Source organism: Salvia splendens, chromosome 16 (assembly GCF_004379255.2).
Source record: "Salvia splendens isolate huo1 chromosome 16, SspV2, whole genome shotgun sequence".
NCBI lineage: Eukaryota > Viridiplantae > Streptophyta > Magnoliopsida > Lamiales > Lamiaceae > Salvia > Salvia splendens.
Genome location: NC_056047.1, coordinates 14,875,914 through 14,948,002, shown reverse-complemented (window position 1 = coordinate 14,948,002; position 72,089 = coordinate 14,875,914). Strand labels below are relative to the sequence as shown.

Genomic DNA, 72,089 nt, shown 5'->3' with positions numbered 1-72,089 from the left:
CTTCATCACTCCTCGTTTAGCCAGTTCTCTGATGCCTTTCTCACCCACATGTCCAAGCCTAGCATGCCATAGATATAGGTCTTCTGTCTGAGCCACATTCACAGCATCAACCATAGTTTCACTCAGCAAATAATACAGGCTATTCTTTCTTTGAGCCTCCAATACAATTCTGGAGCCCTTTGTTACTTTGAGGATCCCATTACCAGAATCAAACCTGTATCCCTTTGATTCCAACATTTCAAGAGAGATGAGATTTCTCTTGATTTGAGGTATGAACCTGACCTCTGTGAGAGTCTTCACACTCCCATCCCTCACCCTCAATCTGATATTCCCAATTCCCTTGACATTACATATTTGGTCATTACCTAGCATCACTGAACCTTCCCAAGCCGATAATTCTTGAAACCAAGACTTGTGGGAACAAATGTGGAAGGAGCAGCCAGAGTCCATGATCCAGCATTCCTCAATCTTGGCTCCCGAGTGTATATTCAAAGCCTCATTATCTTCCACTTCTTGAGCCAAATCAGCAGTCTCTGCATTCCCAGCCTTTTCTTGTTCTTGTTTTTTCTTCCAAGCAAAACAATGCTTCTTCAAATGGCCCGGTTTCTTGCAGTAGTGACAGCTTCTTTTCTCCTTCCATCCCCCACTTTCTTCCTTTTTCTGGAACTTCTTTTTGTAGCCCTTCTTGATCTGATTATTCTTCAAGTACAGGCTCTTAGCCACTGGGTCAGATCGCTTAATGTCAGCCCTCTGCGATTCTTTCAGCTTTAATGCAGAGTGTATTTCCTCATAGGTAACTTTCGCCTCCCTCCCAAGAAGCACTGCATCCTTGAAGTGCTCATAACTCTTGGGCAGGGAATTGAGCAACATTAAGGCCTTGTCTTCATCCTTAATCACCTCATCAATGTTTTCGAGATTATCTATGCATTTCTCAAACTCCTCAAGCTGTTCAGTAATGCTCTTTCCATCTGAAAACTTGAAGGCAAGAAGTTTCTGCTTCAAATGCAGCCGATTCGCTAGAGACTTAGTCATATACAATGACTCAAGTTTTGTCCAAACCCCTGCAGCCGTCTCTTCTTTGGATACTTCCCTCAGCACCCTGTCTGTTAGATTTAAGATCAGGGTGCTATAGACTTTGTATTGCATGTCTTGAAGTCTCCCCTTCTCCTTTTCATCGGCCTCAGGTTTCTCTTTGGCATCATTGCCATCTTTCAAGACATCCCAAAGACCTTGCTGCATCAAGATAGCCTTCATCTTCAACCTCCATAGCCCAAAGTCGTTTCTGCCGGTGAACTTCTCCACCTCGAACTTTGCCGTGGACATTTCTCGAACAAATGGTGGGCAATCGCCAAGATCGGCTCAAATAACAAATCTCCCGGACTTCTACTCGCCCAGAAAACCAACCAAGAAAATGTCTTCAACGTTTCCCACAGACGGCGCCACTTGTTGGGTCGTGATCCTCCGATCTCACACTCACTCAATACGAGAAAAATAAAGCACGCAACGATGTAACGTGGTTCGGTGATAAACCACCTACGTCCACGGAGAAGATGACCGGAATCTTATTGATGAACAACTCTCAATTACAATGAATTCACACTCACAATTCAATCGCTCCAAACTAATCGCAAGTTAGAGCAATAATCTCCTAATTGTGCATGTGTATTGTATTCTCCTTCTTTTTTTTTCTTCTTTTACAACTGGAAACTATCGAGATATATATGTGAAGAATAAGAAAACTAATCAACTGATTTCACATTCCCAAATCAGTTATAACCGCCGATTCCTAACGGCTATTTTCAGCTCACCAAACCGAGCTCCTTTCTTGATCTCCTCCTTGTGCTCCAACGGCTCTATTACTTGATCAAATCAGTAGCTTGTTATGAAGACTGAGTCCCTCAAGAATGATAGTCTGATTCTGCAAGAATGATAATCCGCTGAAGTAAGAATGATAGTCCGCTGAAGCAAGAATGATATTCTGCAGAAGCAAGAATGATATTTCTGCAGAAGCAAGAATGTTATTCTGCAGAAGCAAGAATGATACTTTGCTTATGCAAGAATGATACTTTGCATGATTTGCATGGACACACATCCACAGTGGTAGTATGTAATTTGCATGTGTAATATATAAATATTCAAATCATTTTGCGATATATTGAATAAAATTAAGGTTCGACCTATATAAAAGAAAAAAGATGCACAAATATGTAAAAAGCTATTGTGTGTGTGTGGGGGGGGGGTGCTATTATCAATTAATTCCATCGATCTAATCATACTATTAATATGCATAGATAAATAAACATATATGAATTGAAAATAAAGGAAAAAATTAGATAAATTATTGTGGCCAATTATATTGTCAAATCTCAAGTGATTGAGAAAATTGATGGTCTCTGAATCACGAAATCAAAATTTATTTATACGGTCCAAAAATAGTGTTAGTGGGTACATACATGAACAATTATGCGTGGTAGCGAATAAATACATAAAGGCAAAATGTTTTTCTTCTTTATATAGTTTTATGATTCCTTATTTGCTAAGGCAAGGACAGGGGTGAGCAAAAAAACCGAAAACCGAATATCCGAACCGAACCAAACCGAAATTTTGAAATTCGGTTCGGTTTTTTCAGTTTTTCGGTTCAGTTCGGTTTTAAAAATTCAAAAATTTTGGTTTTTCGGTTCGGTTCGGGAGAAAAAAAACCGAAAAAACCGAAAAACTAAATTATATTTCAAATATAATATTATATATTTATTCAATTAATTTAATATATTATATCATATATATAATATACATTCTTTTAATATATAGTATTATATAATATGCATTATATATATTCTATTAATTTTATATTATATATATTATATTCTAGTAGTATATATAAAATAAAATATTATATATTAATGTATATTCCATATTTTTTTCTGTTTTTCGGTTTATTTTGAAAATTTTGGGTTTTTCGGTTTTGTTCGGTTTTCGGTTTTTCGGTTTTTGGTTTTTCGGTAAATCACCAATGCGAAATCATGCTATCTCCTCGTTTTTCTTTTCCTGATCTTAGCCAACGCCGAATGTCCATTCAATTGTCAATCATCTCACTATAGCTAGTGATACGCGCATATCTTCGGGAATATCTTCATATCTTATTATTCATTTAGCATTGATTTATCTTATCTTTTCCATAGTTATTGATTCTCCATATCTTTTTGCTTAGGATATTATTATATTTGATTTACTAGGTTTTGGTAGGATATTATTGTATCCCCACATATTATATTTATGTGTGGAGACCTTCGTATTATGCAATCAAGAAATAAAATATCTTTTTTACGTTGCTTTCTTCTTCTTCAACAACCAAACCCTAATTCTTGTCGTGTGCGATCGAAGGGCAAGCGCTCCCGTGACCTCACGGAGGAATCTAATCGAGGTTAAGGAGTAAATCCTTAACCAGTGGTGCTTTCATTGTCGAACTCCATTACTCATGGCGAATCGCGCGGGGAACCGCACGGAGCCGATCGAAGTGAATTCCGCCAGCGTCATCGTCGGGTTGGGGTCGCAACCATCGTCTACTGTGGCATTGGATACACCAGCGCTGGCTTTCGAGCATGTACTAGCGTTGTTGGCACACCTAGAGGCGAGACTTGACGCGTCGGAACGGCGTGCAGCCACCGCACATCCACCGCCGAGGCCTGACCCTGATCCACCATATTTGGATTGGCAGCGTGGGAGAGAAGAAACGGTGCGGCAGAGAGCCTGACCCTGATCCATCAGTATGTAGTCAACATGCGTGACTTTACTTGCTCTTGCAGATTATGGCAGCTGACTGGGATCCCATGCACTCACGCCATCGCAACAATCAACAAGAATGGGAAGGATGTAGAAGACTATGTATCCCCCTACTATTTACGGTCCACTATGACGCTTCTGTACGAGAATGTCCTCTACCCAATCAATGGGATGGGTAATTGGCCGAAGTCTTCAGATGTTGGATTTGAACTGGCACCCCCGAGGACAAAGCGACAACGTGGACGGCCAAAGAAACTGAGGCGTGAAGAACCCCAGGTTCGTCAACATGCGAATGGATCAGAGTCTCTGAGACAAATCTATGTAGTCAAGTGTCATCGGTGCGGACAAAATGTGTAACACCCCTTACCCGGTTAGTTTTAACCAAATAAGTGATGTTACTTTTTGGTACAATCGATAAACAAAACCTGCCTATTATTTTTTTTTCATTCTGCAAACACTCAACATACAACACTATCATAAAAGAAACTAAACCTGATAACACAACTATTTACTACTATACATAACAAAATAACATTAACCTATTTCGATAGTTATATATACAACCCCATTAGCAAAGAAGGTTACAACCTTACATTTATAAGTTAACTATTTACAAACAAAAGATAACTTAAGCATGCCACGTGTAAGCTCCGACTGTACCAGCAAAAAAGGGAGGTGGTGACTTGACACGTGCTGCTGCCAACTAGCGAGTTCACTCGCTTCTATACTCTGCAAGAGGGAGAAGAAAGGGGGGGTGAGCTTCGAAAAGCTCGTAGTGTAATCGCATTCCAGAATAAAACCTCTAAAACTTCAATCTATATCACTACCACAAGTAAACACTTTATTACCTGGAATGTCGTACAACACATATTCAATTTACATCGGCATCAATATACAAATTTAAAACAATGTCACCCAGTACAAGCATTAATCATGCAATACTTTCAATAATAACCATCTATCACGTATCAATCAGAACTATATAACATCATACAACATAACTTTACCTGAGGAAAACATAACTGTTTAAATAATTCAAAGCACAACCATATTATTTCAAAAAAATAGAAAATCACATTCTGCCCCCAAGTTATGCTTAGTGATGGACACGGGTACACGGACACTATCTGTAGCCCTATGAGGGCGTCTATCATGTAAGTCCGTATCGGACACTGTAATCTTCCATATGGCCTATGCAATGCAACTGTCATGTATTACCCATATAGGGTACATTTCAACAATCGATATATCATATAGACCATCGCTTCGGTTATCCAGAAGGCGAATGATCAACATGTGTGCAGTACTGCTGTCCTATGGCATGCCAACTATACCCTGTGGTTCACTCAAGCAATGGGGCACAACGCAACTATTTCATATCAACTTTCACATTATTCAACACATAACTATTTAAATCACTTTGCATAAGAAATACCACCATTTATGTCACTTCACCTTGAAAGTACACAAAATCCACACAATCATTCTTAAGTTCTATGGCATAAGCATACGAATCACACAAACAAGTAGTAATATTTATCGAAGTTAAAGGAATTAAATTCTAGAACACGCGTACACTACCTGTACACGTCAAAAAAACACCCGCTATTACTTGCTTAGTCAACCCTGGAGGTGCCCTTTTCCCTTATCGCTTGTGCTTGCACTCGGTTCACCTCCCAATGGACCTATTTTGGATATTGGTTTGATGTGGGTTTGACTTTGAATTTCTGATATAGAGATAAACTAATGGGAATTGGGACTTGGGTAAGCTATGTGCGCTTTCGGCCTCCCGACGACTTCGCCGGCGATTTCGGGGCTGAGATGTGCAGCTGAACGGAGGGAGAGAGCAGGCTGTTGGAAATTTACACAGAGAGGGAGGAACTTAGCGTGGAGAGGGAGAGGAAAAAGAGAAAAGAGGTGAGGAGAGAGAGAAGGCTTAATTTCTATCCTAATTCCATTTTCACACACACCTTACACGTATCACTCCCACTTCCACCTCACTTACTATTATTTTTTTTCTTTTTCTTTATTCTAATTTCTAATTCATTCTAAAGTTGGGATATTACAAAATGGGCATAACCGAAGAACATGCACTAATGATCCCCGCGTAGATGCCCGAACCGAGGTTGGCCAGAGTTCACAGCCCAGTGAGACCAATACGCCAACCATGACGGACGGCGGTGACAGGCCTGCGGCGTCCAACCTGGAGGTATTTGTCAAGATCTCTTTTCATTTCATAAACATTGCAAGTAGTATTCAAGAGCAACCTTACACTTTTAGAACCCTAAAATCAAGACAATTTGAACTATTTGTTGTTTGTTGTAGACCAATACGACTGTTCCAAGGCCTAGCACACGCCGGACCAGGACACAACCGCAGCGCTGTGGCCGTCGAGGGGATCGGGATTGAATACACGATCTTGTCTAGTTTGGGAACCTTAAAATGGGAGAATATGGTGTTGGTTTTTGTCGGTGTCTTGTAAACAATGATATCTGGTATCTTGTATTTGCTACGCATGTGGTATCTTCAAGGCTTTTTTGTCAAACATTACTCAGCTTTCACCTACGGTGGTTGTTATAGATCATCGTGATAATGCACTTGTATTTGCTATGCATGTTATGGATCCAACATTATGACCGATTTTTTTGGGGATATGCTAAAGGAGAAGGCCCTTGTACTGCATATGGCAACTATGTACGTATGGTGGTATTTCGGAGAAAGTTTTCAACGTCTGGTGTTATTTCAACTAAAGTGTTGTACGCATTGTGGTATTTCATCATAAGATGCGTACTTCATTGGTGATTAACTAAAACTATAACTAAAACTTGAAATGTTTAGCTACAAAATTCAAATGTTTAGTACCTACCTAGGCGGGAACCCCATTCGACTGTGTGAAACTTATTGTTGGGATATACTTACATTAGAAATTCAAATGTTTAGAAAAATTCCCATAATATTGGAAGAAAAAAGTGTTGCCATCACATTAGAAAAATAATTACAAAGCATAAAAACAATATTACAATTTTCAGCATTCGGGACGTTTTTTTTGTTCTAAAAATTTCTAAATGAAGACCTGCACACTCCTCGGTCTTCAACCTCAATTTTCCCTTCAGATCTTCACATTCGTCACTTTTGAACCGGAGTTTGTCTTCAAGCTCACCATGAGCAACATTCTTGCATCGGAGCTGTTCTTCAAACATGTCTCGTTCGAGCTTGATTCGTTAAAAGTAAGAGTCTTGGCTTGGCGATAGACCCGCATCAAACCAACGGAAGAAACGACAATCATCGTCCTTCCAGAATGGACACCGATAGTAACGGCGGCCAGGATTGGCCGTCGTCCTTGACGTCACAAGTTCAGCCGCGACATCGTGACTACAGAGAACAACAGGTGGACGAGGCCATTCCCAATTCCAACTTGAGCCGAACGACTGCGAACTTGAAGACGACATTCAATAGCCACCTGAATTGGAAATTTAAACCCAACCAAAATGTCATTATTTATGAAATTACTTTCCACAAAAAATTGCACCCCAGAGCCGAACACACATAACCCTTAAATTGAAAAATGAACTGACATAAGCGGAACACGAATCAGACGAAATAAAATGAAGTGAATATCGACCTAATGTGAGAGAATGAAATCAAGTGAGAGAAATAAAGTGGGAGAAGTGAACAAGATAAATTCATTCAAATTCATTCAAACTATAATGAACACCGCAGTATGTGGCACATCACATTTGAGTTGTCACTTTTGCAGCCTATTGTCTGCAAAATTGACCATGATTGGTAGAGTAGGCCTGCAAATTGACTGAAATTGACTGAAATGCCCTTCAAGGCATAAGGGCCTTTTAGTCCAAAAAATGGCTACAAATACCTCATTTGTGATTATGGTTTAGGTCAGAGGCATGTGACGATATTTTTTTTAGTCAGAGGTCTGGAGTGAAACTTTTGAAAAGGTCAGGGTTATTTTATGCAGTTCACTCTTGATTCAATATAGGTGACAAAGATTGTTAGTCATCCTCCTCGCCTAACTAAAGGTGGTTTGCCCTAAAGAAAAGCTAAATAGACAGGGATATTCATCAACCAAATTATTGGATACATCCATTTGAACAATTAATTAATGTGACATGTAGCAGCTTTATAAAGGTTAATAATCGCAAGAAAGATTATGGCTATTATTTTAAATATTTTCTATGATGTTAATTAAATTAATGAGTGGTAATGACAACGTGAAAATACTTATAAAAATGAGTTAGTGAAAAGAATAAAAAAAATAGTAGTAGTAGTAGTTTAAAAACAGAGAGTCGAGCAATGTTTAGAAAAGGAAAGGCACCTGAGGAACAATTTTTGCTTTTGGGATGCATAAGTTTGTGCTTTGTAAGAAAACTTAGCGCTACTTTCTTTGTTCTTTTTAGTAGTGGGGTTGAATGACACTGACATTCTTGTATTTGTTTTATTGCTACTCTCTTGTCACTTTCTGCTCAACTACTAGATAGTTTCATCCAATTTGACACATGGTGTGTTTTCTACAATAACAATTTTTATTGTTTTATCTTCCAAATTGTTGATTAGTAATCATTCACTCCAGAAACTTTCCCGTTTAGGAGATGAGATGTTAGAGTAATTGTTTGAAACAATATTACATCCGCTATAAAAAATAGTTTTGATAGTTCATCATACGAGTTTTAATATAAAATTAGTAAAATAAGAAAAAGATAGAGTGAAATAGTGATTGAAATATTGTTAATTAAAAATGAAAGTAAAATTTTACTATAAATAGATAGATACAATTCTGATTAACCGTTCAAAATAAATTAAAAAAACAAAAAAAAATGAAACGAGACTTATTTTTTTTATGGTAGTATGTTTTTGTAGTGGTATTTGTATATATATTTTCTTGAGACTTCGGGCCCATTCTAATCCTCAGTCATTGCCCAGAATCAACAATGAGTCTTAAATAAGAGTGAGAGAGCTGGGCCCTTAATTTGATTTTTAAATGGGCTCTTATTTCGTTAAAAAGTATTTGGGCTAAAAGAATTAAGTACTTTTGTTGGGGTTAATGAATTAAATCATTTTTGTTCAGTTCAATTAATTTGATTTAAAGGATTATATAGCATAGTAATTGTGCCAAGTATGATATGTATGCATAAAGGTTGTAATGTGATTATTTGGGTACGAAAATATAATAATTAATCCAGTTTTTTTTGAGTAATTGGCAATTAATTAGATCTGCATAATTATTGTTATTTTAAGCATATAGTAGTATTAATTACAAATCTACCTGATTAATTAATCCAGGTTCGTTATCGCTGTCACAAGACTCACAACCATTATTCGCATACATCATATTTTACCACCTTTCAATTACGGCATATTTAATTAATCACATAAAAAAAGATAGAATTGAGTAGGAATTAGAGAATTCATCATGTTCCATATGGAAATAGACTCATCCAAAAATCAAACTGTATTTTATTTTTTTAAAAATTCGTGACTTACTATTAGTTGACTATCTTGACGAGCTATTTCATACTCCATCGCCTAATAAGTTACTCACATTTGACCTATAAAAGTAATTGTATTAGAGCATCCACAATGGCGGCGAGCCCACCGGCTAGCCGATCCCTGGTGCTCGCCGGTATGCTCGCCGAACCATTGCAGCCGGCGAGCGCCATGTCGGCGAGAAAAACGGCGAGCGCACGCTGATTCCCGAGCGCTGGCCGATGCGCTCGCAGATCGGCTGGCCGCCATTGCAGGCTCCCGATCGGCGAGCGATCGGCAAGCGGAATTTTTTTTAATTTAATTTTCGAAACACTATATATACGCGACTTGCACGTCATTTTCATTTGCACCACTTGTTTTAACGAGTATTCTCTCTATCTTAATTTCTATACAAGAGCAACAACGCGAAATGGAGCACAACAACGAGCCTACCCCAGGGACGAGCGGGTCTCAAACCCCCACGGTACCCGTAGGAGGTTGATGGGGTCCGATGGCTGGGTACTACAACATGTACCCTTGGCAGCAGACAGTGGCGGACGCAGGATTTTAACGATGGGGGTCCAAAAATAATTTATATTAAAATTAGAAAAATATAAAATTAATTATTAATGTTTAAATATTAAAGGAAAAAACAAACATATCATAACATTTCTCTTCTATTCTTGATCATCTGGAATCGCTGCATAATAGTTTCATTAGTAACATTAACAAAGACATCATTTTCAATGTAAGGAACTAAGCAATCTTGTAACAGTTGGTCTCCCATACTATTACGTAGAGAACTCTTGATGAATTTCATTGCTGAAAATGCTCTTTCCACTGAGGCAGTAGCAACCGGCAAGATCAATGACAACTTGACTAACAAATAAACCAATGGGAAGATTTCATGCTTTCTTGTAGAAACCATCTTCTGAGCAAGACCACCGATTCCAGATACCTGTGAAAAATTTTCATCTATCCGCATATCAAAAATAAAGCTTTGAAGTTGATTTTCAAGCTCATCCAAAGCAACTCCAGAAAATTCTGATGGATAATAACTAGCAAGGCGAAGCAGCTTCTCCAAATCAAAACGATGATTTAACTCTTGAGCTTGCATGTCAATCACAGAACAAAATATCTCAACTCGATAATAGTGGAGATTCTTCATTTTTTGAGTTCTACGTACTCTTCCTCGAGGTACAAACTCATTATCCATGTCAAGCACAATTATCTCATATTTGTCACAAAACTTAGAAACATCAGTAAGCAAAACTTCCCAACCTTCTTCCCTCATTATTTGCAAACGTGCTTTTGCTACTTTGACAAGATTGATTGCGTTAACAATGTCTTGATCCTTTTTTTGTAGCACTTGAGAGAGCTCATGTGTGATTCCCAAGATTTGCTTCATAAGATGTAACACAAAAATAAACTCAAAACGATTAATAATTTCTGACACATCATCCGCTTCAGCCCTATACGAATCATCACCATTCTCCCCCACATATTCAAGAACATCAGCAATAGAAGAAAACAAATGAATCAAGTTGATAAGAGTACCATCATGTGAACTCCAACGAGTATCTCCAGGCCGCTTTAATGACATCTCTTGATTCAATCATGTCCCGGTGGTAATTTCATCACTTGCAATCTTTTCTAGAATATTCTCTCTCTGTTTTTCTCTAAGTATATCTCTGCGCTTACAAGAACCTCCAACAACATTACACAAACGGTTGATAACATTATAAAAATATCCGATACTTGTATGTTTTTTGGCAACAACGACAATTGTGAGTTGAAGCTGGTGAGCAAAACAATGTACATAATAGACACGGGGATTTCTCCTGAGTATCAAACTTTTCAATCCATTGAATTCACCTCTCATGTTGCTTGCACCATCATATCCTTGTCCTCTCAAACTAGATACACTTAAATCATACATAGATAACAAAGAATCAAGTGCCTTCTCAAGTGAGGTTGCAACCGTGTCTCTGACATGCACTACACCGAGAAAGCGTTCCATAACACATCCATTCTTGTCCACATATCGCACCACAACACCCATTTTCTCTTTGACTGATATATCTCGACAATCATCGATTAATATGGAGAAAAAATCATTTCCCATATCTTGTACAATAAGTTTTGTTGTCTCAACACCAAATGCATTTATGATGTCCTTCTGAATTCTCGGTGATGTTAGTTTGAGATTGTCAGGAGCATTTTTTAGTACAACACTAGATATCTCATCGCTGCAAGAGGCAATAACTTTCAAAAGCTCAAGAAAATTACCTCGATTTAAGGATTCTTCGGACTCATCATGTCCGCGAGAAGGCATTCCTTGCATGATAAGATAACGAAGTGAAACAATCGTTGCATTCAATCTGCAACGATAATTAAGCTTCGATTGTGTTGACTGCTTTAGTAGAGAGACTTCAATGTGCTGGGGTTGGTTCATCAAATCCTGACATGCTAATCTACACCTATTATGCTCACTTGTATGATTTCCAACATGATCTCTTAATCTTTCTTTCTTGCCCCAAGCAGTAAATCCCTTAGATACAAAGGCATCTTGTCCATTTCCATGGAGTCTTGAGAAAAGATAGCAATATAAGCAATAAGCAGCTTCCTTGGTAACACTATACTCCAGCCAGCTCTTAAATTCATCAAACCAAAGTGAGACAAAATTACGTTTTCGATTTCCATTGCTTGTAGAAAGGAAATTATGCTTGCGTGGTTGACATGGACCTCTTAGTAAATAAGCTCTACGAATGTCTTCTATTGAGTTTGGTGGATAACTCATTATGTCAGGTCGTTCCCCGGGATCACTTGGAAGCTTCTCTAAATCGACTTTATCTTTGTCTTCACTCGGTAACTCTTGAGGTTGGAGAAGTGCAGATCCATCCTCTAGATCAACTTTATTTCTGTCTTCATTAGGTAACTCTTGTGGTTGGAGAAGTGGAGGTTCATTCTCTGACGGAGATAAAACCGCGGTAACAGGAGAAACTTTCTTGAAAAAATGATGCATCACCCTACATATAATAAAATGCACAACTAATAAATGCATATTGTAAAAAAAATCACATAACCAAATGAAAGGCTACCATTTACAAATCAAAACAAAAATAAGGAAAGGCATTATATTACAAACTTTCTCGAACAGAATTATACATAGGGGAACTCCAATATTAAAATATAAGCATAACATACCTCGTTTGTTAAATGAAAATATACCACAAAATTAAATGGGGGACCACTACATCACTACTAACTCAATGAAAATGAAACAGTACATAATTAAATAAAAAGCTCAATATGACAATCACAAACAAACAAAATTAAATGTTATTCTATATCTAGAACTAGAAGATATATAAATTATAAAGCTCAAAGCCACAAACACCCAATTTTAAGAATGCAAAACAATTTTTCTCTCACTTGTTTTCTGAACTGCCAAACCAACAGCAACTCAGCTATTCAACAAGACAACAATGGAAACTTGAAGTGAACATCAGAATACGGAATTGCCGTAGACCGTAGTGCCATTAATTCTAGAGATGGAGAAAATTTATGTATTGGTTATTGGAAAAAGATGGAAGATTGGTAGCGGCGGGAGTGAATATTGGCCGAGAAGGTTAATTATCTAGGTTTAACTATAATTTAATATAAAATAATATTTAATTTAATTTAAATGTGAAATTATTAAAATACCCTTGGAATTTTTAAAAAATATTGGGGGTTCCATGGGCCCCCCCCATGGCTCTTCTTATGTCCGCCTCTGGCAGCAGATGATGCTCGGGGGTGGTATGCCGAGATGGCAGGGGATGCCAAGAGGCCGGCGATGTCGGGCGGACAGGCGGTACCGGGGATGCAGATGATGTCGGAGTGGGCACCTGGGGATGCAGGGGACGCAAGGGGCGCCGGGGGGGGGACAACGTCTATCGTCCCAGTCTTGATTTTGTTACTGCTTCTTCGCACACATCGACCCCAGCGGAGACACAGTTCACTGGGTTTGGGACTAGCTCTCGGGGATGCGGACACTCCCGTTCAAACGGGGGGAGTAGAGCGGGGTCGGGGAGCGCCCAAGAAGAAGAAGGGGAAGAGGGTGGTCGGCGAGTCGTCGCAGCCGGCTGGTGACGACAGACCGACACGGAGGAAGTGGACGCCGAGAACGTCGCGCTGTCCAAGGCGTGGGTGAGTGTTTGCGATGATCCCCTCGCCTCAAACAACCAGAGGATCGTCAACTTGTGGGCTAAAATAGTAGCAGCCTACAAGGCATTTTGCCCGGAGGGGCGGCCACGCAGCGGGGAGGAGTGCCGGAAGGGGTGGGACCGAATCAGGGCTGGGGTCTCCCGATTTTCGGGCTTGTACACCAACGCCCTCCGCATGCAGTCCAGTGGCCAAACTGAATAGGACTGCAGGAGGATGGTGGAGAAAGAGTTCCTTGTGCCCGGGCTTTACAAGGAGTTCACCTACTGGAACTGCTATGAGGTACTGATGGACTCCGAGAAGTTTCGGGCAGGTGTCGACGCTGACTGGCCGAAGAAGCAGCGCCTGAACTATACCGGTGATTACAGCGGCGACAGCAGCGGCGGTTCCCACGACCTCCCGAGGATGCACAGGAGTTCCCGTCCCCTCCCTCGTTTGCTAGCCGCACTCGCCCGATTGGTCAAAGGCGGGCGCAACGGGCTCGCCAGGCCTCCCAGGAGGTCCAGTCGGCATCCCCCCTATTGGCGGGTCGACAGCCGACCTCGCCTTCTTCGCGCGTCAATAAACACGCTCTCAGATGTGGAAGGTCTTAGCTGAATGAAGGGCGGCAACCGACCCCGAGGAGAAGAGTTTTCTCCACGCGATGCTATTGAGTATGCGGGCCGATTTAACCTCCGCCGCGGCACAGGTGGGGGGCTCAGATGCCGCAGATTTGGGGGTCCCGGATAGCGGCGGCGACGGCGACGACGGCGAGGAGTGAGGCGCAGGGCTCGTGTGTGGAGGAGGAGTTTTTTTTTAGATTTATGTATTTTTTTTAATTAATGTATTTTTTTAATTAATGTACTTTTTTAAATTTTAATATTATTATTGAGTATTCCCGTATCTGTGTCAAAATTTTAATTCCGTATTTTGTGTGATTGTTAATTATTTGTTTTTAATAATTTTGTTTATTGTGGCAAGGATATGGCTGGGCTATTGCTTGTCCATTTGCTTGTCCTGATGATGTGACATGAGGTGTTTTTAGTGCTGCTGATGTGGCAGGAGGAGTTTGTGGCTAGGCTATGGCTGGGCTATTTCTATTGTGGATGCTCTAACCTGCAGAAGTGAACATTGACACGTGTTTTAGATTCCTAATTAATCCAAAATTAAATGCAATGTTAGTCTCTTCATATCCACAGTCCACTTGTCCAAACTTTTGCTCTCACCATCTTTCTATCTCTCTCTCACAAAGATGCAATTGACAAAGCCTAGTTCGTTTTATCATCAGCTTTATTGGTTCGTGCTTCGTATCCTTATTTATTTATTTTTCGTTTTTAATTTTTAATTGCATATTCAAGTTGATTCAAAACGAAACATTGTTTATGCAAATGACACAAATAATGTTAAAGAAACTAGAAATCACATAGTTTGTACAAAAATAAAGATCGAAATGTAGTAAAAATATATACTGGAGTATAGATTTTTTTTGCCACTTTTAATATGTTTAAGAGTTAGATATGGAGTAGGCTATCTCTCATCATTTACACTAAACTCAAACCCATTTTTGAGTATATGTTACACAAAAAAAGTAGTTTTACTCCAACCATTTACACCAAATTCATAATTTACATCATTTTTTGAGTTTTTGTTTAACATAACTTTTGTAATAACACCAAATATGGTGTTGTTTCACAAAAAATATGAAAATTGGGTTTGAGTTTGATGTATGATTGGAGAAGATTTCTACACCGCATTCAGAAAATTGAGATTAAAATTATTTCTCGGAATAGGATATTTTATTTTACAAATTCAATACTTGTAGTATATGATAATTGGTTGCTCGTTTAATTTATATGTCTATCTTTGAGATATTTAAGTAGCCTATATAAACACATGTTTACACAACATTTCTGCACCCCATTCTTTCTTTCATACAATTCTTTTTGAATGTTAATAATTATGTTTTGATTCTTAAAATTTCTATGTTGTTTATTTTTTCTCAGGCAACATAGTCTCGTTTGGGCTGTTTCTGTCTGCAGTGTAAGTATGTTACGGGGCAACCATCAGCCCGCCTTAAGGAGACAAGAGACGTACGCGTAACGGAGGAGATTGACGTGGATACGAGAGTTCGAGAAGTCAGAGAACCTGATCGGAGCATCGCCAAGGATCGCGCAAGGCGTCAACGACGCCAGCCGGATCGCATGGCTGATTATGCGAAGACTTGACTGAAGACCGAGACAATTAGTATTTGTTTTATTTAGTCTTTGTTTTATTTCCTTTTTTATTATTTGACTTTAGTCTTTTTCGGATAATTATGTTTTTTAATTATTTTGCGTCGAGCGTAATTATAAGCTCATTTCCGGGTTTTCTTCGTTGATTCTTTCCCGGATCGTAGGTCGAATCAACCCTAGGGTCCTAGTATAAATAGGCGTGTATTTTATTTCACTCTTTACGAAATAAGATATTTTTACGCTACTTTTCTGTCTTCTTCATCAAGAAACCCTAATTCTTATCGTGTGCGATCGTCGGGCAAACGTTCCCGCGGCCTCACGGAGGAGTCAATCAACCGATTGGGAGATTATCCCTAACAAAGTATGTAAGTCTCTTTAATTTCTTGAAAAAAATATAATTAATAGAGAAGTGTGGTGATGTGGAATATGAAATTTGCAGGACAACAATATGGAGCATCCACAAAAACAAAAAGCATAATGGATTTCCATCCTTATCCATTCCTTTCTGCTTTCATAAATTGCATTCTATGGATATTCTACGGTTTCGTTCATCCCCGATAGCACTCTCGTGATCACTATAAAGAGCGTTGGTCTTGCGATGGAGATTATATACCTAATTGTTTTCATGATCTATGCCGATAAGAAGTATAGGGTAAGAATAGTACTCGTATTCACATTTATTACGATTTTCAAACCCTAACCCTAACTCGACTTTGTTGTTTTTCTCAGAAAATAATACCTCTCTTCATTCTTTGCGAGCTGGTGCTCTTTGCCATCATCGTCGCAGTCTCTCTCCTCGCCTTTCACACCACTACCGATAGGTCCATGTTGGTCGGCATCATCTGCGATGTCGCTGGCATTATCATGTATATCTCCCCTCTCAGTACCCTGGTAAACCCTAACCCTAATTCCACTTTTCTTTTTCATGATGATACTCAAATTATTTTTAATCTGAATTTGGTTTTTATTTTACATGTTATTGAGATTAAGAATGCTGAGTCCATGCAATTTTGGCTTTGCCTATCCGGCCCCGGCTTCCTTAATGGTTGCATTTGGTTCTGCTATGCTTTCTTGAAGAAGCACCATATGATATGTTTCTGTAAAATAAAAATCAGATTAAAAATAATTTGAGTATCATCATGAAAAAGAAAAGTGGAATTAGGGTTAGGGTTTACCAGGGTACTGAGAGGGGAGATATACATGATAATGCCGTCAACATCGCATATGATGCCGACCAGCATGGACCTATCGGTAGTGGTGTGAAAGACGAGGAGGGAGACTGCGACGATGATAGTAAAGAGCACGAGCTCACCAAGAATGAAGAGATGTGGCGCCCCACTTTTCGAACCCTAATTTTCGAACGCTAAGACGATTGCATTTATTTTCTTTTATTGTCACGAATTAAATGACGACTTGTTATGTTTGGTGACCTAATTTTGATTTGACCGAGTCAATTTCGTTGATTTTATGACGTGGCTTTAATTAATTGATGTGGAATGAAAAATATATTGCGATAAATTACATTTCAAGGGGAGTGAGATTTAATTAGGATCATAAATTTTTACCTTGCCCTTTTATGGAGAAAATTTCGACCACTATTAATTATCGGAGAGGAATTCTATTTTCTTGGATTTAATTATTTGTTTTGGGATAATTATCCAATTAAATCCAAAGCCTAATTATCTTATTTCTTCATGATAAAAATCGACCCTTATTATTTTTCTAAGGGAGATTTCGAAATCTCCCAATTTTTGGGAGGAGCGAATTGTTCATTATTTATTTTGATCCCTTAGTTATTTCTTTCCATGATTTAATTGGAATATCCTAGCAAATCTTACCTTACCTTAATTCATTAAAGATTTGGAAATTATTCCTTGTGGGAGAAATAAACCACACGCCTACTACCATTTAATTTGGGAGGATTTTTATTAATTTTCCTGCTCCGTATTATTTTATTCTGCTCCGTGAAATATAAATTTAATAATAGGCTAATTAAATAGCCCATGATTTTCGAAAATCCTCCTTAATTCTCCCTCAATTTCACGCCAATCACCTCCTTCAAATCTCCCAAATCCTCATCAAATTTAATCTCCCCAAATCTTCAAATTAATTGTGAGATATATTATTTCCTAACTCTATAAATAGAGACTAACCTAAAACCTAACCCTAGCCACCCAATTCCACACGCCTACTCCTCCCTCTCCCTCACGCCATTCTCTCTTCTCCACTCCTCCCACACTTGTTCTTCTACTATACTCAAGATCCTTTCATTTGGCCAAGAGTTTGTTGAAGAATCAAGAGTTATATTCCGCTTCTGAAACCACACTTGTTATTGACTACTTGTTTGGGGGGATTGATCTGTCTTTGACTATCACTCGTGTTGAATTTGAAAAACTTAACATGGATTTATTCATAAAGTGTATGAAGCAGGTTGAGAAATGCTTGGGGGATGCAAAAATGGATAAGAGCGACGTGGATGAGGTGTTGCTGGTGGGAGGATCAACGAGAATTCCTAAGGTGCAGCAGGTGCTGAAGGAGTTGTTCAATGGGAAGGAGGTGTGCAAGGCCATAAACCCAGACGAAGCTGTGGCCTACTGTGCTGCAGTGCTAGCTGCCAAGCTGAGTGGTGAGGGCAATGAGCAAGTGGAGAGTGTGGTTCTGATGGATGTTACTCCTTTCTCTCTCGGAATTCGTGGTGTTACAGGCCAGATTGAGGTTTTCATTCCGAAGAATACGCCCATCAATGAGTGAGGTGATGATGTTCACCACGTGCGAGGACAATCAGACCATTGTGGAGATCATGGTGCACGTTACTGATGCATCCCGACTTTTGTATCTTGCAGGATATTCGGACGAGGAGGATACTTGGGCGTGGCACTGAGAGCCAAAGAATCTACTACGTGGATGAGATAGCTCAACAAGGAAGTGCGATGCTGGCTCACGGGTCCACGAAAAGGGAGGTTTGGCTTTGGCACCAATGACTGGGACACCCCACTCCTGGTTATTTTAGTTTACTTTTTCCTAAGCTTTCAATTCCAAAAGATTTTAGTTGTGAGACTTGTGTTTTGGCCAAGAGCCACAGACAATCGTTTAAACCTACAAACACTCGTATGAATTCCATTTTATCTCTTGTGCATGCTGATGTTTGGGGTCCTGCACCTGTTGTGGGGGGGGGGAACGACTTTAGATACTTTGTCATATTTTTTAAAACACAAATCCGAAGTGCCAGATAAATTCATTATTTTCTTTAAACTCATTCAAACCCAATTCCAAACCACTATCAAAACTCTTCGGTCCGACAATGGGAGAGAATTTGTTAATAAAAAAATGCTAGATTTCTTTATCGAAAAAGGCCTCATCCACCAAACTTCTTGCCCCTACACTCCCGAGCAGAATGTGGTAGCCGAGCGAAAAAACCGAGTCATCCTTGAAACCACCTGAGCCTTGATGATTGAGTCCAAAGTCCCTAAATCCTTTTGGCCAGAAGCAGTTGTCACCTCGAACTTTCTTATAAATCGCCTCCCAACCAAGATTCTAAACAAAAAGACACCCCTTGATACCTTGACCAAACTCACCAAAATTCCGCAACATCTGAACCTTCAACCTAAAGTCTTTGGATGTACAATGTATATCCATATCCCAAAACACGAGAATGGCGATGAGGGGACTGAAGGCGGGGACGACGAGGAGAGAGACGGGGGGGGGGGGGGGGGCATTTGTCGTAGCCGGAGTTTTTTGTTTTAACTATGTACTTTTTTAATTTATGTATATTTTTTTAATATTTACGTAACTTTTTTTAATAAAGCGGTTTCATTTTCTTTGTATTTGTGTCAAAATTTTTATTCCGTAAATGGTTTAATTTGGTGATTTTGTGAATTTTTATTATTGTGGGAAGTCCATCGGGATGTACGCCACCATTCAGTGGGATGTCTTTATGACGTGGCAGTGTAGTGGATGCTCTAAATATTCTTATGAAAATTGATTTATTACAAGACGTTAAGTCGAATTGGGCACATGTAGATATGCTCGTACTAGCTAGTAATGCAGCTATGGAAAGAGGCCATCATTGCTCTTAAATATAGAGGTGGCGTGATCCTTAGATTTCATTTTAGATTTCCTGCAGAGCTTATCTATATTGCCGAGGTTTCTAAATCTTGCTTTTAAGTTGTTTCCAAAAACCAAAGTGTTTGTCTATTGCTGGCATCGATCATCAAAGGCGGAAAATGGCGAAGCATGGGCGATCGGGATAGATCAGGGGACGACGTATTCATGCGCCGCAGTTTGGCAGCACGGCCGCGTTGAGATTATACCGAATGATTAGGGCAACCGCACCATGCCTTCTTACGTCTCCTTCACCCGCACATAGCGTCTCTTCGGTGACGCCGCTAAAGATCAACTCGCCCTTAATCCTACTAACACATTTTTCGGTAAGTTAATTAGTCCTCTCTCTTACATGCTCAAAACTAACTTAGTTGATGTTTTAGTTAGTTACACTTACTCTTATTATGTTGTTATAGATGCAAAGAGGCTGATTGGCCAGAAATTCAGTGACCCAATGGTTGAGAGTGACATGAAACTCTGGCCATTCAAAAATCATTCCTCACCCTAATAACAAGAAGCCTATGATACAAGTCTCCTACAAAGGAGAGGAGAGACAATTTTCAGCTGATGAGATCTCTTCGATGGTGCTCTCTAAGATGAAGGATGTCGCCGAGGCTTATCTTGGATCATCGGTCAAGAATGTTGTCGTCATCGTGCCTGCTTATTTCAACGACTCTCAGCGCCGGGCCACCAAGGATGCCGGAAACATTGCTGGCCTTAACGTTGTGAGGATCATCAATGAGCCTACTGCTGCAGCCATCGCATACGGTCTTGATAAAGGGGGTAATGTGGCTAAGAACGTGTCGATTTTCGACCTTGGTGGTGGCACTTTTGATGTGTGTGTGGCCACGATAGAGGCGGATATTATTGAGGTGAGGGTTATTGCTGGTGATGCCCATCTCGGAGGTCAAGACTTCAACAACAGGATGGTGGATCACTTCATACAAGAGTTCAAACGCATCAATGATATAGATATCAGTAGGAACCAAAGTGCTTTGAGGAGATTGAGGGTTGCTTGTGAAAGAGCCAAGAGGATACTTTCCTCGGCTTCTGAAACCACACTTGTTATTGACTCCTTGTTTGGGGGGATTGATCTGTCTTTGACTATCACTCGTGTTGAATTTGAAAAACTTAACATGGATTTATTCAGAAAGTGTATGAAGCAGGTTGAGAAATGCTTGGGGGATGCAAAGATGGATAAGAGCGACGTGGATGAGGTGTTGCTGGTGGGAGGATGGCCGAGAATTCCTAAGGTGCAGCAGATGCTGAAGGAGTTGTTCGATGGGAAGGAGGTGTGCAAGGCCATAAACCCAGACGAAGCTGGGGCCTACGGTGCTGCAGTGCTAGCTGCCAAGCTGAGTGGTGAGGGCAATGAACAAGTGGAGAGTGTGGTTCTGATGAATGTTACTCCTTTCTCTCTCGGCATTCGTGGTGTTACAGGCCAAATGGAGGTTTTCATTCCGAAGAATACGCCCATCCCGACAACGAGTGAGGTGATGATGTTCACCACGTGCAAGGACAATCAGACCATTGTGGAGATCATGGTGCACGTTACTGATGCATCCCGACTTTTGTATCTTGCAGGATATTCGGACGAGGAGGATACTTGGGCGTGGCACTGAGAGCCAAAGAATCTACTACGTGGATGAGATAGCTCAACAAGGAAGTGCGATGCTGGCTCACGGGTCCACGAAAAGGGAGGTTTGGCTTTGGCACCAATGACTGGGACACCCCACTCCTGGTTATTTTAGTTTACTTTTTCCTAAGCTTTCAATTCCAAAAGATTTTAGTTGTGAGACTTGTGTTTTGGCCAAGAGCCACAGACAATCGTTTAAACCTACAAACACTCGTATGAATTCCATTTTATCTCTTGTGCATGCTGATGTTTGGGGTCCTGCACCTGTTGTGGGGGGGGGGGGGTGGAACGGCTTTAGATACTTTGTCATATTTGTTGACGATTGCACTAGGATGACATGGATATATTTTTTAAAACACAAATCCGAAGTGCCAGATAAATTCATTCTTTTCGTTAAACTCATTCAAACCCAATTCCAAACCACTATCAAAACTCTTCGGTCCGACAATGGGAGAGAATTTGTTAATCAAAAAATGCTAGATTTCTTTATCGAAAAAGGCCTCATCCACCAAACTTCTTGCCCTTACACTCCCGAGCAAAATGTGGTAGCCGAGCGAAAAAACCGAGTCATCCTTGAAACCACCCGAGCCTTGATGATTGAGTCCAAAGTCCCTAAATCCTTTTGGCCAGAAGCAGTTGCCGCCTCGATCTTTCTTATAAATCGTCTCCCAACCAAGATTCTAAACAAAAAGACACCCCTTGATACCTTGACCAAACTCACCAAAATTCCCGAACATCTGAACCTTCAACCTAAAGTCTTTGGATGTACAGTGTATATCCATATCCCTAAACACGAGAATGGCGACGAGGGGACTGAAGGCGGGGACGACGAGGAGTGAGACAGGGGGGCATTTGTCGTAGCCGGAGTTTTTTTGTTTTAACTATGTACTTTTTTAATTTATGTATATTTTTTTAATATTTACGTAACTTTTTTAATAAAGCGGTTTCATTTTCTTTGTATTTGTGTCGAAATTTTTATTCCGTAAATGGTTTAATTTGGTGATTTTGTGAATTTTTATTATTGTGGGAAGTCCATCGGGATGTACGCCACTATTCAGTGGGACGTGTTTATGACGTGGCAGTGTAGTGGATGCCCTAAATATTCTTATGACAATTGATTTATTACAAGACGTTAAGTCGAGTTGGGCACATGTAGATATGCTCGTACTAGCTAGTAATGCAGCTATGGAAAGAGGCCATCATTGCTCTTAAATATAGAGGTGGCGTGATCCTTAGATTTTATTTTAGATTTCCTGCAAAGCTTATCTATATTGCTGAGGTTTCTAAATCTTGCTTTTACGTTGTTTCCAAAAACAAAAGTGTTTGTCTATTGCTGGCATCGATCATCAAAGGCGGAAAATGGCGAAGCACGGGCGATCGGGATAGATCAGTGGACGACGTATTCATGCGCCGCAGTTTGGCAGCACGGCCGCGTTGAGATTATACCTGTTGGGTCCCGGTGGTGCACACCCGAACTCCACATTAGTATGATATTGTCCGCTTTGGGCAAATCCCTCACGGTTTTGCTCTTGGGGTACTCCCCAAAAGTCCTCATACTAATGGAGTTGGGGTAACCCATTTATATGCTTATAACTCTTGTTGATTCTCCGATGTGGGAATTGTTTGCCCTCACAATCCTCCCCTCAAACCAAGACCACCAGACCAAGACCACATGCCTACCCCATGTTACAGGTCAACCCCGAGCCACACAGGCCCAGCCCTGAACCAGGGCTCTGATACCACTGTTGGGTCCCGGTGGTGCACACCCGAACTCCACATTAGTATGATATTGTCCGCCTTGGGCAAAGCCCTCACGGTTTTGCTCTTGGGGTACTCCCTAAAAGGCCTCATACTAATGGAGTTGGGGTAACCCATTTATATGCTTGTAACTCTTGTTGATTCTCCGATGTGGGAATTGTTTGCCCTCACAATACCGAATGATTGGGGCAACCGCACCACGCCCTCTTACGTCTCCTTCACCCGCACGGAGCGTCTTTTCGGTGACGCCGCTAAAGATCAACTCACCCTTAATCCTACTAACACATTTTTCGGTAAGTTAATTAGTCCTCTCTCTTACATGCTCAAAACTAACTTAGTTGATGTTTTAGTTAGTTACACTTACTCTTATTATGTTGTTATAGATGCAAAGAGGCTGATTGGCCAGAAATTCAGTGACCCAATGGTTGAGAGTGACATGAAACTCTGGCCATTCAAAAATCATTCCTCACCCTAATAACAAGAAGCCTATGATACAAGTCTCCTACAAAGGAGAGGAGAGACAATTTTCAGCTGATGAGATCTCTTCGATGGTGCTCTCTAAGATGAAGGATGTCGCCGAGGCTTATCTTAGATCATCTGTCAAGAATGTTGTTGTCACTGTGCCTGCTTATTTCAACGACTCTCAGCGCCGGTCCACCAAGGATGCCGGAAACATTGCTGGCCTTAACATTGTGAAGATCATCTATGAGCCTGCTGCTGCAGCCATCGCATACGGTCTTGATAAAGAGGGTAATGTGGCTAAGAACGTGTTGATTTTTGACCTTGGTGGTGGCACTTTTGATGTGTGTGTGGCCACGATAGAGGCGGATATTATTGAGGTGAGGGTTACTGCTGGTGATGCCCATCTCGGAGGTCAAGACTTCAACAACAGGATGGTGGATCACTTCATACAAGAGTTCAAAAATGATATAGATATCAGTAGGAACCAAAGGGCTTTGAGGAGATTGAGGGCTGCTTGTGAAAGAGCCAAGAGGATACTTTCCTCGGCTTCTGAAACCACACTTGTTATTGACTCCTTGTTTGGGGGGGTTGATCTGTCTTTGACTATCACTCGTGTTGAATTTAAAAACTTAACATGGATTTATTCAGAAAGTGTATGAAGCAGGTTGAGAAATGCTTGGGGGGATGCAAAGATGGATAAGAGCGACGTGGATGAGGTGTTGCTGGTGGGAAGATCGACGAGAATTCCTAAGGTGCAGCAGATGCTACGGGTCCACGAAAAGGGAGGTTTGGCTTTGGCACCAATGACTGAGACACCCCTCTCCTGGTTATTTTAGTTTACTTTTTCCTAAGTTTTCAATTCCAAAAGATTTTAGTTGTGAGACTTGTGTTTTGGCCAAGAGCCACAGACAATCGTTTAAACGTACAAACACTCGTATGAATTCCATTTTCTCTCTTGTGCATGCTGATGTTTGGGGTCCTGCACCTGTTGTGGGGGGAGGGGGGAACAGCTTTAGATACTTTGTCATATTTGTTGACGATTGCACTAGGATGACATGGATATATTTTTTAAACACAAATCCGAAGTGCCAGATAAATTCATTCTTTTCTTTAAACTCATTCAAACCCAATTCCAAACCACTATCAAAACTCTTCGGTCCGACAATGGGAGAGAATTCGTTAATTAAAAAATGCTAATTTTCTTTATCGAAAAAGGCCTCATCCACCAAACTTCTTGCCCCTACACACCCGAGCAGAATGGGGTAGCCGAGCGAAAAAACCGAGTCATCCTTGAAACCACCTGAGCCTTGACGATTGAGTCCAAAGTCCCTAAATCCTTTTGGCCAGAAGCAGTTGTCACCTCGAACATTCTTATAAATCGCCTCCCAACCAAGATTCTAAACAAAAAGATACCCCTTGATACCATGACCAAACTCACCAAAATTCCGCAACATCTGAACCTTCAACCTAAAGTCTTTGGATGTACAGTGTATATCCATATCCCAAAACACAAGAATGGCGATGAGGGGACTGAAGGCGGGGACGACGAGGAGAGAGACGGGGGGGGCATTTGTCGTAGCCGGAGTTTTTTTGTTTTAACTATGTACTTTTTTAATTTATGTATGTTTTTTAATATTTACGTAACTTTTTTTTATAAAGCGGTTTCATTTTCTTTGTATTTGTGTCGAAATTTTTATTCCGTAAATGGTTTAATTTGGTGATTTTGTGAATTTTTATTATTGTGGGAAGTCCATCGGGATGTACGCCACTATTCAGTGGGATGTCTTTATGAGGTGGCAATGTAGTGGATGCTCTAAATATTCTTATGACAATTGATTTATTACAAGACGTTAAGTCGAGTTGGGCACATGTAGATATGCTCGTACTAGCTAGTAATGCAGCTATGGAAAGAGGCCATCATTGCTCTTAAATATAGAGGTGGCGTGATCCTTAGATTTCATTTTAGATTTCCTGCAGAGCTTATCTATATTGCCGAGGTTTCTAAATCTTGCTTTTAAGTTGTTTCCAAAAACAAAAGTGTTTGTCTATTGCTGGCATCGATCATCAAAGGCGGAAAATGGCGAAGCACGGGCGATCGGGATTGATCAGGGGACGACGTATTCATGCGCCGCAGTTTGGCAGCACGGCCGCGTTGAGATTATACCGAATGATTAGGGCAACCGCACCATGCCTTCTTACGTCTCCTTCACCCGCACATAGCGTCTCTTCGGTGACGCCGCTAAAGATCAACTCGCCCTTAATCCTACTAACACATTTTTCGGTAAGTTAATTAGTCCTCTCTCTTACATGCTCAAAACTAACTTAGTTGATGTTTTAGTTAGTTACACTTACTCTTATTATGTTGTTATAGATGCAAAGAGGCTGATTGGCCAGAAATTCAGTGACCCAATGGTTGAGAGTGACATGAAACTCTGGCCATTCAAAAATCATTCCTCACCCTAATAACAAGAAGCCTATGATACAAGTCTCCTACAAAGGAGAGGAGAGACAATTTTCAGCTGATGAGATCTCTTCGATGGTGCTCTCTAAGATGAAGGATGTCGCCGAGGCTTATCTTGGATCATCGGTCAAGAATGTTGTCGTCATCGTGCCTGCTTATTTCAACGACTCTCAGCGCCGGGCCACCAAGGATGCCGGAAACATTGCTGGCCTTAACGTTGTGAGGATCATCAATGAGCCTACTGCTGCAGCCATCGCATACGGTCTTGATAAAGGGGGTAATGTGGCTAAGAACGTGTCGATTTTCGACCTTGGTAGGGGCACTTTTGATGTGTGTGTGGCCACGATAGAGGCGGATATTATTGAGGTGAGGGTTATTGCTGGTGATGCCCATCTCGGAGGTCAAGACTTCAACAACAGGATGGAGGATCACTTCATACAAGAGTTCAAACGCATCAATGATATAGATATCAGTAGGAACCAAAGGGCTTTGAGGAGATTGAGGGCTGCTTGTGAAAGAGCGAAGAGGATACTTTCCTCGGCTTCTGAAACCGCACTTGTTATTGACTCCTTGTTTGGGGGGATTGATCTGTCTTTGACTATCACTCGTGTTGAATTTGAAAAACTTAACATGAATTTATTCAGAAAGTGTATGAAGCAGGTTGAGAAATGCTTGGGGGATGCAAAGATGGATAAGAGCGACGTGGATGAGGTGTTGCTGGTGGGAGGACCGACGAGAATTCCTAAGGTGCAGCAGATGCTGAAGGAGTTGTTCGAAGGGAAGGAGGTGTGCAAGGCCATTAACCCAGACGAAGCTGGGGCCTACGGTGCTGCAGTGCTAGCTGCCAAGCTTCGTGGTGTTACAGGCCAGATGGAGGTTTTCATTCCGAAGAATACGCCCATCCCGACAACGAGTGAGGTGATAATGTTCACCACGTGCGAGGACAATCAGACCATTGTGGAGATCATGGTGCACGTTACTGATGCATCCCAACTTTTGTATCTTGCAGGATATTCGGACGAGGAGGATACTTGGGCTTGGCACTGAGAGCCAAAGAATCTACTACGTGGATGAGATAGCTCAACAAGGAAGTGCGATGCTGGCTTCACGGGTCAACGAAAAGGGAGGTTTGGCTTTGGCACCAATGACTGGGACACCCTTCTCCTGGTTATTTTAGTTTACTTTTTCCTAAGCTTTCAATTCCAAAAGATTTTAGTTGTGAGACTTGTGTTTTGGCCAAGAGCCACAAACAATCGTTTAAACGTACAAACACTCGTATGAATTCCATTTTCTCTCTTGTGCATGCTGATGTTTGGGGCCTGCACCTGTTGTGGGAGGAGGGGGGAACAGCTTTAGATACTTTGTCATATTTGTTGACGATTGCACTAGGATGACATGGATATATTTTTTAAAACACAAATCCGAAGTGCCAGATAAATTCATTCTTTTCTTATACTCATTCAAACCCAATTCCAAACCACTATCAAAACTCTTATGTCCGACAATGGGAGAGAATTCGTTAATTAAAAAATGCTAAATTTCTTTATCGAAAAAGGCCTCATCCACCAAATTCTTGCCCCTACACTCCCGAACATAACGGGGTAGCCGAGCGAAAAAACCAAGTCATCCTTGAAACCACCTGAGCCTTGATGATTGAGTCTAAAGTCCCTAAATCCTTTTGGCCAGAAGCAGTTGCCACCTAGATCTTTCTTATAAATCGTCTCCCAACCAAGATTCTAAACAAAAAGACACCCCTTGATACCTTGACCAAACTCACCAAAATTCCCGAACACCTGAACCGTCAACCTAAAGTCTTTGGATGTATAGTGTATATCCATATCCCAAAACACGAGAATGGCGATTGGGGAAACTGAAGGCGGGGACGACGAGGAGTGAGACAGGGGGGGCATTTGTCATAGCCGGAGTTTTTTGTTTTAACTATGTACTTTTTTAATTTATGTATATTTTTTAATATTTACGTAACTTTTTTAATAAAGCGGTTTCATTTTCTTTGTATTTGTGTCGAAATTTTTATTCCGTAAATGGTTTAATTTGGTGATTTTGTGAATTTTTATTATTGTGGGAAGTCCATCGGGATGTACGCCAATATTCAGTGGGATGTCTTTATGACGTGGCAGTGTAGTGGATGCTCTAAATATTCTTATGACAATTGATTTATTACAAGACGTTAAGTCGAGTTGGGCACATGTAGATATGCTCGTACTAGCTAGTAATGCAGCTATGGAAAGAGGCCATCATTGCTCTTAAATATAGAGGTGGCGTGATCCTTAGATTTCATTTTAGATTTCCTGCAGAGCTTATCTATATTGCCGAGGTTTCTAAATCATGCTTTTAAGTTGTTTCCAAAAACAAAAGTGTTTGTTTATTGCTGGCATCGATCATCAATGGCGGAAAATGGCGAAGCACGGGCGATCGGGATAGATCAGGGGACGACGTATTCATGCGCCGCAGTTTGGCAGCACGGCCGCGTTGAGATTATACCGAATGATTAGGGCAACCGCACCACGCCCTCTTACGTCTCCTTCACCCGCACGGAGCGTCTCTTCAGTGACGCCGCTAAAGATCAACTCGCCCTTAATCCTACCAACACAGTTTTCGGTAAATTAATTAGTCCTCTCTCTTACATGCTCAAAACTAACTTAGTTGATGTTTTAGTTAGTTACACTTACTCTTATTATGTTGTTATAGATGCAAAGAGGCTGATTGGCCAGAAATTCAGTGACCCAATGGTTGAGAGTGACATGAAACTCTGGCCATTCAAAAGTCATTCCTCGCCCTAATAACAACAAGCCTATGATACAAGTCTCCTACAAAGGAGATGAGAGACAATTTTCAGCTGAGGAGATCTCTTCGATGGTGCTCTCTAAGATGAAGGATGTCGCCGAGGCTTATCTTAGATCATCTGTCTAGAATGTTGTCGTCACTGTGCCTGCTTTTTTCAACGACTCTCAGCCCCGGTCCACCAAGGATGCCGGAAACATTGTTGGCCTTAACATTGTGAGGATCATCAATGAGCCTACTGCTGCGGCCATCGCATACGGTCTTGATAAAGGGGGTAATGTGGCTAAGAACGTGTTGATTTTCGACCTTGGTGGTGGCACTTTTGATGTGTGTGTGGCCACGATAGAGGCGGATATTATTGAGGTGAGGGTTATTGCTGGTGATGCCCATCTCGGAGGTCAAGACTTCAACAACAGGATGGTTGATCACTTCATACAAGAGTTCAAACGCATCAATGATATAGATATCAGTAGGAACCAAAGGGCTTTGAGGAGATTGAGGGCTGCTTGTGAAAGAGCCAAGAGGATACTTTCCTCGGCTTCTGTCACGACCGCACTTCCTAAGGATAGGAAGCACGGGGAATCGTGGCTAGTGGGGGAATTAAGAAGCAGGGAAGAAGGGGAAACAATCAAGGGAGTACGACATATCGGTCAAAATACGAAATTTCATTTATCAACAAGGTTTCAAATCCCGAAGGTACATAACATGAATAGCATAGTTTAACAATTCAAAGGAAAACAAAGAAATTCCTAAAACTTGGCATAGCGGAAGCATTTGAGAGTTAGCTGCTACTATGTATGAAGACACAATAGCAACCGGATCATTTATTGAATACTGTCTTTGTCCAAATGCTCAACATCCTCCGTCCTCGTCAACGCTCAACCTGCACATATGGAAAACATATGCAGGGCTGAGTACTTGATGCACTCAGTGAATAAATGCCAAAACAGTTATATCATGCCACCATTGAGTGACCTCGGGGTTTTAATTTGAAAAGGCCCGAGACACTAAAAATATCTCAATCACAACCTTTCAACTCATCCTCAAATCATTTTTCCTCATCATTTCAAAACACAACCATTTCTCCTTGAATTATTTAAGAAACTGCCATATCTGTTCTTTAGGGTGCCGTGTAAGGGGGCCACTTTCCACGAGAACGAAAACCGGCCAACCCATTCGATGACTCACGGTCCTCATCGTGTACACTAGTCCTAGTAGGGACGTACCCTTGCTAGGACCCGAATTCGATTAACTCATAGTAGGGACTCACTCCCCACTAAGCAATCATCAACATCATCATCAATCTCATCAACATCAACATCAACATCCTGTGAACGAGAATGTGGCCGCAAACTCGATCATTGGACCGTCCGACCCAAAAGACGGCTCACGATCCCTATTGGTGTACACTAGCCTGAGTAGGGACTCACTCCCTAGTCAGACCCGAATTCGATTTCAATAGGTCTAGTAGGGACAACTCCCTTGCTAAACAAACAGATAGGCATTTCCCAAAACAAAACATGGCATGATATTCCTTTTACAAACTTTATTTTCCTCAAAAACGTATTTGAAACATAAATCATTTTTCTGTCAAGGTCGAGCATCATCTCACATCACAACAGGTCGAGCATTTCATAACCACTCGAAAAGCTATACAGCGCAACACATGACAATCACTTTCACTTTAAGCACATAAATCACATAACCATGTAATAATCGCAATCAAAGGCACTTCGTCACATAAAATAATGCTCAAACCAATATGTCAAATCGAAAGCTCTTGAAAATACTTTAGTTTGAAAGCCCACAAAATACTTAGTTAGAAAGCCCACCTCGATCGCTTAAAGCTTTAACTTGTACTTCATTCCATCCTTGAAAAGCGTGCGTGAAAAGCCTTCGTCATCATGAGTGTTTCCCTTAGCCTATCTCTTTTTAATTTGTAATCTGGCCCAAATTAATTTTCTTCTTGGCCACCTTAATTCTCCACCAAATTAATTTTCTTCTGATGCCCAAACAAATGTGGCCCAACATCACTTCCTCTTCACCATCGATATTTCGCCTCTTCCTCCATTTTAAATTCTTCCCAAAAAAATAAAATAAAATAAATAAAAAATTCCCAAAGTCTGCGCTGCATCAGTATGCAAAGGCACAATGAATTCCTTGCATAATTTCCAATTTCCTCATTGTTAGGAGTTTTGTGATGATAACAAGCACCAAGCTCGGCAAGTTCGTCAAGTTCGGCAAGTTCATCAAGCTCGGCAAGTTCGTCAAGTTCGGCAAGTTCGGCAAGCTCGGCAGCTCGGCAGCTCGGCAGCTCGGCTGTTATGACAACTCGTTTCCGGCAGCCGTTAGATCTGTTTTGTTAGTCAAGTTTTAATCCTAGCCGTAGGATTGAGGGTGCATCGGAACCGAGCGTGGAGTGTGCGACACGTGATCAAGAAGTTTGAGTTCAAAATTCTGTTATGCAACGGCTATTAGAGAAGAGCAGTTTGAGTTCACTTGCACGGCAGTTTCAACTGCATAGTTGATTCCTATAAGAACAGTTGCAGCTCCATATCAGAGATTCGAGAAGAACCGAGAGAGAAAACTCAGCTGAGAGATCATAACAACAATCAATAGCTAGAGTGAGAGATACACACTATCTTTGTGAGGAACTAGCTTGTATAGTCTTCGGTGTGATATGAGTTCATATGCGAAGAGGGAGTAGCTTGTTCTTGAGTGTGTGATCTTGTTGTATGATTGTAGTTCTTGATCGTGATTGAAGTAAATCGATTCGTTATTCTCCCGTGGACGTAGGCTTACGCCGAACCACGTATATCCTCGTGTTCTTGTTGTTCCATTTCGTTTTTGCTCCGATCTCGATTTCCAACAAGTGGCGCCGTCTGTGGGAACGAGGAGAATCGTTGGAAGAAGTCAGAGATCAGTTTGAAAATGGATGGGCAGTGGTCTTGGAGAAGGAGATTGCGTTCTTGATCACGTCAGTTGAAGGGGACGAAGGTGTGGTCGGTTTTGGTTCGTGCAGCTTTGAGCGATATTGTTGAGAAGTTTTCTGCATTGGCGATTCATTGTGGAGAGAGCTCGAGGGTTCATCGATCAAGAAAGAGGGAAGTTCTTGGTGATCGTTGGTGTAGCTCGCTCAATGATCGTTGCTCATATTGATGGTCCATAATGGGATCGAGTATGGCGATATGCAACTCATTTCCGAGGCCCATGATGATGTTGATGGATATTGAAGGCCACAAGAGCCTTGATGAGATGATGATCAGAGGCGGAGCATACCTCTTGGATGATGCAATGATGGTGTTCGACGAAATGCCGGAGAGTAATGTGATTACTTGGATGATAGTGATCGCTAGGCACGTCGAAAATGGGCGGTCGAGCTGGCAGAGGGCGTTGAAGGTTTACGAGTGGATGAATCTTCGCTGTTGGTAAGCGCCGAATGCTAGGATGCTGGCCACGATTCTCTCTGTGCTTGGGAAATGGTGGTTGCGCGTAAGGTGTTCGATGAAATTCGGGAGAGAAATGTGTTTTCCAATTTTCGATGATTTGGAGAGTTTGCAGGGGCTGTGATGATGTCGCTCATGAGTTCCAGCAACGACGACCAGGTGGTACCGCCGCTACAATGGGAAAGAGACACCGTCGAAGAAGATAAAATCGCCGGTTGCGAGTGATATTTCTTTCCCCGGAGCTTTCGAATTTGGCACAGTAGTTTCGAATGTGGAAGTTGGTCGAGTTGGCGACGATGAATCAGATGACACTAGGTTTATCAGTAATGTGAGTGATTCTAGAATTGCGATTGAGAATGAAGAATTCTTGTTCCACGTTCTATCCGGATAGGCAAGCAAGAAGGCCTCGTCTTGGTGTTTTTGGGGACAGCAGCTATGGGTGGTTCGATCCGGCGGAGTTGATTCCATTTGAGGAGAATTTCGCCCAGAAGTCAATGCAAACTACATCCCGGTCAATCATTAAGACGGTGGAGGAAGCTGCGGGCGAGAAGGCCAGTGGAGAAGTGTTTGAGGGATGCGAAGAAGCATAAGAGCAACGTCGACGACGTCGTGATCGTTAGCGATTCGAGGAGGATCCCGAAGGGGCAACAGCCATGTTATTTACTTCAAGATTTTTGTTTGCGTTTGTTGAATTGTCCGTGGGAGAGGTGCAACAGCCGTGTCATCTTAAGCGATGAAAATGGCATAATCTTGACAGAAATTCGGTTATCACTTATGAGAGATGTGTGATATCTCTAGGGATCAGCAACTCCAATTCTGAACAGGGAAGATTCAGATTAGGTGGAGGTTTTATCGTCCGGTGGAGGCGATCGTCCAGTGGGGGCGTTGTGGCTGATCAAGGAAGTGATAAAGGAGGATCTGGGGATGATTCTCGGAGTCAGGATACTGACAAGAAAAGTCAAGATTGGCGCTACTCGGACATGAGATTGACAAAGAACAAGGTGATCGAAAGAAGTGTTGTATCATCTCAAAAGGTGGAGGATTGTTAGGAGTTTTGTGATGATAACAAGCACCAAGCTCGGCAAGTTCGTCAAGTTCGGCAAGTTCATCAAGCTCGGCAAGTTCGTCAAGGTCGGCAAGTTCGGCAAGCTCGGCAGCTCGGCAGCTCGGCTGTTATGACAACTCGTTTCCGGCAGCCGTTAGATCTGTTTTGTTAGTCAAGTTTTAATCCTAGCCGTAGGATTGAGGGTGCATCGGAACCGAGCGTGGAGTGTGCGACACGTGATCAAGAAGTTTGAGTTCAAAATTCTGTTATGCAACGGCTATTAGAGAAGAGCAGTTTGAGTTCACTTGCACGGCAGTTTCAACTGCATAGTTGATTCCTATAAGAACAGTTGCAGCTCCATATCAGAGATTCGAGAAGAACCGAGAGAGAAAACTCAGCTGAGAGATCATAACAACAATCAATAGCTAGAGTGAGAGATACACACTATCTTTGTGAGGAACTAGCTTGTATAGTCTTCGGTGTGATATGAGTTCATATGCGAAGAGGGAGTAGCTTGTTCTTGAGTGTGTGATCTTGTTGTATGATTGTAGTTCTTGATCGTGATTGAAGTAAATCGATTCGTTATTCTCCCTGTGGGAACGAGGAGAATCGTTGGAAGAAGTCAGAGATCAGTTTGAAAATGGATGGGCAGTGGTCTTGGAGAAGGAGATTGCGTTCTTGATCACGTCAGTTGAAGGGGACGAAGGTGTGGTCGGTTTTGGTTCGTGCAGCTTTGAGCGATATTGTTGAGAAGTTTTCTGCATTGGCGATTCATTGTGGAGAGAGCTCGAGGGTTCATCGATCAAGAAAGAGCTCGTTGATTCATTGTAGTTCTTGATCGTGATTGAAGTAAATCGATTCGTTATTCTCCCGTGGACGTAGGCTTACGCCGAACCACGTATATCCTCGTGTTCTTGTTGTTCCATTTCGTTTTTGCTCCGATCTCGATTTCCAACACTCATCAATTGGAATCTTCCCCAAATCATCTCCTCTTTCTCACGTGACTTACATTGCTACAACTCTTTCTCTCCATCTAATTATCTCTCAATTTTGACAGCAACTCTCCCCCTCTATCCCTCCGTTCTGGACCTCTCTTTCAACCTCGTCACTTCTCTTTCTAACTCGCCGCTGCCTTTGCTTCGCGGCGCTGTTGCTGTCTCGGTTGGCCGTCATCGCCGAGCAGCCGCTGCTGCGGTCGCTCTTTGTCTCCACGTTCCATCCGTGAGTCCATCGCCGTCACGATCAACCCTTGCTGCCCGTTGTTGCTGCTGTCCGTTGGTTGCGAGGCTGCTGATCGGAGTAGGAGTCGTTGCCGTCCAGTCCTCCATCGCCGCCTCTGTCCAGCGCCGCGTCAGCCACTGTTCGTCGCTGTTACAGTGCAGCCCGTGCTGCTGCTGTCTGCCGTTCGTGTGGCAGCTGATCGGAGCAGAAGTCGTTGCCGTCATCCCGATCAGCGCCAATCTCTTCTTACAATAGGCCATATGCTTTCACCTTAACTCTTCCTTCTGTTTTGATTGGAATGGCTAAAGATTGTGAAGAGTGAAGGGGTTGATATAATTAAATTGTGTGACCCTTGGTTGTAGGATGGAAGATGGAAGATTGAGAGGTGAAAAGTTGCTTGAAAATGGGGAGTCTCCATGGAGTGGAGAATGGCGTAGGGGAAGAGAGAAAGGCTTTGGGCTTGTACAAAATTTTCTATGAACAAATTGGGCCCAAAGACATCTCTCACAACTTTAAATTGTTGAAAATTCATAGGCCCAAAAGAAAAAAATCCTTCCCTCTATAAAAAAAAACAAAGACGAAAAAAATTTTCGGATGCACCAACGATGTCCCTACAAGAACAAATAAGAAGGGTAGAAAAAGACGGGGTGTTACAACTTCTGAAACCACACTTGTTATTGACTCCTTGTTTGGGGGGATTGATCTGTCTTTGACTATCACTCGTGTTGAATTTGAAAAACTTAACATGAATTTATTCAGAAAGTGTATGAAGCAGGTTGAGAAATGCTTGGGGGATGCAAAGATGGATAAGAGCGACGTGGATGAGGTGTTGCTGGTGGGAGGATCGACGAGAATTCCTAAGGTGCAGCAGATGCTGAAGGAGTTGTTCGATGGGAAGGAGGTATGCAAGGCCATAAACCCAGACGAAGCTGGGGCCTACGGTGCTGCAGTGCTTGCTGCCAAGCTGAGTGGTGAGGGCAATGAACAAGTGTAGAGTGTGGTTCAGATGGATGTTACTCCTTTCTCTCTCGGCATTCGTGGTGTTACATGCCAGATGGAGGTTTTCATTCCGAAGAATACGCCCATCCCGACAACGAGTGAGGTGATGATGTTCACCACGTGCGAGGACAATCAGACCATTGTGGAGATCATGGTGCACGTTACTGATGCATCCCGACTTTTGTATCTTGCAGGATATTCGGACGAGGAGGATACTTGGGCGTGGCACTGAGAGCCAAAGAATCTACTACGTGGATGAGATAGCTCAACAAGGAAGTGCGATGCTGGCTCACGGGTCCACGAAAAGGGAGGTTTGGCTTTGGCACCAATGACTGGGACACACCTCTCCTAGTTATTTTAGTTTACTTTTTCCTAAGCTTTCAATTCCAAAAGATTTTAGTTGTGAGACTTGTGTTTTGGCCAAGAGCCACAGACAATCGTTTAAACGTACAAACACTCGTATGAATTCCATTTTCTCTCTTGCGCATGTTGATGTTTGGGGTCCTGCACCTGTTGTGGGGGGAGGGGGGAACAGCTTTAGATACTTTGTCATATTTGTTGACGATTGCACTAGGATGACATGGATATATTTTTTAAAACACAAATCCGAAGTGCCAGATAAATTCATTCTTTTCTTTAAACTCATTCAAACCCAATTCCAAACCACTATCAAAACTCTTCGGTCCGACAATGGGAGAGAATTCGTTAATTAAAAAATGCTAAATTTCTTTATCGAAAAAGGCCTCATCCACCAAACTTCTTGCCCCTACACTCCCGAACAGAATGGGGTAGCCGAGCGAAAAAACCAAGTCATCCTTGAAACCACCCGAGCCTTGATGATTGAGTCCAAAGTCCCTAAATCCTTTTGGCCAGAAGCAGTTGCCACCTAGATCTTTCTTATAAATCGTCTCCCAACCAAGATTCTATACAAAAAGACACCCCTTGATACCTTGACCAAACTCACCAAAATTCCCGAACATCTGAACCGTCAACCTAATGTCTTTAGATGTACAGTGTATATCCATATCCCAAAACACGAGAATGGCGACGAGGGGACTGAAGGCGGGGACGACGAGGAGTGAGACAGGGGGGCATTTGTCGTAGCCGGAGTTTTTTTGTTTTAACTATGTACTTTTTTAATTTATGTATATTTTTTTAATATTTACGTAACTTTTTTAATAAAGCGGTTTCATTTTCTTTGTATTTGTGTCGAAATTTTTATTCTGTAAATGGTTTAATTTGGTGATTTTGTGAATTTTTATTATTGTGGGAAGTCCATCGGGATGTACGCCACTATTCAGTGGGATGTCTTTATGACGTGGCAGTGTAGTGGATGCTCTAAATATTCTTATGACAATTGATTTATTACAAGACGTTAAGTCGAGTTGGGCACATGTAGATATGCTCGTACTAGCTAGTAATGCAGCTATGGAAAGAGGCCATCATTGCTCTTAAATATAGAGGTGGCGTGATCCTTAGATTTCATTTTAGATTTCCTGCAGAGCTTATCTATATTGCCGAGGTTTCTAAATCTTGCTTTTAAGTTGTTTCCAAAAACAAAAGTGTTTGTTTATTGTTGGCATCGATCATCAATGGCGGAAAATGGCGAAGCACGGGCGATCGGGATAGATCAGGGGACGACGTATTCATGCGCCGCAGTTTGGCAGTACGGCCACGTTGAGATTATACTGAATGATTGGGGCAACCGCACCACGCCCTCTTACGTCTCCTTCACCCGCACGGAGCGTCTCTTCGGTGACGCCGCTAAAGATCAACTCGCCCTTAATCCTGCTAACACAGTTTTCGGTAAGTTAATTAGTCATCTCTCTTACATGCTCAAAACTAACTTAGTTGATGTTTTAGTTAGTTACACTTACTCTAATTATGTTGTTATAGATGCAAAGAGGCTGATTGGCCAGAAATTCAGTGACCCAATGGTTGAGAGTGACATGAAACTCTGGCCATTCAAAGTCATTCCTCACCCTAATAACAACAAGCCTATGATACAAGTCTCCTACAAAGGAGAGGAGAGACAATTTTCAGCTGAGGAGATCTCTTCGATGGTGCTCTCTAAAATGAAGGATGTCGCCGAGGCTTATCTTGGATCATCTGTCAAGAATGTTGTTGTCACCGTACCAGATAAATTCATTCTTTTCTTTAAACTCTTTCAACCCAATTCCAAACCACTATCAAAACTCTTCGTCCGACAATGGGAGAGAATTCGTTAATAAAAAAATGCTAGATTTCTTTATCGAACAAGGCCTCATCCACCAAACTTCTTGCCCCTACACTCCCGAGCAGAATGGGGTAGCCGAGCAAAAAAACTGAGTCATCCTTGAAACCACCCGAGCCTTTATGATTGACTCCAAGTCCCTAAATCCTTTTGGCCAGAAGAAGTTGCCACCTAGATCTTTCTTATAAATCGCCTCCCAACCAAGATTCTAAACAAAAAGACACCCCTTGATACCTTGACCAAACTCACCAAAATTCCCGAACATCTGAACCTTCAACCTAAAGTCTTTGGATGTACATTGTATAATCATATCCCAAAACACGAGCGAACCAAATTGTCACCCTGTGCCACCAAATGCGTCTTTGTGGGTTATGGGGTTAATCAACGAGGGTACAGATGCTATGACCCAAACACGTGAAAAGTCGTAACCACAATGAACTGTAATTTTTTGGAAACCGAATTCTTCTACCACACCAACTTTAGTAGTCAGGGGGAGAGTGAGTCAGAACATACTTTTGACTACCTAAGTTGGTTTGTGCCTCGGTCAAACAACTCCAACGAGGTCTCAACAGAGAAAGTTAGCACGGCCACCGAGCATGTCTCCTCCACCGAGTCCTCTCAACCACCACCTGATGATCCTCCTCAACCGGTATCCGAGGTAACTTCTGATGATCCTCAAGCACTTTCGATTCCTAACCACATTGATACAAAGACTGCTCTGGATGAGAGTACTTGGAGGTACATACTTCCACCCCGGAGCACTCGGGGAGTTCCACCGAAAAGATACTCCCCGGAGAAGATAGGAAGGAAGAGTCAGTATGCTGTTGCAAACTTCGCACAAGCAAACCTAACCAAAATGGCGAGGGCCTTTGAGGCTGCACTCTATGAAGAGGAGGAAATCCCTTATACAGCAGGGGAAGCTTGGCAGCAGAAACATTGGAGAGATGCAATGTTAGTAGAGATGGATGCACTACTGAAGAATAAAACTTGGGAAGTTAGCAAACTACCCAAAGGAGCAGCAACTGTGGGGTGTAGATGGGTGTTCACCATAAAGAGGAGACCAGTTGGGTCTATTGATCGATACAAGGCAAGGCTAGTAGCAAAAGGGTACACTCAAACTTACGGTGTGGACTATGCTGAAACATTCTCACCAGTTGCCAAAATCAACACAGTAAGAGTACTGTTTTCAATCGCAGCCAATAGAGACTGGCCTCTCCACCAATTTGATGTGACGAATGCCTTCCTACACGGCGAACTGACCAAGCCAGTCTACATGGAACCTCCTCCAGGCTTCGAAGGAGATTTTTAGAATGGAGATGTTTGCAAACTCAAGAAAACCCTGTATGGTTTGAAGCAATCCCCGAGAGCTTGATTTGGCAGGTTCACTGAAGTGATGAAAAAGTATGAATACCAACAAAGCAACTCGGACCACACATTGTTCCTCAAGAAGAGAAATGGTAAGATCACTTGCCTTATTATCTATGTTGATGACATGATTATCACCGGGAATGACGAAGAAGAGATAAGTCAGCTGAAGAAGAATTTATTCAAAGTGTTCGAGATGAAGGACCTTGGTGCCTTGAAATACTTCTTGGGCATCGAGGTGAAAAGGTAGAAATAGGGTATATTCATAAATCAAATGAAGTATGTGCTTGACATCCTTGCAGAAACAGGAATGGTCGACTGTAAGCCAACAGCCACTCCTATGGTTCAGAATCATGGATTACAAATCCAAGAAGGAGCTAAACGGGCTGATCGGGGGAAATATCAGAGACTAGAGGGAAAGCTCATTTATCTTTCTCATACTCGGCCAGATTTGGCCTATGCTGTCGGAGTAGTAAGCCAGTTCATGCATGCACCCCAGGAAGAACATTGGGAGGCCGTCCTAAGAATAGTACGGTACCTGAAGGGCACACCAGGACATGGAGTATTATTCAAGAAGCACGATCACTTAGAGATACATGGATATACAGATGCAGATTGGGCAGGAAACCCAAATGATCGAAAGTCAACAGCCGGGTACTTCACCGTTGTAGGAGGTAATCTCATGACATGGAGAAGCAAGAAGCAGAAAGTGGTAGCTCTGTCGAGTGCTGAGGCAGAGTTCCGAGGAATCAAGAGTGGATTAACGAAGTGCTATGGCTTAGGAGACTTATGACTGAGTTGGGACTCAAATCGGCCCAACCATGTCGATTATTGTGTGATAATAAGGTTGCTATTAGTATCTCCGAGAATCCGGTTCAACATGATCGAACCAAGCATGTGGAGGTGGATAGACACTTTATAAAGGATACAATTGATGCAAAGATCGTGGAATTGCCATATGTCAGGTCGGAAGATCAACTGGCCGATATCTTGACAAAGGCTGTGAACTCTCAATCCTTTCATGGAGTATTGGACAAGTTAAGCATCGGTAATCTCGTCACTTAACTTGAGAGGGAGTGTTGGAAGGAAATATTCTCCACATATTCTCGGCAGATCCTACACAATCAAGGCACACAATATTAGTGATTGGTTAGTATCTTTTCTATACCTTGTATAAAATTAGGCGTAGGAATTAATAGCTTACCATATTGAGGAGTATTGTGAGCCTATATGAGGCGTGTAAATCTTTGTAATTGATCAACCAATAATGAAATCATTCCTTCAAAACCTATGTTTAACATTAAGTAATTTGAGAACTTTAGATAATTTCATGTTTCAATCATGAAAATATAAAATATGTAAAAATATACTCTCTCCGTGGAGTTCCGGTCACTTTTGCGCACTTGTTTTATAAAAATGATAATAAAAAGTTAAAGTGGAGAAATTATAAAGTAAAAGAAAGAATAATGTTGAGAAGAAGTGACCTAGACTCCTAACGGCGGACGGAGGGAGTAATTAAGAGAATTAATTAAATACTAGTATGATAGGTTTCTTAAGAAGAGTGGTGTGTTAATCTAGAATAAAAAATCCAGTGCTCCAAATATATGTCTGTCTAATTAATAACAATTGCATTGTAGGTATGATTAGTTGGACATGATAGTAACGTAATTGATTGAAGATATCACATAGCTGTAATTGTAATTATAATTGATTGAGCGTCATTACATAAAATTTTTAATACATCCATAGTCATTATTCGTATGGTCCACGAGATATAAATTTTTAGGACCACAAAAATTTTAAGGCCACAAAATTTTTAAGGCATTAATTGTGGAGTACACAAAATATGTCAAATGTAAAATAGTGACATAATTTTTTTTTTCCGGGTGATATCCCACTTAAAATAATATTTCTGAAAATAGAATAAAATTTTTTACTTTATTTTTTTAAAATAACACACTAAATAACACAACATAAATTTTTGTGCTCAAAGAGAAATATTTAGCTTTGAATAAATTAGATGAAGGACTAAGGAATAACAAAACTCAAACTCGCAATCTTTCAATTATGAATTCATTAGTGTGACAAGTCCATTTTATTACTACTACCATTTTAATTTATTCTATATCATGTTTCAACATCCCAATTTTAACTAATAAGGTTTGCTCCTATATAGAGAATCTCATGACAAAAATGGAGGATTTCAAGAAGCCATAAAGAAAGCATTGTACCTCGGTGGAGTGTTCGTTTTTTCTGATGCAATCCCATCCCTTGAATGGTTGGATATTGGAGGATACATCAAAAGCATGAAACAAACTTACAAGGAAATAGACAATGTTCTTGAGGGTTGGGTTCAAGAAAGAATTCATACAAGAAAGCAAAATAATGATCAAAGTGTCTCAGATTTCATGGATGTGATGTTGAAAAGTATGGAGGAGAATGAGATGGTACATGGTTACACAAGAGAAACTGTCATCAAGGCCACAATTCTTGTAACCAAGATGTTTGTTCAATTATATTATCCACTATCATTTAACTAATATTTTAATTTTATATTCAGATGCTAATCATGACAGGGTCTGAAAGCACGTCAGAGACGATAATATGGGCGATCTCGTTGCTCCTCAACAATCCCAGTACTATAAAACTGGCCCAAGACGAAATTGATAAAATTGTGGGTAGAGACAGATTTGTGCAAGAATCTGACATCAACAACCTCGCCTACCTACAAGCAATCTTCAAAGAAACTCTAAGGTTGTACCCACCTGGCCCTTTATCAGGCCCCGCGAGGCTCTTGAGGACTGTCGCATCGGCAAATATCATATCCCAAAAGGGACGCGTTTGGTTGCTAATCTATGGAAGTTGCACCGGGATCCGAATGTTTGGTCCAACCCGGATGAATTTAGGCCCGAGAGATTCTTAAACGAGAAAAGTCAGGTGCATTTTAAAGGACAATGTTTTGAGTTCATCCCGTTTAGCTCGGGACGGAGAATGTGCCCTGGGATGACGTTCGGGATACAAGTTATACAACTAACCCTAGCTCGTTTGCTCCAAGGTTTCGACTTGTCATGAGTGAAGGGTTGGGAATTGCTCTCCCTAAATTGAAGCCCCTTGATGTTGTCATCACTCCTAGGCTTTCTCCAAAGTTATACCAAAGTGTCTAATTGTTGCTAAGCTAATAAAGTGGCATAAATGGAGAATCGGTTACAGACTTCCAAAGATCGTCCATCAAAATGCTTACCATCCCCCCTAGTGCCCAAGCTCGCCCGAGGCGCCACCTCGTCGTATGCAAGATTATGTTTAGTTTTCTCTTGTAATATAACTTATGTAATGAATGTAATCAAGTTAAGCATAGTCATAAACTTTGATTCAGGTTTTCTTTGTCGTTCTTTTCCTATTCAAAAAAGAGTTGAACAACACAAGGTTAGTAAATACTTTATATATAAATAAGAACCTTGTCTTGTATTGTGCCTCTCAACTTTTATCCCAACACTAGTATTATTCCCGTGCTATGCACGGACCAAGATATTTTCAAAACATTGATTGTTAGTTTCTATATGATTGAAACAAAATTATAAATAATATTTGTAATAATGGAGTGCTCATTTCAGTTGGAAGAAGAAGGCAGAAGAAGGTAAGCTCGGCTAGAAGGGAGTTCGGTAAGCTCGGCTAGAAGGGAGTTCGGTAAGCTCGGCTTTGAGCTGGAACTAGCCGAGAAGGGAGTTCGGTTGTGAACCGAGAAGAGAGTTCGGTCTTGAGCCGAGAAGAGAGTTCGGTCTTGAGCCGAGAAGAGAGTTCGGTCTTGAGCCGAGAAGGAAGAAGCAACCTAGCCGAACTAGCCGTTGGAGCAGCAGTTAGTTAGCTGAGATGTAGCGGTTATTCTTCTTGTTTTCTTGATTCTTGTTGTAGTTAGTTAGTAGTAGTTGCTACTTGATTGTAGAGCTTTAAATAGCTCATAAACCGTGTATGTAGTTAGAGTAGAGAGTAGGAGTTTTATCAATAAAGAGTTTTCTAGTTTCTCTCCAAGATTATCATCTTCAATACTCAAAGTGTGAGTGTGTGTGTTTCTGCATTGTGTGATCTCATACAACAGTGAGTGTGTGTGTGATCTTCTTGAGTGTGTGAAAGCCTTGTGTGTACGAATCCCAACAAGTGGCGCCGTCTGTGGGAAGGGATATTGAAGCTGATTTGCAGAGGATCAAACGGTTTCAGAGATGGCAGCAAGGCTTGATGCAGAAAAGTTCACAGGCAAGAATGATTATAGCCTGTGGAAGATGAAGATGAAGGCGGTTTTGATTCAACAAGGCTTGGCCGCAGTTCTTGCAAAACCAGAGGAGAAAGGAAAGGCTCCAGTGCTTGATGATAAAGCTCAGGCAAAGATGGAGGAGATGCAGCTCAAGGCACATTCTGCAGTGATTCTGTGCCTTGGAGATAAGGTCTTGAGGGATGTCCAAGAAGCCAAGACTGCGGTGGAGATCTTGGACAAGTTGGATGAAGTTTACTTGGCCAAATCCTTGGCTAACCGGCTGTATCTCAAGAAGAGGCTGTATGCCTATAGTTTTTCTGGAGATAGGTCCATCATTGAGCAGCTAGAGGAGTTCAACAAGATCATTGATGACCTGGGATCTGTTGATGTCAAGATTTCAGATGAGGATAAGGCCATTCTCACATTGAATGCCTTGCCTAGCTCGTATGACCAGTTAAGTGATGCAATTATCTATGGAAGAGATAAACCTATCACCTATGCAGAAGTCTATTCAGCCTTGATGGCCAAAGAACTCCAGAAGACAGCCAACAGAGGCTCTGCAAGCTCCAATGTTCAAGCTGCAGAGGCCTTGAATGTGAAGAAGTTCAAGAAGCAGAACTTCAAGAAGAAGTTTGAGGGCCCTAAACCCTCAAGTTCTGATGCTCAGAAGGAAACCAGAGCTTGCTATTGGTGCAAGAAACATGGACATTTGAAGAAAGATTGTCATGCATGGAAGAGAAAGATGGCCTCTGAGGGACACAACCAATCTGATTGTGTGGAGAGTGCTGATCCCCCGGCTCAACTTATGAATATTAGTGACAGTGGGGTCAGTCACAGGTGGATAATGGACTCGGGGTGCAGCTTCCATATGTGCCCCAATAGAAGCTGGTTTCATGATCTTCAAGAAGCATCGGGTACGGTTGTTCTTGGAAATAATCACATTTGTCAGATCAGATGAATAGGGAAGGTAAAGCTAAGCCTACAAGATGGCTCTATAAAGATCCTAACTGGGGTGAGGTATATTCCAGAAGTGAAGAGGAATCTCATCTCATTGGGAATGCTGGAGCAGAGGGGGTTCACCATATTGATGAGTCAAGGAAAATTGTTTGTTAAATCTGGAGATGCAGTGATGATGGAGGCTGACAGAGAGCATATTCTCTATTATCTGAAGGCTAAGGCTGTTGATAGAGAAAGCAATGCTGTGTCAGATGATTCCCTAATGCTATGGCACAAGAGGCTGGGCCATCCAGCAGAAGGAAGCTTGAAAGAACTCATCAAGAAGGGCATGATCTCTGGAGATTTCAACAAGATGGACCCCTGTGAGCAGTGTATACTTGGAAAAGCAAAGAAGGCACCCTATCCTACAGGTATTCACTCTTCTACAGCCCCTTTAGACTATATACATAGTGATCTTTGGGGGCCTTCACCGGTGTGTTCAATTGGTGGAGGAAAGTATTATCTAGCTATCATTGATGACTATACAAGGAAGTTGTGGGTATATATTCTTAAAGAAAAATCTGAAACACTCACAAAGTTCAAGATATGGTGTAAGGAGGTTGAGCTAGAAAAGGGTAGAAGTGTTAAATGCTTAAGAACAGACAATGGCCTAGAGTTCTTGTCTGCTGAGTTTGATCTGTTTTGTAAAGAGAAGGGTATGAAGAGGCACCGTACTGTTCCTGGTAATCCCCAGCAAAATGGTGTTGTGGAGAGGATGAATAGGACTATCCTAGAGAGGGTGAGGTGCCTGCTTCTTGGTTCTGGTTTGAGCAGCAGGTTCTGGGGTGAGGCTGTGTATACAGCAGCCTATCTCATCAATAAATGCCCATCTACTGCCCTGAAATCTGAAACTCCTGATTACATGTGGTATGGAGCTCATAGTGACTACTCAAAGTACAAGGTGTTTGGGTGTGTGGCCTATGCTCATGCTAGGCAAAGCAAGCTTGAAGCTAGGGCTCTGAAATGTATTATGTTGGGGTATCAGAGGGGTGTTAAGGGGTATAGGCTCTGGTGTATTGAGCCCGGTAAGCAGAAGGTCTTGGTGAGTAGGGATGTGGTGTTCTTGGAGGATCAGATGCCATTCCTGAAAGATAAGCTGGACTCCAGTGAAGATGAGGGTGATTTCTTCAAGGTGGAGCCTGTGGGGGTTGGCCTAGGAGCAGGTGGAGTCACTGACTCAGGGAGTGAGTCTGATTCAGATAAAGAAGAGGCTCCAACTCAGGGCAACCAGGCTGGTGAGTCTATATCAGACTCTATCAGAGACTATCAGCTTGCAAGGGACAGAGTTAGAAGAGAAACAAGGCCACCAACAAAGTTCTCTGATGTTGTGTATTATGCTCTGTGTGCAGCTGAAAGTATTGATGGTGCAGATCCACTCACATATAAAGAAGCTATGCAGAGTAAAGATAGAGAAAGATGGATTGAAGCCATGAATGAGGAAATAGAGTCTTTACTCAAGAACAAAACATGGATTTTGGTGGACAAATCCAAGCTGAGTACAGATGGTAAGGAAAGGAGGCTGGTAAGCTGTAAGTGGTTGTTTAAAAGAAAGATTGAGACCACTGATAAGGATAGAGTCAGGTTCAAGGCAAGGCTGGTGGCTAGAGGCTTTACACAGCAGGAGGGAATCGATTTCAATGAAGTGTTTGCACCTGTTGTGAAGCACACTTCAATTAGGATCCTATTGGCTGTGGTGAATCAGCTTGACTGGGAGCTACAACAGCTTGATGTGAAGACAGCCTTCCTCAATGGAGATCTAGAGGAAACTATCTTCATGGAACAGCCAGAGGGCTATGTGAAGATTGGAGAAGAAGGCAAGGTGTGCCTGTTACAGAAAAGTCTTTATGGACTTAAGCAAAGTCCTAGACAGTGGAATAAGAAGTTTGATGCACAGATGAAGAAGATTGGCTTCTCCAAGTCAGAATATGATGATTGTATTTACATCAAGAAGGCAGGCAGGACTCCCATTGCCTACCTATTACTCTATGTGGATGATATGCTACTTGCAGGGCCTTCTATGACAGAAATTCAGAAAGTTAAACAAGATCTGAAGTCAAGCTTTGAAATGAAGGATCTAGGAGAGTCAAGGAAGATCCTAGGCATACATATTCAGAGAGATAGAGGCTGCAAGAAGCTGTGGATGCTGCAAACTGACTATATTGAGAAAGTTTTGCAGAGATTCAAAATGGAAAATGCAAAAGCTGCATCAACTCCTCTGTCCCAGAGTTTTAAGCTTTCAAAGGAGCAGGCCCCTAAATCTAAGCAAGAGGCTGAGGAGATGGAGTCTATTCCTTATGCTAGTGTGGTTGGAAGTGTTATGTATACTATGATCTGTACCAGACCAGATCTGGCACATGCTATCTCAGTGACTAACAGATACATGGCTGACCCGGGGAAGGAGCATTGGAATGCTCTTAAGTGGATATTGAGGTACATGAAGTCAACCAGTGGCTGGGGAATTGTCTTCAATGGCTGGGAAGGTGAATCTGAGGAGGTTGTGCAGGGCTATTGTGATGCAGACTATGCTGCAAACCTGGACAACAGAAAGTCCCAAACAGGTTATCTTTTCACCATGTTTGGAACTGTAATCAGCTGGAAATCAGGGTTGCAAAGTGTTGTTGCTCTCTCAACAACAGAATCAGAATATATAGCTCTCACTGCAGCTGTACAGGAGAGCTTTTGGATTCAGGGAGTGATTTCTGACTTTGGTTTTGACCAAAAGACAATGGTGATTCATTGTGACAGCAGCTCAGCTATGTGCTTGGCTAAACATCCGGGTTTTCATGAAAGGAGCAAGCACATAGACATAAAGTTGCATTTCATTAGAGATGAGATTGAAAAGGGGAGAGTGAGGGTGATTAAGATTAACACCTTGCACAATCCGGCTGACATGCTAACAAAGTCTCTAGGTAGAGACAAGTTTGATCATTGCAAGAAGTTGATCAATGTTTGTGCAAGAACTGAGATGAGCCCTCAGGTGGAGAATTGTAATAATGGAGTGCTCATTTCAGTTGGAAGAAGAAGGCAGAAGAAGGTAAGCTCGGCTAGAAGGGAGTTCGGTAAGCTCGGCTAGAAGGGAGTTCGGTAAGCTCGGCTTTGAGCTGGAACTAGCCGAGAAGGGAGTTCGGTTGTGAACCGAGAAGAGAGTTCAGTCTTGAGCCGAGAAGAGAGTTCGGTCTTGAGCCGAGAAGAGAGTTCGGTCTTGAGCCGAGAAGGAAGAAGCAACCTAGCCGAACTAGCCGTTGGAGCAGCAGTTAGTTAGCTGAGATGTAGCGGTTATTCTTCTTGTTTTCTTGATTCTTGTTGTAGTTAGTTAGTAGTAGTTGCTACTTGATTGTAGAGCTTTAAATAGCTCATAAACCGTGTATGTAGTTAGAGTAGAGAGTAGGAGTTTTATCAATAAAGAGTTTTCTAGTTTCTCTCCAAGATTATCATCTTCAATACTCAAAGTGTGAGTGTGTGTGTTTCTGCATTGTGTGATCTCATACAACAGTGAGTGTGTGTGTGATCTTCTTGAGTGTGTGAAAGCCTTGTGTGTACGAATCCCAACAATATTATTATTCAAAAATTATAAACAAAAGATCATAGCATATAATAACAATGAACAAAATGAATAATAAAATTTTAAGTTATATGAAGGTAAAAATATTTACAAATCAATATTGGAATATAATATTCAAACATTAAAGTATAGATAGAACTTTCAACCTCATTCTTGAAAACTAAAATCCTTATCAATTCTAAAACATTTTTTTATGACAACCAAGAATGCTGCAAAACCACCACTGGCAACATATGTTGTTTTTCGGCCCACCTAATCGTTGCATATAATAACCGTGAGCCTAAAAAATAAAACAAATTTACATCACAAAAAAAAAACCAAAAAAATGTATAATTACCACTTCTCCTAATGAGATTTAAGATATTGTTTATCAAAAGCTATAATTTAAGATTGCACTGGAGAGACACTTCCTAGTCGAGCTTCATTTCATTGCAATGTAGTGACCCTATATACTAAAAACCCAAACCTTGAAACCTAAATCCTAAACCCTTAACTTTAAAATATACTCATCATGACCAACAAATGAGCTAAATATCAATAAAATTCCCACTCCGTCCCAGTTCAATTTTACTTTGTTGATCACTTATTCAATTTTGGGGGTTTCAGATCTGTATTCGATATCTTACACTGGGTCGGCCTACATGATAATCCTTATGTGCTCATATCAAGAAATTGCATTACAATAGGGTTATGTGAGGGGTAAACAAAAAAAATCTTGTTCGCATTCATCCAAGCATCTATTCACCCAATGATATTATTTATTGGTGTCGAAGTAGTGTTTTGTTGAAACTAGACTTGTATTTTATCTAATCAAATAATTGTGTTTCACAGGTGCAAGGAATGTAATAGAAGGAATAGTGACTCAACTTTATTTTACCCAAATAATACCCGCAAGTGTACGGGGTTATCGTAGCAAATAGCAAGCAAGAGTATATCGTATCCACAGAGACAATTAAGTGTTAGCCTAAGTCCCACGAACCAATTTCAATTACTATCCAGACGATCGGGAATTTTGGTTTTAAAACTAACAACTACTAAAAGCATGGAAATTCAGATAATAAAATAGAACAATTAACAAGAAAGCAATTAAGCAAGTTGTGTAGATGATGGATAAATATGCAGAATTCAAGGATCCGATGCACAACTCATAGCCTAACCCAATTGAAACTGATTTACCATTTAAAGTCTCCAGAATTGTTGAATCAATCACAATTGTAGATTAAACCCCCTCCCGAGGTGAGAAATCTGTAGATTAGGTGTAAAAAGTGAAGTCCCCTTCTAAATCTTAGACCTAACTCCCAAAAGTTTGATTAGATTAAAGATCCCACTCATAATCTCAACTCTCCCGAGTTCTATTGAATTAAGGTGTAAATTATTCTTCTTTCAAGATTAAATATTTCATCTCCCGATTACTCTAAGAAATCCTAACACTCCCAATTGGTGATCAAGCAATTGATAGGAAAAAGCACAAAAATAATTCAAACAATTACAAGAGCAAGATAAAAACGAAGTCAATTGGATTAAATCTATGAATCAATGCATCTTCACCAAAAATTCTACATAAAAGGTTTAGTTACTCATGTTCATGGCGGAAATCAGACAAAAACTAAGAAAAACAAGAGAAACCATGATACGAATTACAATTGGCGGAGGAATCGAAGCTTGAATCTTCAAGCTTCTTCCAAGAGTTCTTCAGAAAGAAGGAGTGTGTGTTTGGCGGCTGGTATCGAATGCCTTTCGAGTGCCCTCAGTCTTCCCTCTTATTCCCCAATTCTAAAATCGCGTCTGGGTCAAAAAGTCGCCAATTTGACGGACCCGGCCGGGTGGAATTATTGCATAGGAAATTCACCCGGCCGGGTAGGATGCTACTGGACTCCGTCTTCATTAAATGTGTCACCCGGCCGGGTGGAATATTTGCAGAGGAAATTCACCCGGCCGGGTCTCCCTTACTCGGTAGCTTCTGACTTTTGGCAGGCTTGTTGTCGACACCCGGCCGGGTGGAATTTAACCACATGATATTCACCCGGCCGGGTGGCTCCCTTTTTTGCTCATTTTCGTCTACTTTTGCCTAAAACACTCAACAAACACGTGAACTCCAAAATATAGAGTAATTGGCTGGAAATAACCATTTTGAGCACATAAACTCAACAATTATGCACATCAACATACCAATCACAACACTATAAATACGAGTTTGTCAAATAGAATACTATACGAAGGCTCAAATAACTTATTATATTAGATGTTTTATTACTTATGAATTATACATAATTCAACGTTAGTATAGTTGTTATTTATAATATTAAACCGAACAAATAATTAATCTATTAAATATGTTATTACCACTGTTTTTCTCTCAATTTATCATATAAATATTCCACCCAATACAACATACGGTAAATAAATTATTACTCTATATATAATGTGCACCATTCATGAGTCTTCATCTTCTTGTTTTTTCTCAAGCAGGTAAAATATTATTTTCAAATTATTTATCCTAGAGGTTTGCTCCCCTCTTCCATCATCTCGTAAAATGACATGCATAATTAAGCGAAATGATGATTTGTTGATCATTGTGATATTTGACATCGATTTTTTAGTCAAGAAAATGTCCAAGTAGGAAACAAATCACAGAAAAAAGGAAGTCAAATAATTCGAAATTAGATTTACATTGCAACCGAAAATAGTTCTGTAAGCTTTCTTTGTATGCCTTACTTGTTTCCATAAATAAGAGGTTGTAAACATGTAGTAATAAACAATAAAAAATATAATGAAAATACGCAATATCGAACTCATCCTTGCGTTCGCGTATAAAATCGAGACCCGAGAGCCTCCTTCGCCAGATTACAAGAGCCACCTCCAGCATGACATGCGCTCGAGGCTTAAAACCGTCCATGTCTAGTATGTTAACGTCACTGATCACAATATCGAATCCATTCTTGCGCTCGCATAGCAATTAGAGACTCGAGAACCTTTCTCGGCAGATTATAAGAGATTTTGCAAATTGCAAGGGGTCATCCATATCCATTATCATCAACTATACCAGAATTTATAGGAGAAAAGAAGTTGAAAGAAGTATAGAAAATTAATGGCATAAACGTGTGGGAAGAAGAAGAGGCTGGTAATTCATGGAGTTTTTTAAACGGAAAAAACTGTCTCTCTCTCAATAAATGTGATGTAATACTACAATATTTTTTTGTATCCATTAACTCCCTTAAATTCATTAACAAAGAATAATTTTAATTAGAATATACTCCCTCCGTCCCCGAATAAGAGTCGCTAATTTTCATTTTGGGTCGTCCCCCATTAAGAGTCACTCTTTATTTTTACCATAAATGGTAGTAGGTCTCACATTCCACTAACTCACTACACTCACATTTTATCATAAAACCAATATAAAAAGTAGGTCCCACATTCCACTAACTTTTTCAACTAACTTTTCTTTACATTTCTTAAAACTCGTGTCCGGTCAAACAATGACTCCTATTAGGGGACGGAGGGAGTAATTTTTAAATTAAAATGGCAGTTTTGTAAATATTCCCGAAACTTATTTTTAGTATATGTCACATAGAAATACATTGAATAAGATATTCAGTAAATAATTTAATTCTATTTATTTATGTATTTTATGTGATTTTATATAGTAGTCCTCATTCATAGTAGTGAATTAAGAAATATTATGTTAACTAGAAATATTAAGAAATATTATGTTAAGTGAGTTAAGTGAATGAAAAATAAAGTAGGTAATGAAAAAGGTAGATATGTGAAGAGAATAAAGTAAGTGAGGAGAAATGTGTTGATTTTTACTAAAAGGAAAAATGACTTAACTACTATGGAACGTACCAGAATGACAAAATGATTCCACTACTATGTAACAAAGGGAGTAGTATTTAAAAGTAATATTACCTTTTATTACATCTAGAGTCATATTTTTTTTCAAAATACTATAATTGGAGAAAATTATGGAAACCCAAAACTCTAAGACCTAAATCCTTTTACAATAATTTCTTAGCATTAAATAATTTAGCCGAATACAGTTATACAAATATAAATTGAGCCAATTTATAGTGAAACCCACTAACTCAATTAAGTTAACTATCAAATTGACCTATTTCTATTGAATAGAGTCAATCATGTTAAAAAAATGATCGCTTCCTTTCTTCATGCTTGTAGTTAGGGCTGGCAATTTTCGACACGACACGATAATCTGACACGAATCCGCACGAAATTATTGGGTTGGGGTCAAGTCTTATTGGATCTGTGTCCTTATCGGGTTGACCCATTAAGAACCCGATAATTTCGGGTTGGGTTCGGGTCGGATGCGGGTCGGATACGGGTAACCCATTAAGAAATAATATTATTATTTTTATTATTATTTTAAAAAATATATATTACTTTAATGTTTTAATTTCTTATAAATTAGGTTTAAATAGTATAAAACGAATTTTAATTGTGTAAATTAGGTTAAAAATTAAGGTTTAATCGTGTAATATCAGGTTTTAATCGTGTAATATCAGGTTCGAGTTGTTATCGTGTCGTGTCAACCCATATTATATCGTGTCGATAACGGGTTCGTGTCGGGTGCGGGTCGTGTTCGGATTTGAAGGTAGCAGGTCGGGTTCGTGTTCGGATTTACAGTTTCCTTAACAGGTCGGGTTCAGGTTAGGCCTTATTGGGTTGGGTCATTATCAGGTTGACCCGATAATGACCCAATCCGCACGATTTGCCAGCCCTACTTGTAGTGCCTCCATCTTCTGCTTCACTCTTAATTTTCTGCAATTTTCAAATCAAACATGAAATATCCTACATAAGATTATGCCAGAATTCACAAGTAATAGATGGTTATATAAGATTTTCAAACATATAAAGGATTGATAACAAATGGAAACACAATAAGATATAAGCACCATATCGACGTTGATCATGGATCCATGAATACATTGCACAATTCCTATTTGCGTTGTTATCCCAACGATTGACCTTGCAAGACCTTGCCATTAAATGCTAATTTGTTATAGTCGACATGGAGTGCATTCTTATTTGCATTAAGCCTTGCACATTCAAAGGACAATAGAAAAAATTTGGATAATAGAAAAAATAACACCTTCAAAGAATATTAAGACTGTTGCCATGCAAAACGTCCTCCTTTTGTTGCTCTCTTTTTTCTTCCATTGGCATATCAATTGTATTTGAAGCAGAATCCATAAACTCTAAAAATAGACCTAAACACGAATAAACATAATTAGGAAGCATAAATAAATAAGAAAAGAAACAAAAGAGAAAACTTGAAAGAAAATGACCATAAAATTGGAGGTTAAAAATGAGGACTCGATATTTAAATATACATATGAAGCAAAGCGGTGCAATAGTTGGGCATTATTAGCATTTACTAATATTAATTTCAATTGCGCAACGGCATCCCATTGATTTAAAAATTAATATGAAAAATTACATCTAATTCAATTGGTATCCTAGGGATAGTGAAAAGTTTTTTGAAGATAATAAGACAATATGGATTTTTAATAAAATTACGAATGTGAAAAGTTTTGTTTCTATGGGAATGGATTTGAAGAGACTAGAAGAGACTAGAAGATGAAGAGATGATATTATGCCATGTTTTTGTTCTTAAGATTAAGAAACATGGAGTGCTAATTGAATGCATGTAACTATTGTAATATAAATTCAACCATTGGGACTTTTGGAAGCTTAATTATAATTTTATATTGTTAGCCTATTTCGCAAGATAGAGTAAGTTTGATTGCTGCATAGATGTTGTATGATGTATATTTTGAATGTAGTGTTACATTATGTATTTCTATGATATATGTACTTTTAAGTTAGTGCTTAGAGTTTTGAGTGTTGGGCTTGGTTTGGAAATAAATTTTATGCATAATTGTACAAGCAATATATCTTTTTTTCTAAATGCGTGAGACATTGTATGAATATTTTGAAATTTATAATTTGTGTCTACTTGCTTAATGGTACTTATGATTTCACTATTAATATTGTTTACAAAATGTGGTATTCATAAAGAAAGTAGTAATTGGAAGCTTTTAATTATTTTATAAATACTGCACTCTTGTACTATTATCTTAAATATGTTTAGCACTTGATTGATTTCCAAATTTGTTTAATTTTATGTTTTGGGATTACACATTTAAATTATTTTACATGTTTGTGATTTTTAATCCTTGTATTTGATTTTAAGTAATTAATTCAAAGTATAAATTTAAAGTGATAAAATTAAATTAATTCATGCATCGCACGGGTAGACACTAGTAGATTTAAAAGCTCAACCAATATGCATGCAAATGCTTATTGTCCAAGTATGAAATTTTAGCTATATTTTCAACGCTTGAACTGACCCATTGAAATTCACTTGTCGACAAAATATGACAAATTAAAATAAAATGATAGTGATGTAATAATCTGACTGGAATTTCATTATAGAAAGTGCTGTGATAATCTGAACTGTCAAAGAATTCATGAACTAGAGAAGCTAACATAATATTGCCAAGAAATTTGTGAAAAGACACAAGCTTGCATAACAAAGCAAGCTTGAATGCATCCCATTTATTTGCTCCTCCTCCTCCTCCACACCGTATAAGAATTTAGATAATGGAGTCTACTAGCTTTTCCCCAAAGAGTTTGATACTTCGGTGCTGCACACGGGGCAAACCTACACATGCAAAAATAGAAGTGAAACAAGCTTGAATTTCAATCTCCGTTGAGGAAGTAAACAATTTCAACCCATACCAGAAAAATACACCAAGCTAGATACACCCCTAATGCCAATAAACATATAGCAACCATGAAAGGAGATGATAAATGAGTAAAACTATGTTCCAATATACAGTAGACAATGCAATCAACAATATAGAATATACAACACCTAAGGATCAGACTCTCAAGCACCTAGACCATCTCATGGGGTAACTACCAATTTGTTCAACACCTCTTGTCTAAATTTAGTCTCGATCTTAATGTTGGATTAATGCAACGAATGTCCGAGAAGTATACAGGTAGGAATATATAAATCCAAAACGGTACAAAAGCTTTCATATAAAAGAGTATACCTTGTTGATTTGTAACCAATTGTTGATACATTCTGGGTGATATAAATGTTTGCAAGAGAGAGCAGTCAAAGCATCGCCATCCTCATAGTCCAATCTACATATGACGCAGCTGAGGAACACAGGTAAGTTGTTAATAACATATTGGCAAACCATAGGTGAAAGATGACTCTAGGACTAGAAGGTGGGGAGATGAGCAAATGATGGAACATGATTATCACCTACGAATCACTGATCCCTTCCTTAGTGTCTTGTGATTTATAGTTGACGGAAGCCAAAGAAGCTATTGAATCTGCAGAAAGACCCCTGCTCTCTGTTCCAACAACTTCTCCTAATGCGATCAGCTCCTGCAAGAGAAGTCAACCATGAGATCAAAGTACAGTGTGCAGAATGAGGGTGAAAACGAGAAGAGGAAACCTCCTCCAATTTACATCATACGAGAGTTCATCGGGATCAACCTCTTCCCATGTATCCTAAACATGAATTACCAAGTCAGGCATACATAACATAACATATGTTGACCATTTCCAATAGGATAAGTAACAAATGATAGTTGCACTTGATAAAATGATGGTTTAAGTCGATAAAATGATAGTATCAGGGGTTATAGGCCGGCTGCCTCTTTTGCAGATTCCCAATACCCAGCATTAAATTATTGGATGTGATTAAAACTACCCACATTAATAGAGTGTCCACAGTAGGGGAGCCGCGGCCCGCGGCTCGGTGCGCGCCCCCCCACTGCAGAAGGCGGAGATCCGAGGGAGAGTGATAGAATTATAGTTTTGCTTGATACAATGATACTCTGAGTTGATAAAATCCGATAGAATGATACTCTGAGTTGACAAAATAATGAATTAAACCATTAATAAGGATAAAATCCAAATATAATTAATTCATTATTTAGTCTATCTAGGATATATTCACATAGAATTAAATCTATATAAATCCATAAGACAAAGTAAAATTAATTATAATTATCCTAATTTATCTAGGATTTATCTAAATAGAATTAAATCTATCCAAAAATCCATAAAATAAGGATAAATGCAACTAATCCATTATTTAATTAAAAATTAAATTGTAGATAATCCACTTTGATATATTCAAATATTATTCAAAAACCAATCTTGAATTTATCCAATCCAAAATTAGTTCCAAGGATTTAGGGAATCCTAACTAATTTTGAATTATCTCCAAAACTAATTCCTAGGGATTAGGATAACCTAACTAATCTTGGAAACAAGCCTAACCGAGTCATGCTCGGCAACGCCGCATGAGTTCCGGAAGCCGCCGTCGGCAGACTCCCACTCGCACAATAAGCTTATCCGAACAGCAAATCGGACAGTGTCGCTGCAGCTGCCTCTCGGCAGCCGCTGCTGTCCGGTACACCATCGTGAGCTGCTGTTGCGTCGTCCTTGTCACCGCTGCTGCGCTAGTTCTGCCTCTGATGCGGCGTTGTCTCCGTAGCCGCTGGGACTGTCTCTGCTCGCTGATCGCCTGCCTAGCAACATTGATTGTCGGCGTCACAGCTTGCCAGCCCTTCCACCAGCGCCGCTCCTCTTGCCGGGAGTCGCTGCTGTGGCAGCTGTCACGACAACTACAGCTGCAACGTCTCCGCGACACACCCGCTGCCGTTGGAGCGATTGCGAACAGATTCTCCGATATTGTCGTGATAGAGAAGTAAGAATATCCCATAATGACTCCAAATTTGATTCGATTAATTCAATTCATAAAGAATGGAATCAAATCAACATGAACAAGTAATAATTCCAACTCCAATTCACGTAACCATCAAATAATCAAAACGAGTCATGACATATTGAATACTTTACACATCATATACACACAAAGGCATATGTATCCATTTAATCAATATATGGAAAAAGCGACAGCAGTGAAAAACTATATTCACGAAAGGCAGTACGCAAACACATCTACCGTTTTTCATTCTTCGTAATTGTGAATTCGTTGTTCGATTATTCAAATAAAAAGAAACAACAAATACAAACCTAACGAAGACAAAAAAAATTGCATTCAAGCAATTGAATAACATGAAATTAATCCACATAATCAGAGCCAAAAATTGGCTCTGATACCAATTGCTGGGGTTCGGTGCCCCTTGCACAGCGGAAGACATGCATTCACAAATAAATCATACATATGGATCTATTTGACCGATTATGGGATTAATTGATTCACATGTTAAACACAAAAATGCATACAAGAACGCACATTAATCATGCTTAAGGAATTAAAACCCTAATTCATGATATTCTACGGTTTAGGATTTGATGGAGTACGGACTAAACAAGCCCAACAGCAGTGACGGCCCATCAGCCCAAAGCCCAAGGAAGAGTATCAGATCGGCATTACCAAAGAGTTCGGCCCCAGCCTACAGCTCGGTAAAAGCCAACCAATCAGTTCGGCATTACCAAAGAGTTCGGCCCCAGCCTACAGCTCGGTAAAAGCCGACCAATCAAGCTCTACTCTCAGACCGGCAAAAGCTGCTCGGCAATAGTTCAGCAGTTCGGTCTCAGTATTTGACCGAACTGGGAGATAGTCAACTCATGTCAGAACCTCCACGATCTCCACTACACCCACGATCTATTTAGTGGTGTCAAGCAGTCATTAACTCATGCAGGATAGTGGGCCCATGCAGGATCGCATGACCTCCACGACATCCACAACCATCATTAGTGGTGATGCAAGCCACGATCTTAGTTCAATGTATAAATAGAACTTAGATCAGATAGATTAAGGGGACGCTCTCTCTCGCTCTCTAGAGATAAAATATCAAATAGCAAGTTTGTATTTGTAAGCTGTAGAAAACAGATCAAGCAATACAACTCTGCCCTCTTTTCTTCCCGTGGACGTAGATTTACTTCAGTAAATCGAACCACGTAAATTCTTTGTGTCGTGATCTGTATTTTCCTGCATTCACTAACATCAGAAATTCGCGGATTCATCACTGGCGCCGTCTGTGGGAAACAGAGAACCAAATTTGTGATAAAGCGAGTTTTTGATCCTCTTCTACCAAAAAAATGCATACCAGATCACATAACACCCGTGCCTCCGTCCGTGATAACCATGAGGAAGCTAATCCAGCAGCCCATAGGCCTGGAAAGCAGCCTCGTGAAAAATCTACTTCCAGTTCTCACGGAGAAGGAACAAGCCGCTCAAAAGGTCCACACACCGAGTCTTCCCAGCAGCCTGATTTGAATGAGGCTGTCAAGCTGTTCTTGGCTGAGAAGCAGGATGAGTTCTTAGCCTTCCTGCAAAAGAGCCAAGAGCCGAAGACGAAAAGGGTGGATTCTCCTTCCTCCTCCAGACATGAAAGTCACTACCGCAGTAGTGCCGTGTCTTCCGGAAAGAAGAATCCTCAACCCCGACATGTTCCTGTTCCTCCTCGGTACCGGAACCACAGGAGAACTCCATCTCCTCCGTACCGAAGAGATGTCAGTTCGTCTGAAACGAACTGCAATAAGCCAACGATTGTGAGTCCAAGCTTCTAAAGAGGATACAAGACCACAATTCAGCTTAAACAAGCAGTTCGTCTGAAACGAGCTGCAAGCTAACGATTGTGAGTCCAAGCTTCTAAAGAGGATACAAGACCACAATTCAGCTTAAACAAGCAGTTCGTCCGAAACGAGCTGCAAGCTAACGATTGTGAAGTCCAAGCTTCTAAAGAGGATACAAGACCACAATTCAGCTTAAACAAGCAGTTCGTCTGAAACGAGCTGCAAGCTAACGATTGTGAAGTCCAAGCTTCTAAAGAGGATACAAGACCACAATTCAGCTTAAACAAGCAGTTCGTCTGAAACGAGCTGCAAGCTAACGATTGTGAGTCCAAGCTTCTAAAGAGGATACAAGACCACAATTCAGCTTAAACAAGCAGTTCGTCCGAAACGAGCTGCAAGCTAACGATTGTGAAGTCCAAGCTTCTAAAGAGGATACAAGACCACAATTCAGCTTAAGAATCAAGCACGTCGTCTGAAACGAATTGCAACAAAAGTCCGATTCACGCGATAAAACTTGCCTGAATTAGGACAAGGGAAAGTCCGATCCACGCGATAAAACTCGCCGAATTAGGACAAGGGAAAGTCCGATCCCCGAATTAGGACAAGGGAAAGTCCGATCCAAGCGATAAAACTCGCCAAATTAGGACACAAGCTTAGTCCGGTCAAAGATGTTTATTTCATCAGACCAAAGACGAGTCCGGTCAAAGATGTTTATTTCATCAGACCAAAGACGAGTCCGGTCAAAGATGTTTATTTCATCAGACCAAAGACGAGTCCGGTCAAAGATGTTTATTTCATCCGACCAAAGACGAGTCCGGTCAAAGATGTTTATTTTATCCGACCAAAGACGAGTCCGGTCAAAGATGTTTATTTCATCAGACCAAAGACGAGTCCGGTCAAAGATGTTTATTTCATCAGACCAAAGACGAGTCCGGTCAAAGATGTTTATTTCATCAGACCAAAGACGAGTCCGGTCAAAGATGTTTATTTCATCAGACCAAAGACGAGTCCAGTCAAAGATGTTTATTTCATCAGACCAAAGACGAGTCCGGTCAAAGATGTTTATTTCATCAGACCAAAGACGAGTCCGGTCAAAGATGTTTATTTCATCCGACCAAAGACGAGTCCGGTCAAAGATGTTTATTTCATCAGACCAAAGACGAGTCCGGTCAAAGATGTTTATTTCATCCGACCAAAGACGAGTCCGGTCAAAGATGTTTATTTCATCCGACCAAAGACGAGTCCGGTCAAAGATGTTTATTTCATCAGACCAAAGACGAGTCCGGTCAAAGATGTTTATTTCATCAGACCAAAGACAAACATCAACTTACCCCGTACCTTTATCCAGAATGCCGAAGTGACTCGCTTCGCCGAAGTAATTCACTTCGCTTTTCGGGGGGGGTAGTGATGGAGTACGGACTAAACAAGCCCAACAGCAGTGACGGCCCATCAGCCCAAAGCCCAAGGAAGAGTATCAGATCGGCATTACCAAAGAGTTCGGCCCCAGCCTACAGCTCGGTAAAAGCCAACCAATCAGTTCGGCATTACCAAAGAGTTCGGCCCCAGCCTACAGCTCGGTAAAAGCCGACCAATCAAGCTCTACTCTCAGACCGGCAAAAGCTGCTCGGCAATAGTTCAGCAGTTCGGTCTCAGTATTTGACCGAACTGGGAGATAGTCAACTCATGTCAGAACCTCCACGATCTCCACTACACCCACGATCTATTTAGTGGTGTCAAGCAGTCATTAACTCATGCAGGATAGTGGGCCCATGCAGGATCGCATGACCTCCACGACATCCACAACCATCATTAGTGGTGATGCAAGCCACGATCTTAGTTCAATGTATAAATAGAACTTAGATCAGATAGATTAAGGGGACGCTCTCTCTCGCTCTCTAGAGATAAAATATCAAATAGCAAGTTTGTATTTGTAAGCTGTAGAAAACAGAACAAGCAATACAACTCTGCCCTCTTTTCTTCCCGTGGACGTAGATTTACTTCAGTAAATCGAACCACGTAAATTCTTTGTGTCGTGATCTGTATTTTCCTGCATTCACTAACATCAGAAATTCGCGGATTCATCAGGATTACCGAACAGATTCTCCAAAGAATCGTCGATTGCTTGCGCCTTCTCCACGTGATGTTCTTCGTACTCAACCACGAATCTTCTAATCTGTATCCCGAACTCAGATAATGACCTTTGGCTGGGCAAAGCTTGTCAGAATCTAAAGGACTTGACTAGACAGAAGACTGAACTCCAGTTCCGTGAAAGTTGAAACTGGAAATTTCGTCCACTCCCCGGAGAGAGGGAGCACGAAAATTATTGATTAAAAATCATTAATTTTGTCTTCTATTTAGTCTCCTTTATATAGAGTTATGATGGGCCAGATTAGGGATCCATGGAGGTTAGACTTGGGCCAAACCTATTGGACTTTTACTAATTAAATTGAGCCCCAATTTAATACAAGTCCAATAGAATATTATTATCATCCACTATAGTATAATAATATTGACTGCCCATCCAATCCCAAATTACGAGTAATCCAGACTTTACCTCTTTAATTTATTATTTCTCGTGTTTAAGATATAAATATCCATTAATTAATTTAAGTCTGCTATTTGACTTTAATTAATTAATACTCCCTCCGTCCCGCTTTAGGAGTCCCGGTTGAACAATTTTGGGTGTCCCGCTTTAGGAGTCCCGGTTGGAATAAATTAATAAAAAATGCCTACAAAGTGTTAAAAGTAGGTCCCAACATCCACTACAACTAATAAAAAAATGTTAAAAGTGGGTCTCAACATCCACTACAACATTTATTTATTGGACACTGAATTAAAAGTGGGTCCCAACATTCACTACAATATTTATTTATTACACACTCAACACTTTTTTCTTAAAACATGTGCCCGACTCAACCGGGACTCCTAAAGCGGGACGAAGGGAGTATCTTTTTCCAAGAGTTGTCTAGTTCAAAATCTTTATTTATTATTCTGAAATAAATTCCAACCGGCCGGATTTCTGAATAATAAAACCTTTTTCGAACACCTCTTGAGGATATTATCAAACTGGACTCACCCAGCACACGATTCATTGCAATAACAATACTAGCACCTCTAGACATTGATCACCACTACCCAAGATACCAGGATTCTTGGATTGCGAAAAATCCGCACCATTTGATAAATCAAAGTAGTGCATAATCAATATCGTATGCTCAATGTTATGTCAACAATGATTAAGAAATAACAATCACCGAGACCTCGTCTTTCAGTAAATAGCAAGAAAGACTTATCTCAACTGTTAGATCCTTCAGTGCTATACCACACCAGTGTCGTTTATTTCCTAAGGTAAGGAAACATGCGGACTGACACTGCAACCTTTCACGATAGGTAGTCAAAGCCTATCTAGGTTGTGAAATTCTATTTCTCTTCTACAAAGGACCGACTGCGTCACCTTCTTTGAACGTCGTTCACAACCAGTCTACTATGTAGAAGAATTAGACTTATTTGCTTCTTATACATTTAAATGTTTGAGAAACATCTTATAAATGCATAAGCAAACACCAATGCGATAAAATTAATTCTTCTCGCCTTGGGTTAAAAGTGGATTGTAGAGTTTATTGTATACAAGCAATTCTATCCGTACAACATGCTCGAAATATGCTTTTCAGTATACCAATCCTAACATTTATCAGGTTAAAGTGTCGGCTTATATAGTTTCAGATGATAAAATGATAGTTGCACTTGATAAAATGATGGTTTAAGTCGATAAAATGATAGTTTCAGTGGATAAAATGATAGTTTTAGAAGGTAAAATGACAGTTGCATTTGATAAAATGATAGTTTGAGGGGATAAAATGATAGTTTCAGAAGATAAAATGATAGTTACACTTGATAAAATGATAGTTTACTGCATAACTAAAATGATAGTTTTGCCGGATAGAATGGTACTATCATTTTATCAACTCAGAGTATAATTCTATTCGCAAAACTATCATTTTATCAACTCAGAGTATCATTCTATCCGGTAAAACTATCATTTTATCAACTCAGAGTATCATTTTAATCAAACAAAACTATCACTTTATGATACTCTGAGTTGATAAAATGATACTTTTGCATAATACGAAATACTTTGCATAATAATCTTAATGAAGCACTTGGTTAAGAACAGTATTGAGCTAGTGCATGATACACCACGATTGAGTACCTATGGACTTTGATAGTGTTCTTTTTTCTACGTGTATAATAAAAAGACATAGGAATTTAGGTTTTTCTTTACTTTCATTGTCTCTAGTTGTGAAATTTTGGTTTTGCCGGATAGAATGATACTCTGAGTTGATAAAATGATACTTTTGGCTTATAAATGTAAGGTTTACTGCATAAAATGATAGTTTTACCGGATAGAATGGTACTTACTGCAGATAGAATGATAGGTATTTTTGGTGTATAAAATGACATTTTTGTTTAATAAAATGATACTTTTACCTGATAAAATGATAATTTAAGCGGATAAAATGACAGTAACCTTATAAAAATGATACTCTGAGTTGACAAAATGATACGTTTACTGCTTTGTAGGTTTGTATATTATGTATTGTGCCGATTATGTGTTAAGATGATACTTTTGGCTTATAAATTTTAGGTTTGAGCATAAAATGATAGTTTTGCCGGATACAATGACATTCTGAGTTTATAAAATGATACTTTTTCTTATGATAGTTTTTCCTGATAAAACGATACTCTGAGTTGATAAAATGATACTTTTACTGATTTGTATTTATGTACATTCATGTTTGTGATGATGCTTTGAAGCCAATGATTGGTATGAAATTCAATACATTAGTAGAAGCATCTAGTTTCTATGAACACTATGCCCGTTCAGTTGGTTTTGGCATTCGTAAACTGGGCAACAAATCAGTTCATGGTATTATTAAGTGGCAGTATTGTGGCAGGTGTAATATTGGTCCCACTCAAACATTCAAACTTTTGAAGGAGATAATGGGTGGACCTGAAAATGTTGGATGTGATATTATTGATATTAGAAATGGGTATCGTGATATTTTGTCCAATATTGATGGTTCAGATGCTCAAATGATTTTTGATTATATGCGTTCTCAAAAGGAATTATCTGATACCTTCTATTATGAAATTGAGATAGGATCTCATGGAAAGTTAACTAAACTCTTCTGGGATGATGCTATTTCAAGACGAAATTATCATATTTTTGGAGATGTAATTTCATTTGATTCAACATACTACACTAACAGGTATATTACTTTTGTTGCTAAAAGACATAAAATGATACTTTTTTCTGATACAATGATACTTTTTGCTGATACAATGATACTTTTTGCTGATGCAATTATATTTCAGTGGATACAATGATAATTTTTGCTGATACAATGATAGTTAGAGGGGATAAAATGATAGTTTCAGAAGGTAAAATGATAGTTTGAGGGGATAAAATGATAGTTTCAGAAGGTAAAATGATAGTTGCACTTGATAAAATGATAGTTTTGGCTTATAAATGTTAGGTTTACTGCATAACTAAAATGATAGTTTTGCCTGATAGAATGATACTATGAGTTGATAAAATGATACTTTTACTGATTTGTAGGTATACACATTCCTGCATACAATAATACTATGAGTTGATAAAATGATAGTTTTGCCTGTTAGAATAATACTATAAGTTGATAAATGATATTTTTGCTGGATAGAATGATACTATGAATTAATAAAATGATACTTTTGGCTTATAAATGTTAGGTTTACTGCATAAATAAAATGATAGTTTTACCGGATAGAATGATACTCTGAGTTGTTAAAATGATAGTTTTGCGGAATAGAATGATACCCTGAGTTGATATAATTTGTCAATTGCATTAATGACAAAGTGCGTCACTATATCTTCTTTTTTTGCAATTTAACTTTTACACAATCTTTTTTCCATAATATATTATTATTAAAATTAATATTGGCTAATTTATTAGTATTACAAAAAAATGCACGAAATGGTATTCGAACTATTTTACCTTGCTTTTTTGTCTAGAAACACGAAATTAAGTTAGAAAGTTCAAATAATGTTAATTATACAGAATTATTTATGTAATTAAAGTGAATTTTAGTGAGGAAAGAGTGGTAAAGTTGTTGTGAGGTTATTTTGTTTGGATACAGCAATAGTAACTTGTAAGACATTTTGTCACGTTAAAATATCATTTTATCAGCTTATATGCTATTTCTTCAGCTTATATATCATTTTATAAGGTTACTGTCATTTTATCCGCTTATATTATAATTTTATCAGGTTAAAGTGTCGGCTTATATAGTTTCAGATGGTAAAATGATAGTTGCACTTGATAAAATGATAGTTTAAGTCGATAAAATGATAGTTTCAGTGGATAAAATGATAGTTTTAGAAGGTAAAATGACAGTTGCATTTGATAAAATGATAGTTTGAGGGGATAAAATGATAGTTTCAGAAGATAAAATGATAGTTACACTTGATAAAATGATACTTTACTGCATAACTAAAATGATAGTTTTGCCGGATAGAATGGGTACTATCATTTTATCAACTCAGAGTATAATTCTATTCGCAAAACTATCATTTTATCAACTCAGAGTATCATTCTATCGGTAAAACTATCATTTTATCAACTCAGAGTATCATTTTAATCAAACAAAACTATCACTTTATGATACTCTGAGTTGATAAAATGATACTTTTGCATAATACGAAATACTTTGCATAATAATCTTAATGAAGCACTTGGTTAAGAACAGTATTGAGCTAGTGCATGATACACCACGATTGAGTACCTATGGACTTTGATAGTGTTCTTTTTTCTACGTGTATAATAAAAAGACATAGGAATTTAGGTTTTTCTTTACTTTCATTGTCTCTAGTTGTGAAATTTTGGTTTTGCCGGATAGAATGAATCATATCTCTAATACAAAATAACAAGATTAGAATTCAAGCATATTTGTGTTGAGAAGAGAGGAGAAAAATCTTTGTTTATTGAATGAATCGAACGGGAATTACAACTACAAAGATCACCTTATATACTTGGTGATGAAGCTGAAAAATATCTAATATATCTAATCAACCAACTAACCACCAAAGTAACTAACTAACTAACTTGTGCCAGCTAAGATAACAAACAAATGCCAGCTAGGATGAGCCTCACTTGAATCACTTATGCACTGCATTCTTCCTCTAAGTTGCATGGACTGATCTCAACGTTGCATGCTCTCTCATGCTCTCTCATTTCTTCATTATCTAAGAGCCCCCCTCAAGATGGACTGTACCCAGCATTAAATTATTGGATGTGACTAAAACATACATGTTTTACATTTATCTTTGCTAACATTAAAGGCAGGGATTAGGCTACTTTTAGACATTTCAATAAGTCTTTTATAATGAACATGTCCTAACCTCTCATGCCACAGATTTGAAGTTGATTGTTCATTAGTGGTGATCACATAAACAGATTTATCCTCAAATGATGATTCAATGTTTAATCTTAACATTCCATTACATAAATAACCAAAACCAACAAACACACCATGTTTAGATAAAACATACTTATTTGCTTCAATTACTTGTTTGTAATCCAAGCCCCTTGGCCTAGCGGTAAAGGGTGCTGGATACCGCGTCCATCCTGGAGGTCTCGAGTTCGAACCCTGGGTGGCGTAATTTGTCTTTCCTCCTTGTTATAGGAGTTGATTTGTAATTTCCTCCTTCATATATATGATATAAATATATGAAGTTAATTTTTTAAAAAAAAAAAAAAAAACCTAGGTTATTTATTACAGTACCACTCATTAGATTCTTTCTAATAGTGGGAACATACAATACATCTAATAGCAACAATTGTTTTCCAGAAGTAAAACAAGTCTAACATTTCCTATTCCTTCTACTGATTCACTAGAGCTATTCCCCATCCTGATCACTGATCCATCAGAGATCATCTGCAAAGATGTAAACCATCTTTTATCCTTGCATACATGGTTTGTAGCCCCAGAATCCACCCACCAAGTGAGTTCATCATCCTGTACATAGAATGAACTTGGTGTTTCAGAAACATAATTCTGAATAGAAATGTTAGAATTAAGTATGTTCATACCTTGAGGTACATTGAGATCCTTAGATCCACCAGGTCCAGAATTGGAACCACTGGTACTTGTTCCAGTCTTGAATCCCTTCTTTCCAGACCTACAATCTTTCTTGAAATAGCCTGGTTTTCCACATTTCCAGCAAACATACTTTTGTTTCTTATTATCAGAGGATTCTCCTTGATTCATCTTCCTTTTCCCTTTAAACTTCTTTCCATCTTCTATCATGTTGACAGAAGATGAACCAGCAACACCCTTTTCCTTGTTCTTTTCCATCTCCTGAATCCTTAAGGACTCTTCTATCCGGAGATGAGAACCAAGTTGCACCAAGGAAAGTTCTTCCTTTTGATGCTTTAGAGTGTGTTTGAAGTCTTTCCAAGAGGGGGGCAATTTATCAATGACACTAGAAACTGATATGGATTCATCCATATGCATCTGGTGTTGTTGAAATTGTCCAAGAATCCTTAGCAATTCATTGTATTGTTCCATTACTTGTCTAGAGTCTAGCATCTTATAATTATTGAAATTACTAACAAGGAATTTCTTGCTAGAGGCATCCTCTGCCATATATTTAGACTCTAGAGAATCCCAAAGTTCTTTGGATGATTCAACATTTTGATAAATATCGAAAAGAGAATCTGTCATACCATTAAGGATGTGCCCTCTGCACACATAGTCATCATTTTCCCATTTCTGCCTTCTTCTTGTCTGTTCCAGAGATTCCTCCTCTGCAGGTTCAGGCATGGTGGTGGTGAGTACATGAACAACCTTCAGGGTGGTAAGCAAGAAGTGCATCTTCTTTCTCCATCTTCGAAAATCCACTCCTTCAAACTTCTCCAATTTTGTGAATTTTGCAGTCATCTCTCTCACATAATCTTGCCCAGTCATTTTCTTAGATACTTGATCTTTGTTGGGGAATATTTAGATTAAATAGGATTAGGAAATCCTGTTAGAATGACTTGGATAACTTAGAATCGTGTAGCACACTTTCAGATCAAGTATTTTGAGTGTATCAAAATCAATGATCGGATAAGACTAAGTTCTTAGATAATTGTTACTCATTTCTGTCATGTATTTAACCAAAAAACCAACAGCCAAAGCAGTTACCACTAAACCGCCAAAACAGTTAACTAATCAAACTGATCCAAAACATTTACTAACTGTCTCAAACTGCCAAAACTGTTGCCACCAAAATCAGATTAGGATAGGAAAAATTCAACTGAATCAACCGAATTAATTCCCCAGAATTAAAGTGCTAATACACTAAAATTCCAACAACTTGTAGTTGCCGCAGTGCTTACAGAAATCCTTGGGGCTGGTGCTTTTCACACCATGGGAGCGCTTCCAGTGGTCCGTGATCGGTTGTCTACTGTTGCGGCGGAAATGGGGACAATCCTCATGATTGCAAGGGAATCTCCCTTGCTTTGCCTTTTTCTTCAATGGCTTGTCTTTTGCAAAAGTGCAAAACGAAGTTACACCACTTCCTCCGCCAACCAAACCTAAAAAAAAAATAACCACAATCACTTCTTAATTTTGTAAAAAAAAGAAGAAAGTGTATTCTACCTAGAGAATGAATCATATCTCTAATACAAAATAACAAGATTAGAATTCAAGCATATTTGTGTTGAGAAGAGAGAAGAAAAATCTTTGTTTATTGAATGAATCGAATGGGAATTACAACTACAAAGATCACCTTTTATACTTGGTGATGAAGCTGAAAAATATCTAATATATCTAATCAACCAACTAACCACCAAAGTAACTAACTAACTAACCTGTGCCAGCTAAGATAACAAACAAATGCCAGCTAGGATGAGCCTCACTTGAATCACTTATGCACTGCATTCTTCCTCTATGTTGCATGGACTGATCTCAACGTTGCATGCTCTCTCATGCTCTCTCATTTCTTCATTATCTAAGAGCCCCCCTCAGGATGGACAGTGCCCAGCATTAAATTATTGGATGTGACTAAAACTACCCACATTAATAGTGTGTCCACAGTGGGGGAGCCGCGGCCCGCGGCTCGGTGCACGGCCCCCCACTGCAGAAGGCCGAGAGGCGAGGCGCAGGGCCGAGAGCCGAGGGAGAGTGATAGAATGATAGTTTTGCTAGACAGAATGATACTCTGATTTGAAAAAATGGTACTTTTGCCGATAGAATGATACTGTGAGTTGACAAAATGATAGTTTTGCCTGATAGAATGATACTCTGAGTTGATAAAATGATACTTTTTGCTTATAAATGTTAGGTTTACTGCATAAAATGATAGTTTTTCTTGATAGAATGATACTCTGAGTTGATAAAATGATACTTTTGAAAGGATTGAACTTTTGACAAATCCAAACTTTTAAAGGATTGAACTCTCATTTTATCCCTGAAACTATCATTTTATCCCCTGAAACCATCATTTTATCAAGTGCAACTATCATTTTATCCCCTGAAACTATCATTTTACCTGTTGAAACTATCATTTTATCCCCTGAAAACATCATTTTATCAAGTGCAACTATCATTTTACCTTCTGAAACTATCATTTACTAATTTTCAATGAGTTCAAAACAGCAGAGAGAGCATAACTTGTCACTTAAGTAGAACAAAACACTACTCACAAAATAAGTGCTTCTTAGGACTACATCGATGTCTGAATCAGAGAATAGCTTTTTTAAAAACAACACAAAGTCTCGTGCAAATCTTGTACAGTTCATGAATTTCTTTAACTGTGCTGTGGGAGATCAAAGGAATGCCAAATCACGATTGAACTACTTGGATTACTCAACTATTCCTGATTTGTCAACCAAATTGCCTATTGAGAAGCATGCATCTACAATCTACAATGATTCTATTTTCTAACATGTACAACAGGAAATAAGTATGGTATGTGAGATTGTTTCTATAACTGTTGAGGATAACATCAAGATGCATAAGGTCAAGGACCAATATGGTATAACATGGGATGTTAAGTATGATTGTAAGCAGGACACATTCCACTGTAGCTGTAAGAAGTTTTCCAGAATTGGTTTGTTATGTAGTCATATATTTTGTTTGTTGAAGAATAAGTCTGCTAATCTCATTCCTGAGAAATATTTTGGTCGAAGGTGGTTGAAGAGCTCTTTACTAAAGGCAGCCCATGGTCTACCATTTGAGGAGCAACTACCATTTGAACGTGAGCTCCAATTTTAACCTTATTTGTAAAAACTCTATTTTTTAGTCATTAAAATGATAGTATTTATTGTAATAATGTTATCTTTTACCTTGCAGATTTGGATGAAAAGCAGGTCGTTAAGAAAAAGTTGTTCTCCAACTTTTATCGATTAGTCCAAAAGTCCAAAGCAAAAGCGGTTGAAACAAAAGTGGGCCCGTAAAGGTAACAGGGCTACAATTACATTCCAACCCCTAACCGAAACGACACCGTAGATCCCGAAGTTTGATAAAATGATAGTTTGAGGGGATAAAATGATAGTTTCAGAAGATAAAATGATAGTTACACTTGATAAAATGATAGTTTACTGCATAACTAAAATGATAGTTTTGCCGGATAGAATGGCTACTATCATTTTATCAACTCAGAGTATCATTCTATCCGGTAAAACTATCATTCTATGCTGTAAACCTAACATATATAGGCCAAAGTATCATTCTATCCTACAAAACTATCATTCTATCCGCCAAAGGTATCATTCTATGCAATAAACCTATCATTTTACGTGATATTTGGCGAAATTCAGAGTATCATTCTATACTTTTGGATGGCTGAAGTTATCATTCTATACTTTTACGTGATATCATTCTATACTTTTGGCTTATAACGATAGTTTCGTCATTTTTTAGGTCGAAGTATCATTTTATCGGTTGCGAAATTAAACTATCATTCTATGCAATAAACCTATCAACTCAGAGTATCATTCTATCCGGCAAAACTATCATTCTATGCAATAAACCTATCATTTTATCATTTTAAGTGATATTTGGCGAAATTCAGAGTATCATTTTATCATTCAGAGTATCATTTTATCAACTCAAAGTATCATTGTATCCGGTAAAACTATCATTCTATGTAATAAACCTATCATTTTATCATTTTATCTTTTTATCAGTCAGTCAAAAGTATCATTTTATCAACTCAGAGTATCATTTTATCATGCAAAACTATCATTATATGCAATAAACCTATCCTTTTATCATTTTACGTGATATTTTGCGTAATTCAGAGTATCAATTTATCATTCAGAGTATCATTTAATCAACTCAGAGTATCATTCTATTCGGCAAAACTATCATTCTATGTAATAAACCTATCATTTTATAATTTTATCTTTTTACGTGATATTTGGCGAAATTCAGAGTACCATTTTATCATTCAGAGTATCATTTTATCAACTCAGAGTATCATTCTATCCGGAAAAACTATCATTCTATGCAATAAACCTAACATATATAGGCCAAAGTATCATTCTATCCGGCAAAACTATCATTCTATCCTGCAAAAACTATCATTCTATCCTACAAAACTATCATTCTATCAGCCAAAAGTATCATTTTATCAACTCAAAGTATCATTCTATCTGCCGTGAGTATCATTTTATCATTTTATCAGTCAAAAGTATCATTTTATCAACTCAGAGTATCATTCTATCCGGCAAAACTATCATTCTATGCAATAAACCTATCATTTTATCATTTTAAGTGATATTTGGCAAAATTCAGAGTATCATTTTATCATTCAGAGTATCATTTTATCAACTCAGAGTATCATTCTATGCGGTAAAACTATCATTCTATGCTGTAAACCTAACATATATAGGCCAAAGTATCATTCTATCCTACAAAACTATCATTCTATCCGCCAAAGGTATCATTCTATCCTACAAAACTATCATTCTATCCGCCAAATGTATCATTCTATGCAATAAACCTATCATTTTATCATTTTACGTGATATTTGGCGAAATTCAGAGTATCATTCTGTACTTTTGGATGACTGAAGTTATCATTCTATACTTTTACGTGATATCATTCTATACTTTTGGCTTATAATGATAGTTTCGTCATTTTTTAGGTCGAAGTATCATTTTATCGGCTGCGAAATTAAACTATCATTCTATGCAATAAACCTATCAACTCAGAGTATCATTCTATCCGGCAAAACTATCATTTTATCATTTTATCATTTTAAGTGATATTTGGCAAAATTCAGAGTATCATTTTATCATTCAGAGTATCATTTTATCAACTCAGAGTATCATTCTATCCGGTAAAACTATCATTCTATGCAATAAACCTATCATTTTATCATTTTATCTTTTTATCAGTCAGTCAAAAGTATCATTTTATCAACTCAGAGTATCATTTTATCCTGCAAAACTATCA

The 72,089-nt window shown here is 39.5% G+C and overlaps 3 protein-coding genes, 1 long non-coding RNA gene and 3 pseudogenes across 6 annotated transcripts; 4 read left to right on the top strand and 3 right to left on the bottom strand.

The window, feature by feature from the left end:
- Positions 1–9,922: 9,922 nt before the first annotated feature.
- Positions 9,923–10,864, bottom strand: LOC121770236 (zinc finger MYM-type protein 1-like). The gene has a single exon (XM_042167003.1). It carries the CDS (start codon positions 10,862–10,864, stop codon positions 9,923–9,925), a length of 942 nt encoding a protein of 313 aa, XP_042022937.1.
- A 12-nt stretch (positions 10,865–10,876) lies between these two features.
- On the bottom strand, positions 10,877–16,604 carry LOC121770235 (zinc finger MYM-type protein 1-like). The gene is made up of 2 exons (XM_042167002.1): positions 16,417–16,604; positions 10,877–12,290 (listed from the first exon to the last, which is right to left on the bottom strand). Exons 1-2 carry the CDS (start codon positions 16,602–16,604, stop codon positions 10,877–10,879), a joined length of 1,602 nt encoding a protein of 533 aa, XP_042022936.1.
- A 1,473-nt stretch (positions 16,605–18,077) lies between these two features.
- LOC121770233 lies at positions 18,078–27,142 on the top strand (annotated as a pseudogene).
- Positions 27,143–28,500: 1,358 nt separating this feature from the next.
- LOC121770232 lies at positions 28,501–35,840 on the top strand (annotated as a pseudogene).
- Positions 35,841–37,200: 1,360 nt separating this feature from the next.
- LOC121770231 (heat shock cognate 70 kDa protein-like) lies at positions 37,201–37,836 on the top strand. The gene is made up of 2 exons (XM_042167001.1): positions 37,201–37,414; positions 37,505–37,836. The coding sequence occupies exons 1-2, from the start codon at positions 37,201–37,203 to the stop codon at positions 37,834–37,836; spliced, it is 546 nt and encodes a 181-aa protein (XP_042022935.1).
- Positions 37,837–39,995: 2,159 nt separating this feature from the next.
- Positions 39,996–42,439, top strand: LOC121770230 (annotated as a pseudogene).
- A 12,045-nt stretch (positions 42,440–54,484) lies between these two features.
- LOC121771478 lies at positions 54,485–55,432 on the bottom strand. 3 transcript variants are annotated; one of them, XR_006044049.1, is made up of 3 exons: positions 55,309–55,432; positions 55,087–55,195; positions 54,485–54,689 (listed from the first exon to the last, which is right to left on the bottom strand). It is a non-coding gene; the product is annotated as an uncharacterized LOC121771478 (long non-coding RNA). The 3 variants fall into 3 exon arrangements; XR_006044050.1 differs by having other exon boundaries at positions 55,305–55,426; XR_006044048.1 differs by having other exon boundaries at positions 55,087–55,180; positions 55,309–55,426.
- Positions 55,433–72,089: the final 16,657 nt, after the last annotated feature.

Excerpts from the sequence above, each read along its gene's own strand:
- LOC121770235 (XM_042167002.1), bottom strand. The coding sequence starts at position 16,604 with ATGAAAAAGAAAAGTGGAATTAGGGTTAGGGTTTACCAGGGTACTGAG. Across the intron at positions 12,291-16,416 it reads CTCGCAAAGAATGAAGAGAG|GGTGATGCATCATTTTTTCA; the intron begins GTATTATTTTCT and ends TATTATATGTAG.
- LOC121770236 (XM_042167003.1), bottom strand. The coding sequence starts at position 10,864 with ATGTCATTAAAGCGGCCTGGAGATACTCGTTGGAGTTCACATGATGGT.
- LOC121770231 (XM_042167001.1), top strand. The coding sequence starts at position 37,201 with ATGGCGGAAAATGGCGAAGCACGGGCGATCGGGATAGATCAGGGGACG. Across the intron at positions 37,415-37,504 it reads TCCTGCTAACACAGTTTTCG|ATGCAAAGAGGCTGATTGGC; the intron begins GTAAGTTAATTA and ends ATGTTGTTATAG.